Source organism: Lactuca virosa, chromosome 8, assembly GCF_052849685.1.
Source record: "Lactuca virosa cultivar CGN04683 chromosome 8, Lactuca_virosa_CGN04683_v6, whole genome shotgun sequence".
NCBI lineage: Eukaryota > Viridiplantae > Streptophyta > Magnoliopsida > Asterales > Asteraceae > Lactuca > Lactuca virosa.
In genome coordinates, this window is record NC_136433.1 from 383,036,924 (window position 1) to 383,109,012 (window position 72,089).

Genomic DNA, 72,089 nt, shown 5'->3' on the forward strand with positions numbered 1-72,089 from the left:
TCAAAAGTACACACATATCACTCCAAATGGCTCACACTCTCAAATAATGCTCTAGGGTTTTGTGGATTAGGTTTTGGGACATGGAGGATGGAAATGAGGCCAACGGGTGGGGGTTAAGTAGCTTAAATAGGGTGCAAAACCTCGAAATTAGGGTTTCACTCTGGCCGATCTACTCGCCGAGTCGAGGGATCTTGACTCTTCGAGTAGATAGCTTAAACCCCGCGTATATTCTGCCCTCTACTCGACGAGTTAGGGACACCAACTCATTTAATTACCCTTTCAAAATAAATAAATTAATGAGTTAAATGCATACCAGGAACCAGACGTTACAATTCTCCCCCACCTGTCTTAGACTTCGTCCTCGAAGTCTACTGCATCTGAAAACAACTTCGGGTAGTGCTCCCTCATCTCCTCCTCGGGCTCCCAAGTCCACTTAGAACCCTTGCGATGCTGCCACTGCACCTTCACTAACTGAACAACCTTGTTCCTCAAGGTTTTCGTCTTGTGATCCAGAATCGCCACCGGCCTCTCAATGTAGTTCAGGGTGTCGTCAACCTGAATATCCTCTAAGAGCACAATTGCTGAATCATCCACTAAACACTTCTGCAACTGGGAAACATGGAAAGTGTTATGGATCTGACTGATCTCTGCTGGAAGATCCAATCGATACGCCACCTTGCCCACCCGGGCTATAACCCTGAAAGGACCAATATATCTAGGGCCCAGCTTGCCCCGCTTCCGGAACCGGATGACACCTTTCCAAGGTGACACCTTTAGGAGGATCATATCGTCCACCTAAAGCTCCAAGTCTGAACGCCGCTTGTCGGCGTAGCTCTTCTTCCGACTCTGAGCAGTCTGGAGCCTGCTCCGGACCTGTTGGATCTGCTCTGTAGTCTTGAGTACTACCTCAGTACTCCCCATGACTCTCTGACCGACCTCGCCTCAACAGATTAGGGTCCTACACTTCCTCCCGTAGAGAATCTCGAAGGGAGGTCGTTCTATTCTGGTGTGGTAACGGTTGTTATATGAAAATTCTGCTAATGGAAGATACGTATCCCAACTGCCACCGAAATCCAAAACACATGCGCGTAGCATGTCCTCGAGAGTCTATATCGTCCTCTCGCTCTGTCCGTCTGTCTGAGGGTGGAATGCGGTGCTGAAGTGGAGACGAGTACCCATCTCGTCGTGAAATCGCTTCCAAAATCTAGAAATGAAACGGACATCTTGGTTTGACACCACCGATACAGGCACTCCATGCCGTGCCACTATCTCACGTACGTATATCTCGGCCGATATGCTCTCCTGGAACAGGATGAAATGAGCACTCTTGGTCAACCGATCCACGATGACCCATATCGAATCTACTCCATGTGCAGTCCTGAGAAGCTTGGTGATGAAATCCATGGTGATATCTTCCCATTTCCACATGGGAATGTCCAACAGCTTCATCTTGCCGTGGGGGCGATGATGTTCGGCCTTGACCTTCCTGCAGGTCAAACACCGCTCCACGTACCAAGCAACGTCCCGCTTCATGCAGGGCCACCAGTAATTAGGGCGAAGATCCCGGTACATCTTCGTCACCCGAGGATGGATGGAGAACCTCGACTTATGGGCCTCATCCATCAGAACCTGCCGTACTCCGACCTAGTACGGAACCCAGACCCTCCCATGCAGGGTCAACAACCCCCGACTGTCATAATCAAACGAGGCCACTCGGCCTACGATCCGATCACACTTCTGGCGCTCCTCCTTCAGGCCCTCAACCTGTGCCTCTCTGATCTGCTCCAACAATGGAGTAATCACTGTCATCCTCAGACAGACGTGTCGAATCGGAGCCGCTACTACCTTGCAGCTCGGGGCGTCGGCCACCACATTGGCCTTGCGCGGGTGGTAAAGGATCTCACAGTCGTAGTCCTTCACCACATCTAACCACCGACGCTGCCTCATGTTCAGATTCAGCTGATCCATGAGGCACCTCAAACTCTTGTGGTCCATGTAAATAGTACAACGGACCCCATAGAGGTAATGCCGCCAAATCTTAAGGGCGAACACCACAACCCCCAGCTCTAAATCATGCGTCGGAATGTTAGCCTCGTGAGGCTTCAACTGAATTGAAGAGTAAGCTATCACGTGACCCCGCTGCATCAATACCGCACCCATGCCCGTAATCGATGTGTCACAGTAAACCACGAAGTCATCGACGCCCTCCGGCAAGGCTAACGTCTATTTTATGCATATATTTATGACGTTTTCTTATTATTTTATACTATGTTTTTATGTTATTTAGAACTAACAGATACTTAATATACTTTGAAATGTTAAATTACAGTTAAAATGGGAGCTGGAATGCAAAAAGAGGAGAAAGGAGGTAAAAGACGCAAAAAGGATGTTGCTGGACAACTTGACTCCTCATTAATGTTTTGGCCATATCTCATGACTCGTAACTCCGATTGACATGAATCAAAATGTTATGAAAACTAGACACAATTTCGGACGATTTTCTTATTTTGAGAAAATGGTGATTCCCAAGGAACTCGTCGAGTTCAACACAAACTCATCAAGTTGATCAGAAGCTTCGCGATTCTTGACGCTGGCTTGGGGAATACGGGATTTTAATGAAGAACTCGCCGATTTGGTGTCCAAACGCGTCAAGTTGATGCTGAAAACAATAAATAGAGCCAAAAAATAGCCCTAATGATAGATCTTCAACCTTATATTGATTCATGCGATTATAACCCCCCAAGAAGTCGTTTTGAGGGTCTAGAAGGCGGTCGGAAGGCCGTTAAGCTGATATGCAGCGAAGATATGAAGGATTGGAGAGCTGATTCATGTTGGTAATCATGTAGTTTGTTAACGTGAACATGTTTAGCATTCTATTATGATTCTATGTGCAATTACTTTCTGATTTGGGTGTTAGAACCATTTGTTTTGTGTTTATGATCAGATGAAACCTTGATTTATGGATTAATTGCTATTTGGATTGTTTTATTCGTGTTTAATTTATCTTGTTGAGTTTGTTAAAAGATCCTTATGTGTTAATGATAATTATTTTCTGTTAATAATCAAGTTTATTGAGTTGTATGAACATCTTCTTAATTGCTTGAATCATATAGTTTTGTGAAAACAAGATTGTATGCCTAGTATTATTGAACATGAACCTAGGGTTAATTAGAAAATGAGTAAGTTAATATGTGAACATGTGTGATGAACAACCACATATAAGTTGATTGAATTGACAAATTTAATTAACTAATATTACATGTCTTGCTTGATACGAACTGAACACTAGGAAACCTGTTAGTTTAATCAACTAATCACTGCTTGAATTGACTTGTTTGCTAAAGGATTAGTAATAGTGAACATGAACCTAATCATTTTAGAAGTCGATGAATATGAATAAATAAATCTATGTGTGCAGTTATCTATGATTTTAAGATGTAATTTGTCTAAACCAAAGTACCTAAAGAGATTTGTCTTCGGTCAGTTTATCGAGATTTGCTATTTATTTAGTAGATGAGATTTAATTCCATAAAACCTTTGTTTACTGCTTTCATGTGTTTTGTGTAACCTATAATCAAACAATCTAAATTAATTCACTACCGTTCCCCTTGAGTTCAACACCCTTGCTTATCAAAACTATACTATACTCGATCGGGTTCACTGCCTGTAAGGTGTGGTTTAGATGCGATAAACTAGGAATTATAAATAAAAAAACTAGTGCATTAAATATTCACATCACAGCTGTGCGACATCTGAAGCACACGTTACCAGATTAACGCAAACCCTAGAACAAGGGAATGTGCAAAACCGAGTTACAGTAGAATAACCCGTCGTCAGAGATACCACAGGACAATTCAAAGCATGTTCACACTTACAAAAAATAGGGGAAGAGAACACTTCCATGCCAAATACAAAACAGAAAACATAGTTTATGGTTATTAACAACCAGTTTTTTACACTATACACATAGTACATAGAAAAACAAACAAAAGGAGCATACACAAATAAGCCCTCGGAGTCTGAGGAAGAACCTCCCGGGCTCAGCTTGCCACAAAACTGACAGAAGCCATCATAATCTAATTCTCCTAAACGGAAAAGGGTAGCAAAATCCGTCTCGGAAAAAGATGTAAGGGCAATGTTGACCTCCTTGGCTCTGCTCGCCACTTGGCCAAGACCCGAAGCTTCGAATTTACTGGAAGATGCGGGGCAACCACTCAGTTGCCTCCCCTTCTCAAACCCAAGAGCTTCACAAGCCTCACGAACATCCTGGACCCATTTGGCAAACTCAACGCTCTCGATGACTCTATCAATCACACGAACCACCCCCTTCTCCAACACCCATTGCAAACTACGTCGAGCAAAGACACCTTCAGCACGGGATCGAGCTAGTTGACGTTGACACATTGCCAATCTTCTCGCCAACACATCCTTCTCTCGAGTAAGAGAACTCACTTGGTCCTCAAGTCGCTCTGACCGGTCCTCCAAAGTAGCCACTTGATCCTCTAAAGCGGCCTTCTTGCAGGCCACAATTCTGTTCTGCTTAGCTAGAATTTGACGACATGCCTCTGAATCACGAACCTCCTCCCTCATGCCTGCCAAGGTACCCTGCAATACTTTCAACTGCCTCTGATTCACACCGGCTCGGCGAACCTGGTCGGCGGCAGCAACCACAAGGGTAGAGGTCTAGGCTGCAGCGTACCAAAGGTCGCCAACCATACGAGCACTTGATTGAACCACAAGCAAACTCATCGTGGCTGGAGGATGAGCGCATCTACTCTACTCCTGGGCGGTAGTGTCTTCCGACAGTAAGGAATCCCTAGTAATCGCCCAGCCCGGAGCGTAGGCCTCGAAAGACAGGGATTGAGATGAAGTCCCTGTTTCATCGATCAAGGAAGGCTTCTCGTGCTGAAGAGAACCTCCAAGAGAAATCAGCGCACCCCCAGATATAGAGCCGAAGCCAAGATTAACCAAGGGGGAACCATCAGATGGAGAGGGTGACGCCTCCAGATAACTAGGCACTACCAATACCTCTTTCTGCTCAGGCAAAGAAAATTGACCACCAAGAATATCCCCGATACCACCAAGGAGCCTGGCTACAGACACAGTCCTACGAGCTTTACGAGGACGAAGACCCGCATCGTCGGATTCTGTCTCTTCATCCGAAGATGACACCACACGCAAGCTTCCCCTTTATCGAGTAGGCACACTACATTTTCATGCTTGTACCCCCACAGGCAAACCGGAAGGAACAGAAACCGGCGAACGAATTGGGGAAACGACCCCAACGGCCGGCTGAGAAGGTGACGCAGGCCCGCTAGAACCTACATTTCCCCCTTCCACCAAGAGCAGTCTAGCAAGCTCCCGTATGCGTCTTTCAGACACAGGAGGAGGAAGAACCTCTATGAGACCGATCTCCCGATGGCAAAGCTTGCCCTGATAGTAACCACGCAGGGCCATCTCCAAAGAAATCTCGGCCTCCTCACCTATGAAAACAAACACCAAAAGTAAGATCTCACAAGCCAACAAGATATCTTATCCTCACTCTGTTTTCAAAAAAAAGGGGGAGGGGGAAGGAGATGAGTTAATACTACATCTCACAACGAACATATGCGCCATCTTCCCGCGAGCCCTCCAGGAGGCACTCATACCGGTCGCGGCAAGAATAAAGTCTTCCCAGTTTTCTCCACTAACAGTAACGCTCCCCAGCCATTTGCCGAGAGTCATATTGTCCCCAAACAGCTTGGGGAGACGGTCAGGAAAGTCTCATTTTCTATGATACTCATGTCCCACGAGGTTTCGGTCGACCCAAAGCCATTGCCTTTACCAGTTTTTCTTCGAAGTTTCCAGTTCAAGATCAGTTGATGAATGCCCCGTCACTTAGCTAGGGTACGAACGCCGGAGTTTGTAGTTGAACAGAAAAAGTAACTGAAAACCCAGATGGTGGGAACGTGACCCAAGGAGCGACAAATCAGTTCAAAACCGATGATCTTGTTGACAGTGCTTGGGGTTAACTCGTCGACAGTAAAACCGTAATGTTGCACGATCATATCAAAAAAATCTGATGTCGGCAGGCACAACCCCGCTTCGAACAAAGGAAAGGAGATTGCAACTTTCCATGGAGGACGATCGTAGATCCATACCCCCTTTTCCGGAATCATTACACCATGCTTCGGCAAGAAACCGAAATGGTCTTGCAGAAATTAGAACTCCTCAGTAGTAGGGACTCTACCGTAACGGTCCATTATCGAGGAAAGAATATGTAACACCCTGATTTCTGAAGACCTAGAAAGGAAAGAAAACCTCAAGATGAGGAAGTGACTCGTCGAGTAGATGCGTGACTCGACGAGTAGGAGCGCGATTTGGTCGTGGGTTTAGTGACCTACTCGACGAGTCAGAAGACTGACTCGGCGAGTTGGCCAGGTTTTGGGAAAACCCTAAATGCGGGACTTGTACCCTATTTAAAGAACATTACAAACCTTCTTCAGCCCCCTTGATACTCTCTCAAATTCAGAACGAAACCCTCGAGCTTCCTTTGAGTTTGTGAACCATTTTGTGAGTCTTGAAGCATTTTGAAGCTCGAAAGAACAAGAAGAAGGTTGGAAGGTCAAGGAGGAAGGAGTAGATCCAGAAGATTCACTCCATTTGCTGCTCATTTTGGTAATCAAGTTCTCACCTTGACTTCTAGTTCGATAGATCTCTCTATGTCCCTTTTTATGGAGTTTATGGTCCAAGAAGGATGTCTTCTGGGATTTGGACGTCCCCAAACTAGATCCTTCCAGATTTAGAGGTTTTCAGAGTAGTAGAGGCATAAAGGTGGAAGCTTTATGCCATTGTACCTCTCCATGCAAAGTTTAAGGAGTTGTTTTGGCCTTTTGAGCAAAAAGGGCCATGCATGGGTGCAAAGGTAGTGGCTTTGTGTGATATCACGACCCTAGGAGGCTGAATATGGGTCTTGGATACCTTAAGCTTATCTGAAATCGTTTGAATAGTTTTGGACATAGAGAGACTCGGCGAGTCAGTTGTGGAACTCGGCGAGTCAGGCCAGTTCTTGCCCCAAAACCCTTTTGTTAAGGGTGTGAATGAGCTTGGAAAGGGACTCAGTCAGCCCGAGTCCATAATGGTCATGAAGTTCATCACTCGACGAGTCTAAGGAAATCTCCTTAGTTGTGAAGATGGACTCGACGAGTTGTTCATACAACTCGACGAGTTGTTCATACAACTCGACGAGTCACAGACTAGACACATTCATATGTGGATGATGAACTCGACGAGTTCAAGGATGAACTCGGCGAGTCGGATGAAGTTGGTCCCGATTGTGTGGTTGAAGGAGAACCCGTCGAGTGGATTCGGGGTTGTATGGGGTTGGAGTAATATGGACTCGACGAGTTGGTGGACCAACTCGGTGAGTCAGGTCAACTGGATGTTGACTTTGACCAAGTTTGACTAGGGTTGACTTTTGGATTATTATGGTCTAAATGTTGTTTTGGGTATTGATAGTTCGGGAAGCCGAAGGGTCAGTAGTTCAGAAGTGCCGGTTAGCAGTTAGAAGTGTTCAACGAATCTTCTACAGTGTGAGGTGAGTCTCCTCACTGTTTGTATGGGTCTACGGCCACAATGCCGGCCCATTTAGTTTATGTATGGTAGGAAGACCCGGGGGTTATCCCTAGGCATTATGCATGAAAGACCAGGAGGAGGGTCCTGGCACACAGTATGTTATTATGTATGGTAGGAAGACCCGGGGGTTAGCCCTGAGCATTATGCATGAAAGACCAGGAGGAGGCTCTTGACACACAATATGTTATTATGTATGGTAGGAAGACCCGGGGGTTAGCCCTAGGCATTATGCATGAAAGACCAGGAGGAGGCTCCTGGCACACAGTATGTTATTATGTATGGTAGGAAGACCCAGGGGTTAGCCCTAGGCAACATGTATGAAAGACCAGGAGGTGGCTCCTACCACATTGTATGCTGAGTAGCCTAGTAGAGTAGTATGTATAGTTTTCTTTTTGATGCTTGCATGGAAGACCAGAGGGTGGCCCTTGGTACTTGTCTGTAAGACCCAGGGAGTGGCCCCAGGCTTGACAAGAAAGACCACGTGCGGCCCGTGGCAATACAGCAAGACTATGTTTGGCATATAGCACCTTACTTGATTATGGATATGTTTGTTATGTATGGCTCATGGTTATGTATGGCATGTATGGATCAGTTGATATGTATGGTATGTGGTATCTGGAGAACTCACTAAGCTTCGTGCTTACGGTTTTCAGCTATTTGTTTCATATACTAATGTTTTTCAAAGGAAGGAGCTCGGGGCGATCGCAGCGCATCACACCATGTCTTCCGCACTAGATGATCTTTGGGATTTAAAACTCTGATAATTGTTTATTAAGGATGGCTTTTATACCAATACATGTTTGATATGTGATATAATATGATTATATGAACTGCATGCTAGAGTATGGCTAAGGATCTAGAAGGATGCCTTTTATGCCTGATATATGATTCTGAGAACTGCATGCTAGGTTAGGGCTGAGGATCTAGGAGGATGCCTTGAATGCCTGTTGTGTGAGCTACATGCTAGGACTGTCTAGTTAGCAGTAGGATAGCCTGATTATGTTATGCTTGATGTGGTTACTCAATGCACGAATGCTGCTTGATTTGTGATATAGGGGTCCTGACTAACTTTAACTAACTAGTGAGCGGATATGTAGCAGTATTCGCAAGCTAGTTAGGGAAAGGAAGTAGGGACTCCTAGTACAGCTGATGGCGGAGAGTAGGTCGGAGGGTGCCCTAGGAAAGCCTAGGACGAGATTAGTGGAAAAGGGTATCGACAAAGGGACTTGGTGAAGTTGAAGCAATCCTTGAGGAAAGTACGGATAGATGTGGAAGGTAGTATGGGCCCGCACTACTAGAAGCAGAGGATCCGTACTCGAGTCAAGGAGGGACGAAATGGAACCAGGAAACTTGGATGGTGTGTGAGACCTCTCGGGAGTATGTATGATCCTTCAACCCTATGCGCCTCACATGCTGGAGATGCTTAACCCTGCTTAGTCCCTTCGTGAGGGGATCTGTCGGGTTCTCATCCGATGATACCCTCTTTGCCACGAGGAGTCCTTATTCTATTCGATGTCTGATGAAATGGTATTTTCTTTCGATGTGTCTGGATCTCCCGTGATCCCTTGGTTCCTTTGCTAAGGCAACTGCGCTTTCACTATCATAGAAAATCTCTATAGGCTCCTTTATAGTTGGTACAACTCCAAGGTATCCAATGAAGTTCTTTAGCCATATAGCCTCCTTTGCTGCCTCGCTTGCCGCTATATACTCTGATTCGCAAGCTGAATCAGCCACTGTCTCCTGCTTGGAACTTTTCCAAGAAATTGCTCCTCCGTTTAAGGTAAAGACCCAGCCTGACTGAGAGCGGAAATTATCCCTATCAGTCTGAAAGCTCGCATCACTATACCCCAATGCTCTCAAGTCATCACTCCCACCAAGGGTAAGAACCCAGTCCTTAGTCCTCTACAGGTACTTGAGAATGTTCTTTACCGCAATCCAGTGAGCCTTTACAAGGTTCCCCTGATATTTGCTGACCATGCTCAATGCAAAGGCCACATCAGGACAAGTACAAGTCATAACATGCATGATCGAGCCTACAGCGGAAGCATAAGGTACTCGACTCATCTCAGCTATCTCAGCCTCTATACTTGGGCTCTAAGTCTTACTCAGTCTGGCGTTACTCTGGATTGGTAACTCTCCTTTCTTGGAATTCTGCATGCTGAACCTATTCAGCACCTTATCCAAGTAGGTACTTTGACTAAGTCCAATTAGTCTTCTACTCATGTCTCTCAGAATCCTTATCCCTAGGATATAGGCAGCTTCTCCAAGGTCCTTCATAGCGAAACACTTCCCAAGCCCGGACTTAACTTCCTGCAGAGTTGGGATGTCATTTCCTATGAGTAGTAAGTCATCCACATACAATACCAAAAAGCTGACTATACTCCCACTAGCCTTGACATATACACAAGATTCATCTTCACTCCTCGAAAAGCCAAACTCTTTGACCTTCTCATCGAAGCAAAGATTCCATCTGCGAGGTGCTTGTTTCAATCCATAGATGGATTTCTCAAGCTTACACACTCTATTAGGGTACTCTGCACTGACAAAACCCTCTGACTGACTCATGTAAACATCCTCAGCCAACTTTCCATTAAGGAAAGCGGTTTTGACATCCATTTGCGATATTTCATAGTCATGAAATGCAGCAATGTCTAACAGAACCCTAATTGGCTTAATCTTTGCTATTGGTGAAAAGGTCTCATCTTAATAAACTCCCGGAGGTTGAGAAAAACCCTTTGTAACCAGTCGCGCCTTATAAGTGTGTATATTACCATCCATGTCGGTCTTCTTCTTGAATATCCACTTGTACCCAACTGTCTTACGACCTGGTACATTGTCAACCAAGTTCCAAACTTGATTGTCATACATGGACTGTATCTCGTTGTCCACAGCCTCTTTCCATTTAGAAGCCTCAGGGCCTGCCATGGCTTCCATGTAGCTGTTAGGTTCATCCAGACTTACTAGTGTGCTATCACTGATAAGTGTATCACCTTCTGCAGTAATATGGAAACCATAGTAATGCTCAGGTGCATTCCTAACTCTCGTGGAACGCCTCAGAGGAACAGACTCTTCTGTCGAATCAACAAGAGTTTCCTCCTCATGTTGATTGCTAGGGTTTGAGGTTCCTTCACCACTTGACTCTTGAATTTCTTCAAGGTCAATTTGCCTCCCACTGTTTCCTTGGCTTATAAATTCTCTCTCCCGAAAGACTCCTCTCCTTGCTACAAAGACAACATTATCACTAGGTCTGTAGAAGAGGTAACCAAAGGATCTATGTGGGTAGCCGATGAAAATACACCTCTTACTTCGAGGTTCGAGCTTATCGTGAGACTCACGCCGCACAAAAGCCTCACAACCCAAAATCTTGATGTGGTCCAGATTGGGAACTTTTCTGGTCCACATCTCATGAGGTGTTTTGGCAACCTTCTTTGTAGGAACTAGATTAAGGATATGGGAGACAGTCTCAAAGGCATACCCCCAGAATGAGATTGGTAGCGAAGCTCGACTCATCATGGAACGAACCATATCCAACAAGGTTCGATTGCGCCTCTCAGCCACACCATTCAACTGCGGTGTCCTGGGAGGTGTCAATTGTGAGATAATCCCACATTCCTTAAGATAGTCACAGAACTCTGTACTAAGATACTCACCACCTCGATCGGATCGAAGCATCTTAATGTTCCTGCCCAACTGATTCTCCACTTCCTGTTTGAACTCTTTGAATCTTTCAAAGGTCTCTGACTTATGCTTGATTAAGTAGACATATCCATATCTACTAAAATCACCAGTAAAAGTCACATAGAAGCGGTTAACATCCCTTGTGGCGGTTCTGAAGGGTCCACACGCATCAGTGTGTACATAATCCAACAAACCTTCACCCCTAGCACAAGTACCAGTGAAGGGTGACTTTGTCATTTTCCCAAGCAAACAATATTCACAACTATCATCTGATTTTAGGTCAAATGACTCCAAGACTCCATCCTTTTGGAGTTGGCCTATGCGTTTCTTGCTTACTTGTCCAAGACGACAATGCCATAATGATGCTTTATCCAAACTAGTGGAAGAATCGATACACAATACATTATTTCCTAGGTTATCTACAACCGACACAGTTTCATACACACCATCACAAGGTAATGCTTTAAAATAAAGAACATTATTAAAGAAAGCATTAATACCACCACTATCATTATCAAATGAAAAGGTAAAACCTTGTTTGTACAAACCATGAAAGGAAATAATATTTCTTGCCATTTCAGGCGAATAACAACATTTATTCAAATCTAATGTTAACCCACTACTTAGAAATAAAGAATAAACTCCAATCTTGGTGACATGTGTAACTTTCCTATTTCCCATGATCAAGTTTATCTTCCCATGCTCCACATTCTCACTTCTTCTTAGTCCCTGCAAATCACAACATATGTGAATACCACAACCTGTATCAAGGAACCAAGAATTAGAATAGGGTGAGTTATTAGACAATATAGTGTAAATACCTGCATGGTTGGGTTTTACTTTCCCATCCTTAACATCTTGTTGGTACTTTGGGCAGTTTCGCTTCCAGTGCGACTTTTCATGACAATAGAAGCATTCAGCCTCTTTAGGGTTAGCAGAAGGAGTGACGAAACCTTTCTTGGTTCCACTTGAAGAGGAGCCATCAAGGGACTTTCCCTTGTTACCCTTCGAAGGGCTCTTCCTCTTCTTTCCTTTGCCTTGCCCGATTGCCAAGATAGGGGCCGCGGTAGGAGTAGGATTAGTAACAACCGACTTACCTTTAAGACCACTTTCCGCGGTTTTCAGAAGTCCTTGAAGTTTGCTGAGTGTAACTTCCTCCTTGTTCATGTGGTATGTCATGCGGAATTGATCATAACACGAAGGTAGAGAGTGCAAAATGATGTCAATTGCCAACTCCAATGGGAAGTTCACGTTCAGTTTCAGCAAACGGTCCACATACCTTTGCATTTTCTGCATGTGGCCCGTGATGGGTTCACCATCCTTCATCCTGGTTGTTATCATGGAGGAGATGATCTCATATCACTCTTGACGAGCACTCTGATGGTAGCGGTCCATCAAATCCTGGTGCATCTCAAAAGGATAATAGTCCTCATAGGACTTTTGGAGCTCGGCTGTCATAGTGGCCAACATGATGCATGCCACTTTGGTAGCATCTCTTTCATGGGCCTGATATTCAGCGACCTCCTTAGGAGTAGCAGTCGGCTCGAGTTCTTTAAGCTCCTTTTCGAGGACATATTCTTTGTCCTCATACCGAGTGACCATTCTGATGTTCCTGATCCAATCCATAAAGTTGGATCCATCAAATATGACTCTCCCACAAAGGTTCATGAGAGAGAAGGAGTCGGTAGGGTTTGAGCCAGAAGCAACATTGTTAGAAGACATCTGAAAAGAAGAAAGACAAGTTTAGATTAGATATAAAGATAGTCCTTAATAAAACACCCAAATGTAATATTAAGGCTAGGACCCAACACAATATTTTATAACTTAGAAGAGGGATGCCGTAATCCAAGCTATAAAATATTTGAAGGTAGGTGAATGACGATTCACCAATTTCCACCATGAAAAACGAAATAAATTATTAGGTTTTAATTGGTTTTGAAACTCCTAGATTCTATGAGATTCATTGAACTTTTCAATGACATGTTTCAAACTCGAGAGTGCCCTTCAAGTTTTGTGACTGGGATGCCGAGGATCACAAAACAAGGTGTGAAGTAACCATGCAAATTACTTGGTACCCTCAATATTTACCCCTCAATCGATGTGCCGATTAACCACACGCGCTCCATCGATACTATGATAAATATTAAGTTACCCTTTGCCTACGTTGTTAAGTCCAGGTTAGTGTGCCGGTTAACCACACACGCTCCACTAACGACTTAATCAAACTGCAAAGTGTAATTTCATGGGTTAGCACCTTATTCACATTTTCCTAAAGTAACTAAGATTGGGAATTTATAAAAATATTTAGTTACTTTATTTTTTCATCATACTTTTAATGAAGATTTAGAAGTCCTTGTCCTACCCGTTCGACTAACGACCCTCCACCAGTCAAGGAAGCGGTGGGTGAGAGTGTACACCCATTAAGCTGCCATTTTATAGGCAACAACCTTATACCCCCCTTATAGACCGGCTTCGTGAATGAGGCCTACTAACAGTAAAACGACTTGTTCTGATATATATATATATATATATATATATATATATATATATATATATATATATATTATTATTATTATTATTAACTTATAATATTATAAAGTATAAGGGTTGAATTTTAACTTTTAAAATTCTAGGGGTTGGAACTAAAGTTTTAAAGTGACTTTACATGTTCCAAAACTTGAAGGAAATTTTTGTAACTTTCAAAACTTTTCATCTTTCATAACTTATGAGTTAATGGATTAATAAAATGAGAGACTTTTGATTTTATGTAACCTATGTGTTTAATAATGGACTTTAAAAGAGTGACTTTTGGTAATCCATAACTTGAGGACAAATTATGGATTCCATTAAAACACATAATGATCAAGAATTAAACTAACAAGCAAGTTACAAATAATTCCTATGAACTTAGACACCTAATCCAACAATTATGTGATAGTAGTAGGAGGGGTGAAATAGTCCCCGGTTACCGGTTGAAAGAGACCGAAGGGGTAGACAGTACCCATATATGCCTAGCAGTATGCTTATGATATGTTATTATGTGGTAATGGTAGGGGTGAAATAGTCCCCGTAAGAGGTTGAGATAAACCAGAGGGGTAGGTCGGACACCCCGGTATGTCTGACAGGGGTAGGTTACGCACCCCGGTATGCCTAGTAGGGGTAGGTTGAGCACCCTGGTATGCTCAGCAGGGTAGGTCGGGCACCCAGATATGTCTGGCAGTATGTTTATTGTACGGTATCTGGTATGATGGGGTAACTCACTAAGCTTCGTGCTTACGGCTTACAGTTTTGGTTTCAGGTACCTCTTCTTCGAAGGGAAAGGAGTCGGCATGACTGCAGCGCATCACACACTCGATTTTCCGCACATGAGACTCTTGGGATTTGTATTCTGACATTATTTTCTTATGATATGTTTTGAAGGATATTTGACTTGTGGTTTTTATGATATGAGTTAACACTGGTAGCATTTTCAGTAAATGTGTTTTATGAATCTTTAATTTAAAAATGAAATTTTTGGTCTTAAATTTTAGGATGTTACAAGTTGGTATCAGAGCCTTGGTTTGAGGGATTCGGACACACTTTCGGGGGTGTCTTGTCTCAAATCGAGGATTTGAAAAGTTTTTACAAAAATAAATTTTCTAAGAATTAAAATTAAAGGTTTTAAGAAAGAACAAGGAGTGTGATGCGTGCAATCGATCGACCTGAATTAAGTTTTCCCCAAGATACCCATACATGTCATGTTATGATATGATATGATTATGAGAACTGAATGCTAGATTAGGGCTGAGGATCTAGGAAGGATGCCTTATATGCCTACTGTATGTGTATGAGAAGTGCATGCTAGATTAGGGCTAAGGATCTTGGAAGATGCCTTATGTGCCTGCTATATGTGCTTATTGAATTACACACTAAAACTTATTAGTAAGTGATATGATGACATGAATAGGATATGCTTGGTTTGGTTACCCAAGTGTCGAATACTGCTTGCTTTGTGCTTTTAGGAGTTCTAGTTATCTTTAATTAACTAGTAAACGAATATGTTAAGTTACATATTGCAAGGACTAAATAATTTCAGAAGGTTAGGTCTAGCCCTATTTCGCAGCTCTCGTTGGAGTCTAACCGTTGTAGGGTAGGACTTCTCATTCGAATAATTATCTGGTCTTAGTAATATGTAATGGTATTCGTAAGCTAGTTAGGGAGAGATAGCAGGGACTTCTTATGCAGCTGATGACGGAGAGTGGGTCGGAGATTACCCAAGGGTAAGCGTAGGATGAGATTAGTGCAGCGGGAAGTAGTAGTGAAAGGGACTTGGTGGAGTCAAGGCAATCCTTGAAGAAAGTACGAATAGATGTGGAAGGTAGTATGGGCCCATACTACTGAAAGTAGAGGATCCGTACTCAAGTCAAGGAGGGATGAGATGAAACCAGGAAACTTGTAGTGTGTATGTGATCCCTCGGTATTGAAGGAGTATTCGGATGGTTATTATAGTATGTTTCCAGCATGGTGATGCTACACGGTAGACCAGATGGCAGCTTTGGCGCCGACGAGGGATTAGGCTCGGGCTCTGGAGCCGGGCAGCTCGATGATCAGATGAAGGAGTTTATCCCAGTTGAGATTACGTGCAATGTTATAGACCAGACTCTTGTGATCTTCGGTACGATCGAGGAGGGTATTTTAGAGATCCTTGATGAGAGGATGAGCGCATTTCACTTTGAGGTGATGACTATGATAGGGGTGCCTGCGATGACGTTTCGGGAGTTCTGAGCTTGTAGAACTCCAGACTATCATGGGATTAAGACCCCACTCTCAATAGGAAGTGATTAGCATATATGGCTAACGTGTTCAGGACAAGTTCTGCCCCGAGGAGGCGAAGGTCAGATATGCTTCCTGCCTGTTGAAGGACCAGGCACATGATTGGTGGGAAGATATTGGTAGTGAGTTGGGCGATGATGCGGTTGATGTTGTGTCTGTTGGGTTTTATGTACTCTAACAACCATATGGTACACATACAACCCTAATGCCTTGGATCTAAGTTTTCTCTAGTTATACATGCAACCAAAAAATATCCAAAGCATGAAACCTATAACTAGCATACAACTTGATATTGAAACATAAAACAAGTTAGACAATTACCTCTTTGTTGTAGCTTGTAGAGTTTTGACCTTTCAAGAGCTTAGCACCTCAAGTGTGATGCCTCAAATGGTTCACAAAACACCACCAACAATTGGAGGACTTGAGAGAGAGAGAGGTTAGGCACACTAAAATTGGCTATACTCTTGTTGTAACACTTGTGTCTCCGATTTTGGTTAAGGGGTTACATATATATAGTGTAGGATTCCAAGGGTCACTTGTAAACCCTAATCCATACACTTAGGCTTATGATCCAACAACTCATATGGACTAAATCTTCATGGACTCTCACATAAACTTAGCCCAACATGGATCAATAGCCCAAACCATTTGTATCACTGATTTACGTAATCAGCCCCCGTTAATCTAATTAGTCTCTTTTGATCACTAAATTAATTCCAAATTAATTCTTGATCAATACTAATTAAATAATATGACTTCTCAATTAATATATTATACTTATAATATATTAATAAATCACAAATAACCTCTTTCTTAAATATCTATCCTATCAAATTGCTCTGGTGAATGCAACCCAAAATGGACCATGTTACTCTTGGGTCAAGTACATACCAATTATAGTTATGGGCTTAGACACCTAATCCAACAGTCTCCCACTTGGATAAGTCTAATAACTATAACTGCAAGTACGACTTCATAAACCGACTAGCAATCGTAGCTCTCAAAAGCTGATGTCGAACTCTGACGCGTCCATTAGATAAGGGATCATATATTCCTCCATTCTACAAGATATCGTATGAACTAAGACATGTATTATAATCATTCTCTCTATTCATGTGTTGTTTCTTGATTTCCGATTTATGACGACTGACTAATTGAACAAATCAAATCAGTCCAGGCTTAGCTAAGCACTTAGGTTTGTCGTCACTGAATCATTGAAGGGCCCACAGATATCACTTTTATTCCACATTGGGTAAAAGGAATGGATAAACTTCGACTCATATGTTTGCTCTATATACTCATCAAATCACACACAACAATATGTTTGATAACACCAAGTTACTGGTGCGTTTACATATCATTAATGTGTAACCGACTTGTAAACTACAACTATATGTCTCCGTTTCAAGAATATAAGATATTATCGTCTCACAATCACTCGTGATAAAATCCATGAAGTGATTCAGATGAGTGTGAGTTTAATCTAATACTCAAATCTTATTAAAGGAGTACTCATGAAAACTGCAGCAAACTTATGCTATGTCTAAAACACTTAGACAATCTACAGTCGGATTCATGATAGTCTTGCCTCAATACCTACCTCCAAAGTATGATCGACTGTGGATAGTTTGAATAATCATATTATTCGGGAAGTCAAAACATGCGAAGTGAAACACAAGAATAATCGAGTCCAATATGGTTTCAAAACTTTTGAATATAAATAAAATACCTTTTATTTAATCACCGTATTGATTACACATTATTCATTGTATAATGTTTCGGCTAATCAACTTAATACTTGAATTAAAACAATAGTTATCCCATGCTCCAAGCATGTATACTATGTTTACCTATGGTCATTTCTTTGTGAAATAGATCAATTGAAAACATTTCCAATGATGCTCATTTCACAATTCCAAATCATTGTCGCAAGTGTAAGAATACCAGATTCTTTCCACTATTAGAATGTGTTAGATTCTAACCTTTATGCAGTGATCCTTTTGTAATGTCAATGTTCAAAAGTCACAGAGACTAGGACAATGATATTACAAGGTATTCCACTGAAATTGTCACAAGACAATTCCACAGATACGAAGTCTCACATTCAAAGTACATTCCTTTGAACATCCTTCTTGCATAAAAGTTTCTAACCTACATATAGATTCTTAATACCCAACTCCCATTATGAAAACATTTCCATATTTACCATATGACAATGCATTATTAATAGAATTCTGTATATTCATAATAATGTCAATATAGTCCATCCATTGCTATACTTCCAACTGTCCTTAAGCAACCAATCGTTAGCGAACCTTAGATTGTCCTTGACAGTTGTTTAACCCCTTTAGTAATATCCGGTTCTAGTCCTTTTCACTCTTAATTCCCTAGGCATTTGGAAAATTAGAACATGTGAATATTATAGCATATGCAATCGATCCTATATTCGAAGCATATGAGACTGTTGGAACCTGAAAGTGAACCTCTAGCAATCCTAAGTACATATTCATAAGGCTTCTGGTTCCGAAGTTAGATGTGATCCGGAACCTGTATGGAGCTGAAGAAAGTGAGTGAAGAATTTTGAAGAAGAACGCATTCCGGAACTGATCCTGAAGTCCGGAATGCTTAACGATCCGGAACCAAACTTTCATCTCCGGAACATCACTTGTCCGGAATGAAGTTATTTTGTCCCTTTTGCATTTATTACGTTTGTCTTGTATTTTGATGTAACGTTTCATAGGAATTAGTCTAATGTTGATTTAGGACAATCAGAATGTCAGAATTGTATCTTTTGTCCGGTCCTATGTAAACACCTGGGTTAAATCACTGTAACATTCTCTCCTTTAAATAGGAGCATTCAATACAAGTCAACGACGGATCTTTTCTCTCAATTTTGGCACTTACTCTTATTACATTTATAAACATTCCTCTTGTTCCTCATTTATTAACTTTACCTTGATCACTATTCACTTGTTCTTAATTAATGTCTTGATCATTTTGTTGAATTGATTATCTAAGACTTGACTGGTCTTTCTAGTCTCGACTTAAACATCCATTATTAAGCAGAAGCATTCACTCAAGGTTTGAGTTCTCAAACCTTGTCCCTGCGCAAAGGTCTTGTTCTCACAATTGGTATCAGAGCTCGAGTGGTTGTCCTTTGAATCCATAAGATCAGATTATAGTTGGTTTGAATTTACCTTGGTAATTCAACCATTTCTGTGTTAAGGATAAAAGTTCTTCTATATACCACTTAAGCTCGAAGATATCTTGACTTCAATGGCTGCTTCAAATCCTCAACAAATGATTTCAATGCAAATCGCAAATAGCGTGGGTGGCCCTTCACGCGCCCCACTGCTAGTTGTGGAAGAATATGATCATTGGAAAGTTAGAATGGAAAGGTTTTTACTAGCCAAAGAGAAAGGTGAACAAATCTGGAGATCCGTCACAGAAGGTCCTCATGTTCCTGTAAGAACAGTTGTAAGAGATGCAGCTGCTCAACTCATCCGAGAAGATGAAGTTTGTCCAGCCCCTCTAACTGCTGACGATATTGAGAAACTGCATGCTGATCAAGTCGCCTTCTCTGAAATGGTGTTTGGTGTTCCTCCATCACTCTTTGAGCACATCAAGTTATGAAAATCGGCCAAAGAAATTTGGGACACTCTTCAGGATCTGATTAAAGGTTCATAAAATATGAAGGACAAACGTCTCACCTCCGTTGTCAATGAGTTTGACACCTTCACTACCACTCCAGGTGAATCTGTAGCCTCAGCCTCCAACCGATATCGAATCGTTGTCAACAACATGACTGCTCACGGGATTGTTCGAACTCCTCTCGAGTACAATCTCAAGTTCATTAACAGTCTTGGTAAGGGATGGGGAAATGTAAAGTCTTGTCTTCAAAGTAATGGTTCTTTAAAAAAATTGAAACTCTATCAACTTTTTGATGAGCTTCAAGGACATGAATCAAACGTTGCTCAAACCATTAGAGAACTTTCCGGAGGACCACTTGCTCTAGTCAGTTCTTCTGAGTCAACCATTCCAAACCCACTTGCTTCGGAACCTTACAAACCCTCAGTTCAATTACCTCAGCCATCCTTTACTTCTTTTCCCACCCACATCTATCCTGACGATGATTCCGAAACCTTGGATTCTGAACTCCGTTTCCAACAAGAATTTGCCTTACTCTCCATGAAATACAAACGACCTTTTAATTCTTCTTACAAACCATACCAAAACATATTCAGTGCTCCTCACCAAAACCATCCTCAACCATATACTGCTTCGGAACCTAAACAAACCTCCGAAAATCCTCCTGCATACAAGCCTAATCTCACTAAACCAATCTCAGCCCCGAAATCTTCAAAAAATTCCAACTCAGAAAAACCAAAGATCTTGTGTCATAAATGTGGTCATGCAAACCACTTTGCCAAAGATTGTCTAGCTGATGCTCCACAAAAACCAAAAATCAAGGACTCAGCTTATTATGTCCGAAAAGCACAAGAAATGGCTGAAAGTGAGAAAGCATTTGTTACTATTGTTTCAAGAGATGTCGAAGGATACTGGTCATCTGGAGATGATGATGATGCAGTAACTGGACGAAACATGTGTTTAATGGCTAGACAAACAGTTGTATGTGATGAAGGTTATTGGTCTTCTGGATCCGAAGATGAAGAAGATGTTGCTGAACCTAACTACTGCTACATGGCCACTAACGATCCACCAGGTCGAAGCATCGTTCAGCAGGTAAAATCCATGATCTCTGATAATAACTTTGATTTGACTTTATGTGAACCTTATCTGACCCAGATTCAAACAGATATGAACACCATCTATAAAGCCTATGAGTCATCCATAGAATCCAATGAGAAGAAAGACTGTGAACTAAGTCGTCTTAGACTACGTTTTGAGGATAAGAAATTGAAAATCGAGTCTTTAGAACATGAACTTGTAATGTCAAAAGATGAATGTATCATTTTGAAAGATAAATGTGAAATAACTTATTCCGAACGAAATATTTTGATTTCTGATAACAAACGTCTCAATGCCAAAATAGATGCTTTGCATAACTCTGTTGACATGCTTGAAGCTGACATTCGGATGACTCATAATTTTCGTCATCCATGGTCCAAAGCTCCTGGTCTCGGAAGCGAGTTTCCGAAACCAATTATTAGTCCCCTGAAGGATTTGCAAAATCTGACATTTATGGGAGAAGTTACGAACATTAAACATTCGGACACTCCTGTTTCTCCATTGTCACCCCTTCCGGAGACTAAAAGGTCTTTTGAGTCCCTAATTCCCGAGTTTCAACCGATAGTTGTTAAATGTCCTGATTCCATGCCTCTTCCGCCTCTGATAAACCTGGACCTGAATCGGACCACGGAATATCATCATAGTCTTCCAAATTGTGTAGACCATGTTCCTATAAGCAATCACGTCAATAACTGTGTGATTGAGGAAATTATTCCGGAAACAACTGAAGTCAATGCCTCGGAATTCGCATGGGCATCACTAGATGTTAAAGTTGAAGTATCAAGCAATGTGTCCTCTGATTCATGTGAATCAGACTCTATAGTTCTTTCAAAAACCAAATTGGTTCCGATTACTCCTAAGTTTTCCAATCCATCCAAAGGACAATCCTCTGGATCCTCTCCTCATCCTAAGAAAAAACCAATGTTAAATAGAAAAGATGTTGTAGATCCCAAGGTAGAAGCTGTGAATGCTTACAAAAAGGAAGTTAAGGATAGACAAAATTCCAGGTTCCTTGCCAACTCTAAACCAAACTCATCTCGGAACAACACAAGGAAGTCCTTGTGTCAACATCATAGTCAAAATTCGTTTGTTCCATCAAGAATTCTAAAGAGACCTTCCGAACCTCTTGTTCGTTCGGAACCAAAGGAAGTCCTTAGCTCCAAATCTCCTCAAACTCATGTTAATGTCAAAACCATCCGAAACACTTCATCAGCACCTCAAAATGTTTCATCTGTCTTTATTGCAAAATCTGATGGCACAATTTTTAAACCAAAAATCTCTAAGAACAATGTGTCATCAAACAAATCCACCAGCTCAAAAACTACTGTTTCAAAATCTTCAAACAAAAATCTTGTGTGGAAAATCAAATCATCTATTATCAAAACAACAGACTCGGAGATAACACAAAATGTCAATCCTTCAGATACCTCCGGACTGAAGAAGTTAGCTCCGAACCCACAAGTAGTTGAATATGACTACTGGATAGATGAAAAGACTTTAGTATTCTGTCTGTTTCCAAAGAACTCAAGTAATCTCACCAAGAAACACGTAGTTGTACCAAAGTCACAATCACAGTCCAAAGTCCATGCCTACGTCCCAAAGTCTAACTCGGAGCCTAAAAGCTCCATTACTCATTAATTTTGCAGGCACTTTGTGCTTCGGAGCAAGAAACAATATGGTATATTGATAGTGCTTGCTCCATGCACATGACGGGGCAGAAGGATTTTCTGCGAGATTTAAAGCTCTCTCCAAATGTTGGTTACGTGACATGTGGCAACAACTCAAATTCTCAAATTCGTGGTTATGGAACTCTCACTAATGGAAACTTCTCCATTTCACATGTTGCTTATGTAGCTGACTTGAAACATAATTTGATAAGTGTTGCTCAGCTCACCGACTCAAGCCGACGTGTGGAATTTTGCAAAAAATATAGCTATGTGATGACAGAAGACCGCAAAGAATGTTTGATAAAGTCTCTTCACAACAAAAACATGTACCCACTCGATATCAATATGATCATTGGCAAACCACAACTCTGCCTTCTCTCCAAAGCTGTTCCTGACGTTAGTTGGTTATGGCACCGAAGGCTCGCACATCTAAACTTTCGGTACATGAATGATCTCGTCTCCGGTGAAATGGTAAGAGGTTTACCTCTTCTCAAATTTGAAAATGATCATTTATGTGATGCATGCGAGTGTGGTAAGCAATCAAAGAAGGGTCATCCTGTTATCATCGAAAAATCCATTTCAGATCCCTTAGAACTCCTACACATTGATCTTTGTGGTCCATCCTCTGTAGAAAGTCTTCATCATAAGAAATACATTCTTGTGATTGTTGACGACTTTACAAGGTTCACTTGGGTCTTCTTCCTAAGGCTGAAATCCGAAACAGCCTCTGAGCTCATCAATTTTATCAAAGGAATAGAAGTTCTTATCAAACTCCCGGTCAGGAGAATCCGAAGTGCTAATGGCTCAGAATTTGTCAATTCCACCATTGAGAAGTTCCTCATAGAAAAAGGAATCGATCACAACTTCTCAGCTCCGTACACTCCACAACAAAATGGTGTAGTTGAAAGACGTAATAGAACACTCGTTGAAGCTGCTCGATCCATGCTGAATTATGCAAACCTTCCACTCTATCTTTGGGCTGAAGCTGTATCCACTGCTTGCTTCACTCAAAACCGAAGCATCATCAATTGACGGCTCAACATGACACCATACGAAGCAATGAATGGTCGAAAGCCAACGATCTCATTCCTACATATCTTCGGATGTCGATGCTTCATCAAAAACAACCGTGATCAACTTACAAAGTTCCAACCTAAAGCTGATGAAGCTATCTTTTTAGGATACTCTTCCAAATCCAAGGCTTACAGAGTTCTCAACCGAAGAACTCGTGTCCTGGAAGAAAGCTTCGATATTACCTTTGATGACAACTTTGTTCGGAATTCTGGCCCCACTCACATCACAACTCACATCATGGAGTCTGATGCTCCTCCGCCAGGATGTCCGAACCCTCAAACCATTCTCGAGGTTGACTTTGAAACCCTCTTTGGTCCTTCCGAAACAACTCTTGATTCCGAATCACGATCACGACCATCTGTGATTCCAATTCCTCCCTCGGAAACCCCAGTTTCTCACAACCTCTCCGGTCCTCTTCCGAGCCTACCTCCATTTGATTCCGAAATAATGCAAATCCCTCTCTTGAATCAAATGTGGATGGCTTCCAAGATGCAGCTGCTGATTTCGATGACTCAAATCCTCTCAACATTGATGAAAATGAAAATTTCTTTGAGTTTCCTTCTGATGATGATGTAAAACTCTCTGCTTCTGGTTCAGAAGTTCAGGGGGAGCATCATCCCAATATTCAAATCATTCAGGGGGAGCAAATCAATTCTACTGTTGATATAGGATCCTCTGCTGCACAAGAACTCCCTCGATTGCATGTTTGGACGAAGGATCATCCTCCAAACCAAGTGATTGGCAACCCGAATGTTGGTGTTCAAACTCGTTCAGCCACCAATATTCAAAATGAATGCCACTTTTCAGCATTCATTCCCATGGTTGAACCCCAATCCATCAAGGAAGCATTAGAGCATGCTGATTGGATTACAGCCATGCAAGACGAACTGGCAGAATTTGACCGAAATGAGTTCTGGACTCTCGTACCTCCTCCTCAACATCACCCTATTGTTGGAACAAGATGGGTATTTCGCAACAAGCTAGACGATGCAGGAGTTATCATCCGAAATAAGGCAAGATTGGTAGCTAAAGGTTTCATTCAAATTGAAGGTCTTGATTACGACGAGACATTTGCTCCTGTTGGACGACTTGAAGCTATCAGAATCTTTCTTGCCTATGCAGCCCACAAAGGTTTCAAGGTTTATCAAATGGATGTTAAAAGTGCTTTTCTTAATGGTGAGCTTGACACTGAAGTATACCTTCAACAGACCCCCGGATTTGTTAATCTCTCCTTTCCGAACTACTGTTACAAACTCCGAAAGGCTGTCTACGGACTCAAGCAAGCTCCTCGGGCTTGGTACGACACTCTCACTGCTTTCTCAAGTGCTCAGGTTTTCAAAGAGGTATACTGGATCCCACTTTATTTCGAAGATCAAATGGGAAACATCTCATGCTGGTTCAAATTTATGTGGACGACATCATTTTTGGATCTACCGACTCATCTATGGTTGCTGATTTTGCCAAACTTATGATCAGTCATTTTCAAATGAGCATGAATCGAGAATTAAGCTTCTTTCTTGGCCTTCAAGTCAAACAGACTAACAAAGGTATTTTCATTCACCAAGAGAAGTACATTTCTGAGCTTCTTAAGAAATACTCTATGGACACCTGTGCCTCAGCCAAGGTACCTATGGGCTTCGGTCACGAAATCTTTGCCGACCCTTCGGGTGTTTCAGTAGATGAAAAGAAGTACCGTGGAATGATTGGATCCTTACTCTATCTTAATGCAAGTCGTCCGGACATAATGTTCTCAACATGCTTGTGTGCCAGATTTCAAGTCAATCCGAAGATGTCTCATCTTTTGGCTGTGAAACAAATTTTCCGGTACCTCACGACGATCTTTGTTTCACAGCCAAAAGATGATGGTCGATCCGAAGATGTCTCACCTGTGCTGTACAGTTTATTCTCTTCTTCACGACGATCTGGATCGACCATCATCAGAATCACCACTTCGGAATTTCAAAACTTGCTTCGGAATTTCAAAACTTGCTCCGGAATTTCAAATCTGCTCCGAAATTTCAAAACTTGCTCCGGAATTTCAAATCTGCTCCGGAATTTGAAAACTAGCTCCGGAATTTCAAAACTTGCTCCGGAATTTCAAAACCTGTTCCGGAATTTCAAAACTTGCTCCAGAATTTGAAATCTGCTCCGGAATTTCAAAACTTGCTCCGGAATTTCAAATCTGCTCCGGAATTTCAAAACTAGCTCCGGAATTTCAAAACTTGTTCTGGAATTTCAAAACTTGCTCCGGAATTTCAAATCTGATCCGGAATTTCAAAACTTGCTCCGGAATTTCAAAACTTGCTCCGGAATCTTAATTTGCTCCGGAATTCCACAGTGCTCCGAAATTTTAATAAATGCTCCGGAAATTTTCAAAATTGTTCCGGAAAACCTTTTTTTATCATACTTATTCTGGAACATCTCTCTTATCTTCCGGATCATGCACTGTCTGGAACAATTCATCCGGAATACCAAGAGGAAATGAGGTGAAACGTTTTTTTTAACGGTTACTTTTTAGGAAGATCCTTATCCAATCTTCCTCGATTTGCGTGACACGATTGTACGCCCTCTAAAATGGAAAACGAATTGACGGTTACATTTCCCACTTTTAGACCAATTGCCTTGCCCTTTCATTTCAAGTGTCTAATCTCATCGTCTCAACATTAAATGCAACCCGATGGATCTCGGATCCTCATCATTACCTTTTACGACCCGAACCGACTTTTCCTACCTATAAATACCTTTTCACAAATTACCTTTACCACTTTACGATCTCTCAATTCTCAAACCTCTCTAAAACCCTCACAGTCCTTCGTGTTCTTCAAGCTCTCATCATATTCAACAATGGAGTCCTCCAAGAAGCAAGCCTCTACTGCTCAAACCCCAAAGAAGTCCATTGCCAGGAAGAAATCATCGAAAGGATCGAAGGGTTCATCGTCGTCGGCTGATCAAGAACCTTTTCTTCGTGACACCACTCAACTGTTTTCCCTAAATCCCCTTGACTACGATGAATCAATCAGGATCATGATTGAGTTCCTTGCTCATCATCCTCTCTCCATTCCACTTACCAAAATCCTAGATCCTCCACTCCCTCTTTCTCATCTTCATCGTGCTTTCACAAGCATCAAACTTGAAGATGATGTTCTGATGGCTTCCATCATCGATGATCGCCCCATTCCTGTTTACAAAGTGACCTTCCTCAAGGCCATTGGAATTTCTCCCAATCCTGCTGGTTTCAAAGTAGTGGAACCATCTGCTGAAGAGTTTCAGACGTTTCTTAATTTCATTGGGTACAATCAAGACTATCGAGCAAAGGATTTCAAGAAGACTGCAGTTTCCGGGCTCTGGACCGTTCTTATGCACTTCATCATTCGTGGTCTATCAGGCAAGCATGGCGGCACTGATACTCTTAGCAAGGACTGGCTGAACGTAGTATTCAGCATCTATTCCGAACGTAACAACGCAGTCGATCTTCCGGAAGTGCTATGGCAAGACTTTTGCAAATTTGCCATCAAGAGGAAGCCGAATGAAATTTCGAGCCCTAGATTTTGGGCCCTGACGATTGAGCAAATCTTCAAGGAACTCAACATTCCCATTCCGGTGAGCACCATTCCTCCGGAGGTATGTGCATCCTTTAAACTTGTTAAGTCTTACAGAATTCCAGACCAATCATCTTTTGGTCCGATCAGACGACTTACGGACAATATGTTGGCCCTTATTCCTTCCGGATCCCCTTATTTGAAACACCATCTTGAGACTTCAGTTGTGTTCGACCCAACACAACCTGCCCCGGTCTCAGTTGAGCCTATTCTGGACGAGGCCACTCACACTAAGTTCGGACCAAAGGTTAAGCAACCGGCCAAACGCAAGGCCTCTCCCACCAAACCCAAGGCCAAAAAGAAAACCAAAGTCGGTGCCCCCTCTCAACAGAAGGGCACTCATGACATTCCGGCTGATTCTGGCCGTCCGCACACCCCTCCTGTCTACTCATCTGAGGTACCCCTTAATGTTTCATCATCACAAGCACACACTCACGGGGAGTCTACACATATTCCACCCTCACCCTCCCAAAAGGGTGTTGTCGGTGTTGAACAAAGTTCCTTGCAGCCCCATGGAACACACCCACGTGTCACTCTTGATAATCCTATTATTTCTTCCACATGCACACACTCCGGAACCGTTGTTCCGGAACCCAAGCATCTGGAAGAAGGAGCAGTCCCTCCAACTTCCGATGCCCCAACTGGTCTGATACCCGGAAGGCGTACAGGACGACCAGGTACTAATGACCCTTTGTGGGAAGATTATGTGAACAGGGCAGCATCCAAGCGTCCGGATCTGACTCGAGCTCAATTTGAATCCACTCTCATCTCCATGAGGAACAGGGCTTTTCAAAGCAACATGCCCTATGTTCATCCCTCAGACGATGACGCCATCAAGGAACTTACTTCGGAACTGCCCCCAATAGTTATTCATCAAAGCATCTTCCATACTGATCCGGAAGAAGAGATTTCCGAAGAAGTTATGTTAGAGGAAGAAGCAACAAAAGTTCCGGATGCTCATCTCATGACATCCATTCATTATCAGTCTAAAGCCTCCGTATCTAAGTCCACTTTTGACTTCGGAATCTCCTCTACTTCCACTCCGGACGATGGCTCCAACTCCCAGCTTCAAGAAGACGATGATGCTGCTAAACCGGGTCCTTCCTCAATTCCGGATACTCACCAGCCCCCTCCGTAACATTCAGACTCCGATTCCGAATCCTCCGCTGGTGATCATGTTGATCCATTTGCCCTACTGGAGATCCGCATCAATGTCTCTGACACTATGGTTAAAGTGTCCTCTGTAGAGACTTCTGTTGCTGAGCTGAATTCGAAACTGGATCAAAAAGTCTCCGGACTTGATTCAAAACTTGACACCATTCTTCAGTCTCTTTCACAACAATCCGGACCATCCACAGCAGAGCGAGAAGCCCATCTTGACCAGTTGATCTCCATCCGGTTGAAACATACCGTTGAACAAATTGATTCCAAATATGATGCTCTGGTCGACAACTACCTTAACACCATCTCCTCCATGCTCAAGGTTCATGACGACCTTGTGTCTGCTACCAACGATCTAATCAAGCAGACTCATGTTCGTCATGAGAAACAAATTCAACGTTTAGAGAAGGAGATCCGGAAGAAGGATGAGATGAATCTGATCATCCAACAAGTCCTCATCAAACTCCTGCGCTCAACCTGGAACATTGTTGATGTTCCGAACAGGAAATTTGATGAGATGATCGAAATCCTTAGCAGCACCTTCAAGCATCTATCCGCACAAGCTCCCACCTCTGAAGCATATGACACCCTGACTCTTCAACTCTCCACCGGTCTTCAGAAGGTGTTCTCGAAACTTGATGACATCCCGGATGAAGCTCCCAAAGGGATTCTTGGTCTTCAAGCCCCAAAGTTGATTGCTCTGAAAGTGTTGATAGAAGAACATAAGAGGATTTGGTCCGCCGTCTCATGGCCATCCTCTCTTCCGGATGCTTTCGAAATGGCTGTTAAAATGGCTAAGGCAAAATCCTTCCTTACTGCCCAAGCCTTCCGAGCCACTCTCTCCATGATACCTCCTGCTCCAATTCTGGAACCAAAAATTGCCCCAATTGATCAAGGCTCTCCTCTTCGCACTCCATACGACATTCCGGAAGAACCACTTCCAACTCCTTCTCCGGAATTCGTCATTGACGAAAACATGAAGATGGTTATTGAAGCTCTTCAGAGAGACAAAGGGAAGAAACCAATGACTTCGGAACAACAAGCCTTTCATTCCGTACCTCCCCCTAAAAAAAATTTGGATGGTCTGAGGAAGAAATCCAAAAGGCACTGGAGGATAGTATCTTGATTCAAGCATTGAAGGATCATCCCGATCCAATGCGTGACATTTCTCCTCTGTGTCATGAAGGCATTCTTCAAGCCAAGGATATCATTCCAACTCTCTACTATGACCTTCCCTCACACGACACTGATCAACTGGATCTTCCTCTCTCTCCCTTCAACAAGTTCTACACAAAGTTTGCTCCACTCCACCCAAACGACAATCCGGAAGTGATCATCCGGACCGAACGTGAACGGCTCAAAACATTTTACGCCAAGAATGCTCGGCCCTTCAAGGAGGTATGGACAAGAAAGAGGATCACTAAGGTTCATGGCTTCGGAAGAAAAATCTTAGTAAAATTTGAGTTGAACTGTCCTCTGTTCCGTTTCCATCTTCTCAGCAACAAACCAACTCCAAGTACTGTTACTGATGCAGATTTTCCTTCTATGAATCCGAACGACATCCTCACTCTTGCTGCGTACTTCAGAGAAAACCAAAAGGATGACATCAGTATGGGTGCCTATCACTCTGCTCTCAGCTTTCTCAAAGACTATGTTGCTGAGTTTTGCAGATGTGATTACGAACTTGCTCACCTCTACGGAACCGAACAATTTGTAGCAAAAAATTGACTTTGTTCTTCCGGAAGCTGAAATTCTTGCAGATGGTCCGATCGAAGAACCGGTTCTAGGGTTTGTCTACACCAGGAGAACAAACAAGAAGGACTTCTTCCGAGTCCTTGACAAACACCTGGTTCCTACCAAAGCTCTACAAAAGTTCATTTCCCGGGCGTCCAAGTCTGATGCTCCGGAACAGGTTAAAGCGAAGTTTGTAAGTCAACTGACTTGATACATTGCAGTGCGAGAGTGGTTGTTCCGAGCATACACCTTCATCAAGGAAGAAATGAACTAAGCTTGATGGATTGCTAAGTTCACTTAGGGGGAGATTGTTGGAACTTGAAAGTGAACCTCTAGCAATCCTAAGTACATATTCAGAAGGCTGCTGGTTCCGAAGTTAGATGTGATCCGAAACCTGTCTGGAGCTGAAGAAAGTGAGTGAAGAATTTTAAAGAAGAACGCATTCCGGAACTGATCCTGAAGTCCGAAATGCTTAACGATCCGGAACCAAACTTTCATCTCCGGAACATCACTTGTCCGGAATGAAGTTATTTTGTACCTTATGCATTTATTACGTTTGTCTTGTATTTTGATGTAACGTTTCATAGGACTTAGTCTAATGTTGATTTAGCACAATCAGAATGTCAGAATTGTATCTTTTGTCCAGTCCTATGTAAACACCTGGGTTAAATCACTGTAACATTCTCTCCTTTAAATAGGAGCATTCAATACAAGTCAACGACGGATCTTTTCTCTCAATTTTGGCACTTACTCTTATTAAATTTATAAACATTCCTCTTGTTCCTCATTTATTAACTTTACCTTGATCACTATTCACTTGTTCTTAATTAATGTCTTGATCATTTTGTTGAATTGATTATCTAAGACTTGACTGGTCTTTCTAGTCTCGACTTGAACATCCATTATTAAGTAGACATTGATCTCAAGCATTCACTCAAGGTTTGAGTTCGCAAACCTTGTCCCTGCGCAAAGGTCTTGTTCTCACAGGGACACGATTCATAATGTCTTACATAAAGACATGATACTTGACCAGTCTTTTTCTATAATATTTCCATATATATAATTTCCAATGTTGAAATATTTCAACAAGGTATTCATATATATCCATGACTAAGTTTGATTAATACTTCAATCTAAACTTTTAGATTCGAAATAAAGTATAAGTATCCTCTCCCTTACTATAGCGAAACAACTTTTCAACCTTTGCAACTTTGCAAATTAGAACTTTGTTTCCTATAAATAGTATTGCTAACTCGAAACACTTACCATAATAATTATGCTCCCACCAACATAACAATTATTTTGTTACTAGCATAACATTTATGCTCCCACCAGCTTTGACATGTATCCAAAATCAGCTGGACTTCTAGAAATCAATACTTTATTGACTTTCTTACCAAAGTTCAGATTAGATGATACGAGATGCTTCGATAAGCCTTTATCTAAGCTCATACACCTTTTATTAGAAAGCCCATATGTGTGTCTAAACTATTTTAGAACTAACAACAGTAAGTTCCGAATGTTCAAACTTTTGTCATTTCTCACAATTCGAACTATGAAGAGGGATTCCGTAATCATAATCGAATTTGAGAATGCAAATATCACAATTGCTAACTCTTTAAGGCTCCCACTGACTTCTTGACATATAAGATTCTCTTGTCAAGAACCATTCCTTGACAAACAAGTATTCAAGAGTTAGTGTGGGTTCTTATCAAGGAAAAACACTTCATACAATTGGTCTTAGTTGGTCTTTTTCTTAAAGACATCACAACTACCAATTCTAAATTTGTTATAAACCTACTTAAGATATGTTACTCAAGGAACAATCTTGGAGTATGACTCTAAGACTTGATTTTGAAACGAAGTATGACTCACCTTAATTGATTTAACCATTTCAATAATTTCTGATTCCTCTTCTTAGCCATACTTATGTACTAAGGTGTCCTTAGAGGATCAATTGTGATATGGTTTTCATAATCATTAAGATGATCATAAAACACGATACTTAAGTACTCTCCTTTCCTTTCAGATTGGAGAAACTTTTATCTTTCTGCCTAATTGATTCTTCTTATTCGTTCTGCTATACATTGAAACTTTTTCAATGATTCAGAATTACACTTATTCTTGTAAGCATAACCATATTTACTAAACTTTTAGTAAATCATGACGAATAGTCTTATCGTTCTTTGTGGTGGACCTGACCAATGCACAACCAAGTGTACCGGTTCCTCTAGTCCTTCACTTGACTTACATATACTGTGAATAAGGAATTAGTCTTAATTCCTCAAAGACGAAGGTTCTCGTTCATCATACAATACAACTTGCATGATTCCAAGTTTTTGTCCAATTGAAACTTGGTGATGAGAATCTTTCCTTATTTGGTAAATTCAGACACTACCACAAATGAACGAATCAAATCCATATTGCTAAAAATAGAAACATACAAACATCAATTTTCACAAATGCCATTGCAAGGAAATTTAAAAATTAAGATAAAAACAAAATTTTTCTTTATTTATAAAATTGCAGAAAACTTATCCTTACAAATGAAAACTATGTTACTAAATATTTCTAAGCAATCTATCATGACTCTTAAGTCGCAGCTCAAAAATCGGATCACCGAACCATGCGATCGAAATCCATCTCTTCATGATCAAACTCAATATACTCTTCTTTTAAGCTTCCTTTCTTTTCTTCGATCCTACAAAGCATCAAAATGCAATCTTATCACATCATGTATTAAGAATCTATAAGTAGGAACTTAATAGAGTTAGATAGTGAACTTACCTGAAGTAGAACCATATAATTTGATTCTACCATCTCTTAGATCTCTCAGGTAGTCAGGGCGGCTTCGCTTCCAATGTCCCTTCAAATGGCAGTAGAAACAAGTGGACTCTTTGGCATTTGCACATGGAACTATCTCAGAACTGGATTTTCTCTTATGGTCAAATCTTTTGACCATAGCCAATTCCCTTCCCATAGGAGAAGGGATCATTTTTGGACTATCTATGTCATTGCCTATGTCCATGGCAGCTTGGGAAGTAGATCTTCCAATCAAATTTGCATTACCAGTGCGCCAAATCATTGCTGATTCGGCAACAATTAGCAAATACGCAAGATTTATAAGGGTCACGTCGTGATCTGTCATCTAGTAATCTTTAATGAACTCACTATATGACTTAGGGAGTGACTGAAGAACCCAGTCAACAGCCAACTTCCTTGGGATAACGACACCCAACATTCCCAGTCTGTCAATATGAAACTTCATCTTCAAGACGTGAGCACATACAGACTTTCCATTTTTGTGTTTGCTTGCCAATAGGGCTTGAGTGGCCTTGAAATTTTCAAGTCGATGAACACGTGGGTCAGGGAGAATAATTGGAGGAGGTGGAGGAAGTGAAGTATGATATTGTGGAATATCATCTTCATGTGGAAAGCTTTTTTCCAAAAGATTCGGGAAGACCATAGTTTTCAGAACTAAACATCTACAAGGGAGAAATTCAAGTTAGTTGATTTAAGTCCTTAATATAACACCCAAAATTAATTATTAAGGCTAGGACCCAACACAATATTATGCAATTTAGAAGAGAGATGCCGTAATCCAATTGTAAAATATTTGAAGGTAGGTAAATGATGATTTACCAATTTCCACCGTGAAAAACGAAAATGAATATTAGGTTTTAAATGAATTGAAATTCCTAGATTCTTTTAACATTCATTGAACTTTTCAATGGCATGTTTAATCTCGATTATGCCCTTCAATTTTGTGACTGGGATACCGAGGATCACAAACAAGGTGTGAATAACCATGCAAATTAGCTTGATACTCTCGATGTCATTAATCACCTAATCAATGTGCCGGTTAACCACACACGCTCCATTGATAAATGATAATTTACGAGAAACCCATTTCCATCCTTTATTAGTCCACATTAGTGTGCCGGTTAACCACACACGCTCCACTAACTGACAAATAAGGTGCAATGTGCAATTTCATGGGTTAGCATCAAATTCACATTTTTCCTAAAGTAACTAAGATTGGTAATTTATAAAGTATTTAGTTACTTTGTATTTCATTATACTTTTAATGAGGATTTAAGTGTCCTATCAAACCCGTTCAGCTAACGACCCTCCACTGGTCAAGGGTGCGGTGGGTAAGAATGTATACCCAATGGCGGTCATTTTACAAGCCGCCTCCTTAAACACCCCTTATAGACCAGCTTCGTGAATGAGGCCTACTAACGGTAAGACTGACTTTTTAACTTATACATATATAATATATCAAACTTTTAATTTTATATAGTATAAGGGTGTATTTTAAAACTTTTAAAATACTTTGTGGTTTAATCTATTAATTAAATTATACTCTTAATTTAATTAAACTTAAACCATGTGATTATGGATTTATTAATCTTCTCTTTTAATTAAATATTTAATTAATTTAATGAAATCCATAAAGATGTAATTTGAACTATTGAAAATATCAAGGTGCTAAATATAAAAACTCAAAATTAAAAACTATTTAATTAATTTCTAAGTTAGGAACCTAAGAGTTGCATCTTTTGAAACCTCTCAATTACAAGAGTTAATATTTTCATGAATGAGACTTTTCATATTCCATAACTTGAGGGCAAGTTATGAAACTCTTGAAAACTTTTGGATTCTATAACTTATGGACTTAATTTTGTAACTCCTTAAAAACTTTTGAGTTCCAAAACTTGATGACAAGTTTTGTAACCTCTTATCATTTTATCTTTTACTAAATTGATCTAATTAAACTTTTGTAGCAAAATGATTCAAATTTTACAAATAATTAGTTTTTCACAAAATCAACTAATTATCTTAAAATTTGGCAATCATCATGTTATTGGATGGGGGTAATCATTACCATATCAACAAAATCAAATTTTATGAACCAAAACTGTTTGTGGTAATGATCCTAATCCAAAACAGGTCAAAACTCGAAAAATTCTGCCAACAGATTGCCCAACTCGTCGAGTCAGGGCATGGACTCGACGAGTTCATCCCCAGATGATCCAACTCGGCGATTCCATTCATGGGACTCATCGAGTCCAGCAGCCAGACATCAAAAACTTAAATTTTTCAGCTTTGAACAAATAATCTATGCATCTATATAACAGAAAACAACCCATGGCTCTGATACCACTGTTGGATTTTATATACTCTAACATCCCTATACTGCACATACAACCCTAATGCTTTGGATCTAAGTTTTCTCTAGTTATACATGCAACAAAAAATAATCCAAAGAATGAAACCTATAACTAGCATAAAACTTGATATTGAAACATAAAATAAGTTAGACAATTATGTCTCCTCTGCAGCCAGGTGGGCCACAAGAAGGCCGACTATCCAATGTTGAGGGGAGGAGCAGTGAGTGTGCCTGCTCCGACCACTTTGGGGATCACCGATGGACGAGAGGGTAGGGCAGGAACCCCAACAGAGAGGAGTTGGGCTTTACAGTGTCAGACGGAGGAGTCCAGGACTCCAGCAATCGACGTTGCGGGTATGTACCTTTTGCTCTTAAGGTTCTATCCGTATTTTTTGGAAGTTTTCTTGCCTCAGATTCGAGTAAGAGTATCTATGGGTTCAGCTCTCTGCTTGTGTTTGGATCATGTTTTCAAGAAATGTCATATGCCAATTGCATACCATGAATTACTAAGTAGTTAGTGAAGGGTCGTTTCCTTTTTCTGGATCGGGGTGTTAAGTGTTCTCTCGGTTCGTAGTAGAAATCAGTCAGGGGTATTGTGTGGAAGATTGGTGGTTAGCTTCATCAATCTGGTCCACTTGTATCAATGTGATATAGTGGTTTCATCATCTGTTCTGGTTTCAGCGACGGTGGCCTATGGGAGAACTTTGGGGTTCTAGCATTAACGTCGCTAGGAGAGGAGTGGTAGTAAAAGGATATTGATGTAGTCGCATGGGTCGTTTGACCCTTGGATGTTCTAAGGGAATTGCATTTTTCGCATGGGTCGTGTTTGATTAGAGTTCAGTGGTTATGCGAGGATTCATCAGCCAGAGTAAAGGTTAAGGTTTCTAGTCGCCAGCATGGGAACTCAAGGAGTTGGCATAATATCATGGAAGGAGGATTGAGGTATCGGGATGGACCAGATTTCAAGAGTACTCTTCAAGATTTTCGAGGATGGGCGATCTTAGGATTGACTGGTAATCGATTACTAGCAAGTTTAAGCGTTGGTAGTCAGCGAGACAATCGTGTAAGGAAGGAAGGAATAGGAACCCTTCAGTTCTTGTGTGCTTGGGGAATTTAGTTGAATCAATGTGGGGGAGAATCACCCAGGGATTTAGAAGCAGGAGCGGTTTTAAAAATGGGATAAGTTTTGCATCCTTGTCAGGAAGAAAGCTAGCCAAGCAGCCGTAGGGATTGAGAATAGTGTGAGTGGGAAGTTTGGAAAAATTACCAATAAAGAGATCGCATTCTCGTGATGTTTGATAGCAGGATTTAAGGAACCAGGATGGGGAATCCCAGTCAGGACATGAGTTCAGTTTGGGACATTAGACCATGTGGATGCTTGATTTCGGATATGTTCGGGTTGGTAATCGGCAGTAAGACCATGGTCAACTGGTTTCGGTTCAGCGGCGAGACTTCAGTGAATCCGTGACTTGCTCATAGATTTCTCCAAACGGTTTAGATCAAGGCGGATTGTTCGCAAGATTGTGGAAAGGCCACATCATGGTTAGAATCACGAGTTGATAGGTCATGAGAGACCGGGTATGAGGTAAGATCACAGTTGGTTTTGTAGTGTTCAACTTAACACTGGGTTTGGTGCTGATAGGGCTCGGGTAGCTATTGCCATCTAAGAAGTTCGTTCGAAGGAGGCGACTGTGTGGGAGCCTTTTTAGCTCAGCAACCGGGCCGGAACTTGGTATTTCAGATGACTGGCAGACGAATGGAGACCAATGAGGTCTCAGTGGATTTCAGAAAAACAGTCAAGGGCAGCATGCTATTTCGGATATTATCCGGTCGGGTTGGACCGAAGGGGTAGGTCGAACACCCAGATATGCTCGGCAGTATCCGGTCGGGTTGGACCGAAGGGGTAGGTCGAGCACCCAGATATGCTCGACAATATCCGGTTGAAATAGACCGAAGGGGAGGCCAGCACCCAGATATGCTTGGCGGTATTAGGGTTTTAGGATTTTAGGAATGGATAGGTAACTGATTTCCTGGGTAATGCTAAGTCACTCACAACAGGATTGAATAATCTCACAGTAAATGATTTGACCCTGTTACGCAGCTCTCGTCGGAGTCTAACCGTTGGAGGGATGAATCTGTTACTCGAAGGATTATCTGAGCCTTCTGCCGAGTATAGGTGTTATGTAGTGGCTTATGGTCGGTAATTTTGCTCCGTTCGAGATAGCAGTGTGAGCAGGGACTGGAAGCAATTTGTGTGGTGAGAGACTCTATGAGGATGGTTTAGTGGCAGATATGACAGGGATTCAAGCCAGTGAGACTTCGGCTTCAAATTTCAGGTGAATTAGGGTTGGTTTTGTTTGAGAGATTGAGAATTCGTTCTTCACCGGGTTTAAAGAATTACTCTAAGGATTCATTGTATGATCAGAGTTGGAAGGGTTATAACTAGTTTGCCATCAGTTAAGAGAAGGCATGGGTTGTTTCAGCACGGGCGAGCTGTCGGGAAGTCAGGTTATTATAGATGTCAGGCCCCAGAAGGTAGAAGTGGCTTGCAAGGGTTGAAGGTTAGGGTGTATTTGCGGGATAGAAGTTTCGGTTTGGGGTTTCGACTGTCTTGAGAAGATTGTTATATGCGTAGAAGAATCGTTTGTGTTCCTCAGATCATTCGTTGGAATATGGGTGTTAGTAAGGAGAGATTTCGACGACGAAATCTAATTTAAGTGGGGAAGAGTTGTAACACCCGGTTTTGAAAGTGCTTCGTTACTCGGGGCTGCGGCCCACTCATCAGTTGCCATAGGGTTTAGGGCTTCGAGGAAGGAAGGATTTAGCCCATTTTGAATGTAGTTGCCATGGTTTAAGTGATCCAAGTATGCGGTTGTGTCTTCGGAGGCCAAGGGTATAACCGTAATTTGAGATTTCGACCTTGTAGGGATTTTGGGTTATTGTTCGAGAAGTTTTTGGGCAAGGGTGAGTTGCTAGAAGCGTAGGGCTTCTCGTCATTATTCTGTGGATATAAAGTTCGTCGGAAACGGACTTCGAACGAGGAAGTTATGGTACTTTGAAGGTTTTGGCAAAATTAGCTCCTAATGGAAATACTTGGCAGATCAACCCCATGCATGCAAGGATGCGTGCACGTGTTCAGCTGGGTACGCCAAGTGTAAGCTGGGGTACGCCCAGCATATGAAGGAGGATGATCGCGGGTGGTCATTAAGTACGCCGGGCATACAAAGGGATACGCGGGGCGTACTCCCTTCAGACCAAAACCCTAATATCTCGACTTGTACCCTATATAAGCAACATTATACCACTCCTTAGGTCATTTCAAGTCAGCCACCATGTAACGCCCATGTTTCTAGGCTAGGCACTAATGATAATGTAATAGTCTAGGTCAACCTTTGTAACTTGTTTTGAAATAATAAGATGTATTATTTGATTAATATGTATTTATGCTTAATTATTATAATTTAATGAATTATGGGTAAAAATAAGCGTCGAAAATAAATTTTAGATAAAGCCAATATCTATGAATAAAGTTGTAGTGGTTGAAATAAGGATTCCGGAGATATAAAGAATATCGAAATTCGAGTTATAACGAAGAAGTTATGACCTGTCGAAGTTCCGCGACAAAACCGGCACGGCGCCGAATGACGTAAAAAGTGAGTTTTTGATAAACTACTTTTTAGCCTTGGTGATCTAAATGAAAGTCGTAGTGTTCGTTAAACCGAGAGCGTGCATAAAAAGAACGTCCAAATCTGACTTCGTATGAGGAAGTTATAATTTTTCTAAGTTTCAGCTTAGCAGTGGACAGCTAAAAACTCGAATTTTAGATCGAGTGATTTTTAGCCGACACAACCTAAACGAGAATCGAAGGTCTCGTCAATAGTAGTACATCGGTAAAAACACAGACGAAAACGGATATCAGATGAAGAAGTTATGAATTTTTAACGGATTTTCCTGTCCCGGTCTGTTAAAAATAATAATATTAAAATTAAAATCAAAATTAGCTCATGGAGTCTAAACAAAAGTTGTAGAGCATAATTTTACCTATGCGTGCATATAAAGAACGTCGAAAACGGAGCTCGTATGCGAAAGTTATGGATTTTAGAAGTTTAAGACACAAAATTCGAGAAAAATGCTAAAACCGAGGAATTTTGCATGGCTGGGGTTCGGCCACGTCACCTCGCATGTGAGGCCGCCTCGTGTCCGCCTCATGTCAGTCGCTGATTCGGCCGAAGATGCAGCCCAATGAGAAATAGACGCGACTCGCACCCGTATCGCACCCTCCTCGCACCAAAGGCTCGGCCAACCGGAGTCCAACGCGTGTCGCCCCGTGTCTTAGTCTCGGACGCGCCACCTGCCCCTCTTGCATGCGCGCCACCTACCCTGTCCGAGCCTCGCTGCTTTTGCCGCATGTCCCTTCCTTGTGACAACCCGAACCTTTTTCCATTTCCGTTATCCAAATTCCGTTAATAAAATTTGGATTTTTATTGAGTTTCGTCGAATTCCTTTGGCTTGGAAAATCATTGTTGAGCTTCATATATGAGTCGGGACCAAAACTACACGAAATTTCGAGTTTTCTGTTGATCGAAACAAACACTCTCGGCCGCACTTGGGTTCACGGCCGTACACCCGTGTACGGCCATACACTCGTATACGGCCCATGTCGGGTGGACCCCACCACCGACCACAAAAACCCCTATAAATACGAGACCCTACTCCTCATTTACACTCTTCTGGCCGAACACCCTCTACTTCTCTCTATAGACTCTCGACCGTACACCTATAAAGCACATTTATTCTTTCGTAAAACATCGAAAAACACCATTGGGGATTCATTTCGGAGCATCTAGAGCATGTATTCATCGATTCCAGCACTTTTGTTCTTGAGTGTACGACCGTACACCTTCAAGCTTGTTGACCGCACACTCATCCACGGCCGTACACCTTCAAAGGCCGTACATCCTTCAAGGCAGTCTACGGCCATACACTCCCTTTTACGGCCGTACACACTCCTTAAGTGGTACATTAGGCTGAAAACCCGCTTTCCTCGATTCACTCAAGTCCCGGTAACATTCCTTAAATGAAAGCAAGTGTTTTCCAACACTTTATTTAATGAAATCGCTAATTTAGATACATATATGTATGTAATTGTTATTAGGATTCCGTTAAGTGCCACGTACAACAACTCGAGGGTCTTCGTTTCTAGTTCATTGATTCGACGCTTGCACACAATTAACGGTGAGTTCATACCCCTACGCTTTTATGGTTTTTAAACGTTTTCAGGGGGGATACAAGCCAAATACAAATGATTTTGTGAACTAAAACAAAAGGATTTTAACAAGTATAAAACTTATGCAATTGATACAGACAAACGATTTCCACGTTATATAAAATATTTAGATATTTTATCCCTTTTGTACTATGTTGAGCATAAGGGACACTTTTATTTTTGGAAACACAATTTCATAGTTTTCGGAATAAATTACAAACCAAATACATATCATTTCAAGTAAACTATAATAGGTATAGTTTGGGGTTTTCAATACACAGCTTTTACGAATTTAGAGTTTTACACTGCTAAACATATAAACTATGATAGATTTAGTTTATGATATACAATATTTAATAATTATTTAAGTATAATTATTTCTTTAAGAAGTATACAATGGATCCAAATACAAGAGAACACTACAAAATTACACGTAAACTAGATTATACAGAATTGTGAGAATCTACTTCAAAACTGTACCCTTAGGTGTACTGAATTAAATCCTATCATAGTATAACCAGAGTCTCCTGGAGGGAGAGCGTGAGATTTGTGAATAGATCTATTCGGGACTGACAATCCCACACCTGAACTGCTAGCTACAGTTAGGCAGGCATGCCTGAGGTGACAAATGTCATTTAACCGACACTTGAAGAACGTCGTAAAGGTCACTAGGTCATATCAAGCATGGTTATACGACTCACAATAAGTATAAACTAACCTTTGTTTACAAGATTTCATTCTTCATTAGTTTTATTTTAATTAATAGAACTATTATACATTCATTGGGGGATTTCAGAGATACAATACATGGTTTTATTTAAATAATAAAACTAATATACATTACTGGAGGTAGCCAGGGTTTTCAAAAATAATAATGCTTTAATAATATAAGTATGGTAGATACTTGTACTCTTCGATTTAGAGCAGATAATTCAATAACTTACATCTAGGGAAAATATGGGATTTTCTAGGGTAACCATCAGTATTTTATAAATAATCGGTTTATCATTTCATTCATGAATATTCATTGTTAATTCTGTAATTTCTTAGTTTATGCATCCAAACTATGTATGAAGAATATCCGATAGACCATGGAATGTGTGGTTTCCGCCTCATTTCCTGTTCCTTATTTGGTTGTGGACTTAGGGCAGATCCACACAATCAATCGTCTGTTCGATATTGGTTTATACATAGCTAGTATGAGCTAAGTAGTTATAAAAAGGAATTGGTTAATCATGCATGCAATAAGAAAATACTGGATTTTCTTGAGAAACACTTTCAACAGATATCAAAGGATCAATATAGTTAACATTGTAAGTATGTAGTGAATACTTCAGGATTATGTACATGAGGATCCGACAACCAGTGGAATGTGTGGCCTCCGCCCCATTTCCTGTTCCTTGTTTGGTTGTGGGCTTGGGGCAGAACCACACAATCGATTGTTTGTTCGATATGGATTGTATATGATTTGTATACACTAAGTACTCGTAGGAAGAACTTGTAAGAATCATTTTTACTTAACTACATCAGAAAATATAAGGTTTTTCTGGAGAAACATAATGCACTCTTCGAAAGAATAAAGAACAGTTTTCCAAAACAAAACTCTTATGAACTCACCAGCTTTATGCTGATACTCTTTCAAAACCTACTTGTATTCTCAGGACTTTAGTAGACAGGTACACGCCCGGATTCAAGAAGATGGAGCATAGTAGTTCGAGTCTTTACTTGTTATTTACTTTTGGAGTCAATCATGTATGATTCAAATATAATGTAAACATTATTCTATTAATACAATGGTTGTTATTGCTTTGATTACTATGATTCAATTGTTGTGATACTGTACATGACGTCCTCCGCCCCCGAACATTTCTGCCGTTTCGGTTTGGGGGTGTGACACTTCCTTCAGCTGAGCTCCGAACCTCGCACCTATATAAAGGGGGTGCGAGATTTCCCGGGTAACTTTTGGAAATTAACACTTTTTCACCCTAAACTCCATATTTTTACTATTTCGACTTCCCCCGAAGCCCCGGTATCATTTCCAACACCCAAAATACATTCCGGAGTGCCCGAAGAGCCCAAGAAATTTATCTTTTCGGTTTGAAGCCCAATCCTCGCAAGGCCCGGTTTTTGGGAAAACATCCCGGTTTTATCGGAAAAGATTATTTTAAGAGACAAGGTGCTGCCCAATTATCGTCTTAACATGTGAGTGTATAGTCACTTTCATCTTACACATAGATATGAAGTATTTTATATAAAATACGTGCTATGTGTAATTATATTGATTGTTTATTTGAGATGACTGTTGAATAGATGTTTTATACAAGTTTTAAACTGTATATATGTATTTTTATCTACAAATATGTTGGGTAAAACATGGGTGTTATCTAGCGGAGTATAGATGACGACCACGGACCTTTCTAGATAGTCCAGTGGAACGCTAGCAGGTTCGCAACCTGTAGGTGTTGGTGAACTATATGTTCGCTGGTGTACTCCATCCCCATCATGGTTGCCTTATTTGACATAAATTGATGACGAATCCCTAAAGCAGTGTTGTCACCCCGATGAAAATCCTTAGACTAGGTCCCTTATGATAGGTGTTTAGGGACGTAAAGTGAGGATAACGGGAATGGGTAATCAGGGTTATTGTTGGTTGATGAAATTAATAAATTTATTTTTGGTTGATGAATTTAATAAATTTATTATTATTTGTGGGTTGAAAACCCTATATGCTCACCAGGCTCCCAAGCCTGACCCACTCAGCTTTTTATATTACAGGTAGTGGACCCCGAGCATAGTCGGATGATGATGAGAGATTTTTTGATTATAGGCCAGTAGTTGTAAATAACTGTTGTAAGGCTTATAATGTACTGTTTATGCTTTTGATCTGTATCGGAACATGACATCCCGAGGTTTTGATATAAAATGAAAATATATATTTCTTTAAGAAATGTTTTGATAAATTTTTATCATGTTTTGTTTTGGGGATAAATTCTGCAACATCTTTTAAAAAGATTACTCAGATTTTATTTTAAAAGCATAAATTAAATCGGTCTTTTCAGGCCGAGAAATTTAGGGATGTCACACACCACCCTTTTCACGTCCATGAAACCCTAGATTTGCCTTGGATGGAGCTTGGAGCTTAAAAGAAGACTTGCTAGTGTGTGTACAAGAAGAGGAAGGTGGTGATCTTGACTTTCCATTTCATAGATCCTCATATTCTGCAACCCATTGGAAGGGAGCTTGTAGATCCAAAAAGTTCTCATATTCTGCAACCCATTGGAGGTAAAAAGCTCTGATCTTGACTTTCCATTTCATAGATCCTCTTTTGGGTTGGTTTTTGGCCATTTTTAGCCTTTTGCTTGGTCTTGGTGAGCTATGGTCGTTTTAGGGACTCAAACTTGTAGATTTGGACATTCTAAGGTCCCCTCTCTCATAAAGGTGCAAGCTTTGTGAAGTGTTTGAGTCCAAGCATGAGTTAAGACCATCCATTAAGCTCTTTTGAGCTCTAGAGTCCCATTAAGCCATGCATGATAGTAAAGTTGCCAACTTTACTTGAAAAGTCACTTATAGAAGTCAGACTGGAGAGTTGGAGCAAGGGCTAAAGTGATTAAGTGCTTATTTGGAGAGGGTTGGACTTCAGAGGAGTACGTTGGGCGTACCCACCTGGTACGCGACGCATACTATCCCCAACAGGTGTCACACCCCCAAACCGGAATGGCGGAAACGTTCGGGGGAGGAGGACGTCATGTACATTATCACAACAATTGCATAATAGTAATAAAAGCAAACACAACCATTACATAGATTGAATATAGTATTTACATATTTTCAATACATAGTTTGTATGACATCAAAAATGTATAACAAAAGTATAAAAGAAGTGACTCTAAAAGCTCCGTCTTCTCAAAACCTACGGATGTACCTGTCTACCGGTTCCCTGAGAATACAAGTGGTTTTGAAAGTGTATCAACATTTAAGTTGGTGAGTTCCTAAGTATGTTTTTGTAATGAAATCTTGTCTTTGAATCTGTGAAAATGTTTGTATGTTTTTCAAGAAAATCCAATATTTTCTTTAGTAGTGAAAAGTAGTCTTGGACCTTAAGACCAAAATGTATGTCTGTTACTGTATTTTGTAATTGAATAAGAATATCTTTATTTGTATGCATGGGTACCACCAGCTGTTTTGTATAGTATTGTTTTGTATGAAAACTCTTGTATGAAATCCCTGGATACCACCAGTAGTTATGTATAATAATGTATTGTATGAAAACCTTTGTATGAAATACCTGGATACCACCAGTAATGTATAGTATTGTTCTGTATGAAAAACCTGGATACCACCAGTAATGTATAGTATTGTTCTGTATGAAAACACTGGATACCACCAGTAATGTATAGTATTGTTCTGTATGAAAACCCATGATACCACCAGTAATGTATAGTAGTTTTATTACTTAAAATAAAACCTTGTGTTTGTATTCCCTGGAATCCTACAGTTGTAGTGTATAGTAGTTCTATTAATTAAAATAAAACTAATTGAAGAGTTGAAATCCTGTAAACCTATGGTTAGTTTATACTGTTGTGAGTTTCTTATAACCATGCTTGATATGACCTAGTGACCTCTACGACGTTCTTCAGGCGTCGAAAACGTTATGATATTTATCACCCCAGACCTGCTGGCCTAACTGTAGCTAGCAGTTCAGGTGTGGGATTGTCAGTCCCGTATAGATTCATACACAAATCTCACGCTCTCCCTCCACGAGACTCTGGTTATATTGTATAGGATTTAGTTCCGTACCCTGAAGGGTACAATTGAAGTAGTGCCTCACAACCCTGTATTAACTAGTTTACGTGTTGTGTTGTAGTGTTCTCTTGTACTTGAAACTGTATGTATAACTTGTAGAGTAAAATAATTATACTTAAATAATTATTTAGTGTTGTACTCTTGTATTCGGAAAATAGTATTGTATACCATAAACTATATCTACCATAGTTTATATGTTCGTTTCTGTATAAAGCTCTTGAATTAGTAAAACCATGTAATGTATCCGGAACTATACTTATTATAGTTTGTATGTATGTTCTCGTTTCATGTATTGAATTCTATAAAAGTTCTATAATGTTCCCAAACTTTATTGACCGTAGTCTGATTGTATGTTATGTATTGTACTGAAAACTTTGCAATTATGGTTGTATGTTGAAAACTACCCTTATGCTCAGCATGTTACAAAAGGGATAAAATATCTGAATATTTTTATAAAATATAGTGATTTCTCGGTTTGTATCAATTGCAAAAGTTTTTAATCTGTTTGAAATCGTTTGTATAAAAACACAAAAATCCTTGTGTTTTACTTGTATTCCCCCCTTGAAAACATTAAAAACGATGAAAATGTAGGGGTATGAACTCACAGTTGTTTATGTGTACGTGCTGGACAGTGAGACTGGAAAGATGACCCTCGAGTTGACGTACGTGGAACTAACGGTATCCTAATAATATTTAAACACATAATTGTATTTAAATTAGCGAAACCATTAATTAAAGTGTTAGAAAACACTTGTTTCTGTGTTAGGATATGTTACCGAAAATTGCACAAGTGTTGAAAGGTTTTCGGTTGCAATGAGTTTTCGGCCGAAAACGGTTCTCGGCCGTAAACGGTTTGCGGTCCTGAGCTGTTTTCGGTCACTTGAAGGTTTGAAGGCTGTTCTTGGTGTTCTTGGTGAAAAATATGAAGATTCAAAGGATTGTTCTTGAAGATATGAGTGTTCTTGGATGATACTTGAGAGAGAATTGGGAGTGTTTTCGAGTGAAAAAGTGAGAAAATGACTAAGTTTTCGGATGAAACCAATATATCCGGTTGGGTTTTCGGCCGGAAAGAGGGTTTTCGGCCGCAAAGAGGGTTTTCGGCCGCAAACATTTTGCTGTCACGAGGTTTGCGGTTTCAAGGGAAAAATCTAGGTTTTTCGAGTGTTTTTTATTCCGAAAACTTATATAAACTTATATAAATTTTATTTATATAATTTAACTTATTTTCTAATCTTTACGAACTTAACGAAATAAATAAAGACTCGAATTTTATTTATCGACTTTGACTTTTGTTGACTCGGAAAGTAACGGGTTGTTACAACAGGTGTACGCTTAGCGTACCAGATGAGTACGCAGGGCGTACTCGGTCTGTTTGCCTCACTTTGTTTTGATTGACCTTTTGGGCCTTGGACCATGGACCAGGAGTTAGTTGGGGTAGCCCATTTAATATTTCAGGCCTTTATGGATATTGGCCCTTCTTGGGTAGGTCGATGATGGATTTGGGCCTTATTGGGCCTTGTGGGCCATTTCGGATTCGGGCTTTCTTATGGGCTTGTAAGTACAGGGATTTTGTTGGACTAGCTATAGACATGTATAATGATTCATATTAAAGTAAATGGGCTTTAGGGAAAGGCCCATGTAAGGGTTTGGGCCCAATTTGGAAAATTGGGCCATTAGTGGGCCTTTATGGATTTTGGAGTTTTGGACTTGATTGGTTTTGGACTAGGGTCTTAGTTAAGTATCTTGTGGGCCAGGGGTAAAATGGTCATTTTACACCAAGTATGGATTATGGATCATGGTTTAGAACCGAAATGGTAATTGGGTGATATTTTGGTATTGATAGCTCGACGAGTTGCCAGGACAACAACTAAGGATTTCTTGCAGTGGAGTTCAGCAGCATGAGGTGAGTTACCTTCCAGTAGAAGTGGGTCTAAGACACCAATGCTGGCCCACTAGTAGGTAATTATTGTTGAGATGTGTAACACCCGCAGATTCGGGCTAGTCAATTAAGATGTAATACAACGTTAAAATGATTTTTTTATAGAAAATTATCTAGGATAAATAATCTTAACCAAAGTAATAGTTAGGGTTAACAATTGTAACCTATTTGACGTAATAAAGAATAATTATTTGAATATTATATGTTTCAAGATTATTATAATATAATAAAATAGGAAAAATTAGTCGAATCGTCCGTAAAGCGTAAAAATAAGTGCGCTAAAACACATATATATATATATATATATATATATATATATATATATATATATATATATATATATATATTATATTTAGGAAGTATACGTCGTCTCGATCCCGAAAATATAAATTTCGTCGAAATCGGAATCCGTATGAATTAGATATGATTTTTATAAGATATAAAAGTCAGTCGCGCTCAACGAATGTATGACGTAAAAAGCTATGAAGAGAATGGTTGGCTTTTAGTTAGTGCGACCAAAATGAAAATCGTAGTACTCCTTAAAATAGGAATTTTGAGTAAAAGAATGCCAAAAACGGAGTCCGTACGAGAGAGTTATGATTTTAGCAAATTCATTTAATTTTATAAAAAAATGGACAAAAATATAAATTCAAAATTAGGCGATGGAGTCTAAACAAAAGTTGTAGATCTCGTCGATAGCTACGCGTGGATATAAAGAACGTCAAAAACGGCGTTCGTATGAACGAGTTATAATTTTTAATAGCACATTTACGTATTAAAATAAAGTGTAAATCATATATAACTATACATACATATACATATGTATATATCGTTAGAAAGGTATCGACGATGCGGTCGTTATAAGACTAGTGTTGAGTACTTTCGACATTAGTTTAGTACAAATATCATTAAATCTATTTAAAATATAAATGAGTGTTTAGTCATTTATATAACTATAAGATCTTTAAGTAACTATGGAGGGTAGTTTTTGAAAATTCAATCACTATAAATAAGAGCCTCTAGCTCTCATATTTCTTGCACGATTCTCTTGATTCAAGAGTCTTTCTCTTCTTATCCCCCGAGCATTTCAGTCCCTCATGATTCGACTTCTCTTTCTGTGAGCGCTGAAGCGTTGCACGAATCTTTCCTAGAAAGATTCAGCGACGAAGTTCTGCCCCTGCAGAGTCCGACTCCTAGCTAAAACCCCCTTGTAAGTAAGTTATGCTTACCCTATTTTAATATAGCTTATATTTAAAATTAGTATTGTTATTATGAACTTATAATAAATACTGGGCTATTATTATGACTTATATAAGTGTCGTTATAATATCTTTTTAACTACTCGCGGTACAGGAAATCTGGTTTTAAGGGCCGCATAGGGTTGTTGGATTTCAGATGTGCTATTTGCCAAAATGGTCCTGCCCGCCGGTGTTTTATGTTTGGCCCCTGTCTGTACATAGTAGTTGGAAAATATTGTTTAAACGCCTATATAATAATAATAATAATAATAATAATAATAATAATAATAATAATAATAATAATAATAATTAGTCACGGTAAATATTATACTAAAATCTAGTGGTAATAATACTAGGTTTCGTCGAAGGAAATTATTTTTAAGAAGCGAAGCGCTGTCTGAGTTCGGAATCACCACCTTAACAAGTGAGTGCATAGTTACTTTCATCTTACACATAGATATGAAGTATTTTAATATAAATTACGTGCTATATGTGCATATTGTCTGAATACTTGCTGTCTATGCTGAATGAAAGATTTTATACATGTTTTAAATGATTTAAACTGTATATGTATTTTATATCTACAAAATATGTTGGGTAAAACATGGGTAGATGAAATATGAATTGAATGTTGAGATAAGAGGTGATATAGACCATGACATAAGGGTGAGAGGTGAATAATGAGAGAAGCCTTTTACCTAAGCGTAGCCCCGTCATCTAGCAGAGTATGGATGACAACCACAAACTATTCTAGACAGTCCAATGGAACACTAGCAGGCTTGCAACCTGTAGGTGTTGTGAACGATATGTTCACCCGGTGTACTCTAAAACTTGACGACTATGCAGACTTAGTGCCTAAACCCCGACGATCATTCAGACTTGGTGCCTAACCCTAGCGACTATGCAGACTTAGTGCCTAAACCCAGACGATCATGCAGACGTGGTGCCTAACCCTGGCGACTATGCAGACTTAATGCCTAAACCCGGGCGATCATGCAGACTTGGTGCCTAAACCCGGGCGACCATGCAGACTTGGTGCCTAAACCCTGACGACTATGCGACTTAGTGCCTGTTGAGTAAACCTTGGCAACGATGGATTTCGTGCTAATTCCTTAGGAATGAATGAACGAGGAATAGCTGATTCTTAGGGTAGATCCTTAAGAGTAAGGAAGATAATGGGGATGGGTAATTGGGTTGATTGTTTGATGTTTAAACATAATAATTATATTATTGTGGGTTGAAAACCCTATATACGCACCAGGTTTTCCAACCTGACCCACTCAAGCTTATTTGTATCACAGGTGTCGATACGAAGCTACTTTACACTCAGAGATTTAAAAGAGATGTAGATCACTAGTGTAAATGAATGTAAGTTCTGTTTATGCTTATGTCTATGTATTGACGATGACATCCCAAGGTTTAAAAGAAATAAAAAATACATTTCTTCGGAAATGCTTTCATAACGTATTTATCATGTTTTCTGGGAACAATTTCCGCAACGTTTTTATTAAAAAGGATACTCTGATTTTTATAAAGCATAAAAAAAATCGGTCTTTTCTGGCCGTAAAAGTGGGGATGTCACAGTTGGTATCAGAGCATTAGTTTAATCGAACTTCGAATAAGGATTTATTTCTAGACTTAAACTTAGAATGCTAAGCGATGATTGTGAGGAGTGTGTCTAATATATTTTAGGTAGTACACCTAAATAGACGTAAGCACTAGCTTATTTAGGGAAAATGTCTAACATGCTTTTATGTGCTAAATGATTTGTGATGCTTTATGCTATCGTTTGATCGGATCTATGGTCTGTTGCCGACCGGATCTGGAAACTTTATGTGTTCAGATTTCTAAACGTATAATTATGGTATTAGAATTGGCATGTAACTTTTCGGAGTGATAGGGAAATTTACACGTCGATCGTAAATAAAATCTTTCGTATCTTAATTCTAGTCATTACACACCGAACGTCTGAATTCGTGTATAGATCGAAATGGCAAGAACCCGAAGTGGAGTCGGGAACGCAAATGGAAATAGGAATCAACAGCCCCCAGTGATTGAGCAAATACATCTTGTAGTAGAAGCTGCACCTGAACCAATCACCATGGCTGGAGTACAAGCCATGATTTGGGCTATGTTAGCTGAACAAAGGGAAGAAATGAGGAGGATGATGCATGAAAATAGGGGCGAACCTACCATGCCCATTGAGCAACCTGAGCTGATTCCCGAGCAATCGGAGGAAGGGAACTATAGCCGCCCTGTGAGTCAAGTTGGGACTCAAGGAGAACGAAGGAATGACCCGGAGAGGGGAAACGACAAGGATGGACGAATGTATAAGAAATTCTTGGGTGCCAAGCCACCAAGCCTTTCCGGAAGCCCGAAGCCGGTTGAGATTATGGACTGGATCTCCAAAATGGAGATGGTGTTTGAGAGCTATGACTGTAGCGACAAGCAAAAGACCGTCTTTGCAGTCAGACAACTAAAGACTGGAGTGCTAAGTTGGTGGAAGTTGTTAGCAGATACAATGCCACGAGGAGAAGCCATGCGAATGTCTTGGGAAGCATTCGTGGAGCAGTTGAAAATGTTGTACTGCTCAGAGATAGATCTGATAGACCTAAACAACGAATTTCAGAACCTGAAGAAAGGAAAGATGAGTGTGGATGAATATGCCACCGCATTCACCGAGAGGATGAAGCTATTCCCCTACTTGGTGCCTACTGAACTCTCCGAGTTCGATAGGTTTGCTAACGAACTGCTCACAGACTTTGGCCCAACAGTCAAAATGGCAACTACCTTGAAAACAACCGTTAGAGCAGCCAATAATGTTAAGACCCAGATTAGGGAAAAGGGTCTGGGGAGAGCTGAAGTTGACGAGAAAAGGAAGTATGAAGGATCTTCAAAATCCAACAAAGAAAGGAAATTCTCAAAGACTGAAGGAGGAGGAGGAGGTGAAGCTAAGTGGTGCGAGAAGTGTAAAACGAAACACTTCGGGAAATGTAGCAAGGAGGTGACTTGCTACAAATGTGGAAAGACAGGGCACTACGCCAGCAAGTGCGCATCCAACAAAAAGGGCATGTTTCTAAAGACTGCCCGGAGAAAAACGAGACACGAAGGCCAGAAACGCCACTAAGGCCAAGGGCATTCCACATGATCCTCGACGAAGCAGAAAACAACGCAAGGAATCGAGGATGAGGAATTCATACCCGAAGATCGAGTTATGAAGTAGCCAAGGGGATAGAATCATATGATGTAGCCTATTAGAGGCATAGTCTAGGGTGAACTTGAACACCTATGTAATAGTTTCAAGAAATAATAATAAAACCTTCGTTTTGTTATCTGGTGTGTTAAAATGGTATGTGATTTTCTTGTATGGTGACTTGGAAAACTGCAAGACAATACTTGGGACGAGTATGAGTAGGTGTGAATGGTAGTAGAGGCCTATACTACTGGAAGCACATGACTCACACTTGGATCGGGGAAAGTCACAAGGTTACCAAGGCACTAGTAATTGATTCTGTTTTGTTCATGTATGTCGTTACCATCGTTTCGGTAATGACTAAGAAGATGATTGTTAATCCGACCCTAGTGGTCATATCAAATCGAGTCCGACTAAGATGAATATGTTACGTGGTTCAAAGTACCAAGATCGATGTAGCATCTGACTTAAGTCAGAAGATTGAAGTGAAAGATAATCGAAGCGATCAATAGAAGTATCGCAACCGTTGTTAAGGTAAGGAGCTTGTTGCTAGATGTGCTACATGCTAGAATGTTATTATATCACGTTAGAACATGAAGGAAGGTATATTCCGTTCTGGAATTTGACTCTAAAAGACCTGAGTCTAACCGTTGCATCATACGACGAGATCTCATTAGAACATGTCCCATCGGTCTGTTACGGTAATCGAAGTAAATAACTTATCTTAATTTAAGTTTGTTTAAGAAAGAGCAAGAGTTTCCAATAAGGACTGAGTTTGTAACTCGAAGGTTAAGATTAAAAGTCCAACATAGGATAAAGAGCGGGTGCAAGATTGCGCACTGCCAGTAATCAAGGAGTCCTAGAGTTAGATAATCATTTGAAAGGACATAAGAGTTATGATTACACCTAGGATGGAAAGGAAATGAACGGAGTCATTATAGAAGCCCTGTTTTTTTGATGATTCTGGGACGTAATCATCCTAAAGGGGAGATAATTGTAACACCCGCAGATTCGGGCTAGTCAATTAAGATATAATAAACGTTAAAAATGATTTTTTTATAGAAATTATCTAGGATAAATAATCTTAACCAAAGTAATAGTTAGGATTAACAATTGTAACATATTTGACGTAATAAAGAATAATTATTTGAATATTATATGTTTCATGATTATTATAATATAATAAAATAGGAAAAATTAGTCGAATCGTCCGTAAATCGTAAAAATAAGTGCGCCAAAACATATATATATATATATATATATATATATATATATATATATATATATATATATATATATATATATATATATATATATATATATATATATTTAGGAAGTATACGTCGTCCCGATTCCGAAAATATAAATTTCGTCGAAATCTGACTACATATGAATTAGATATGATTTTTATAAGATATAAAAGTCAGCCACTGACAACGAATGTATGACGCAAAAAGCTACGAAAAGAATGGTTGATTTTTAGCTAATGCGACCAAAATGAAAATCGTAGTACTCCTTCAAATAGGAATTTTGAGAAAAAGAATGTCAAAAACGGAGTCCGTACGAGAGAGTTATGATTTTAGCAAAATCATTTAATTTTATAAAAAAATGGACAAAAATATAAATTCAAAATTAGCCGACGGAGTCTAAACGAAAGTTGTAGATCTCGTCGATAGCTACGCGTGGATATAAAGAACGTCAAAAACGGAGTTCGTATGAACGAGTTATAATTTTTAATAGCACATTTACGTATTAAAATAAAGTGTAAATCATATATACGTATACATACATATACATATGTATATATCGTTAGAAAGATATCGTCGATGCGGTCGTTATAAGACTAGTGTTGAGTACTTTCGACATTAGTTTAGTACAAATATCATTAAATCTATTTAAAATAGTATTATAATGGGGTGTTTAGTCATTTATATAACTATAAGGTCATTAAGTAACTATGGAGGGTAGTTTTTGAAAATTCAATCACTATAAATAAGAGCATCTAGCTCTCATATTTCTTGCACCATTCTCTTGATTCAAGAGTATTTCTCTTCTTATCCCCCGAGCATTTCGGTCCTTCGTGATTCGACTTCTTTTTCTGTAGTTTTAGTATAGTAAGGTGAGCGCTGAAGCGCTGCACGAATCTTTCCTAGAAAGATTCAGCGACGAACTTCTGCCCCTGCAGAGTCCGACTTCTAGCTAAAACTCCCTTGTAAGTAAGTTATGCTTACCCTATTTTAATATAGCTTATATTTAAAATTAGTATTGTTATTATGAACTTATAATAAATATTTGGGCTGTTATTATGACTTATATAAGTGTGGCTATAATATCTTTTTAACTACTCGCGATACGGGGAATCTGGTTTAAAGGGCCGCATAGGGTTGTTGGATTTCAGAAGTGCTATATGCCAAAATGGTCCTGCCCTCTGGTGTTTTATGTCTGGCCCCTTTCTGTACATAGTGGTTGGAAAATATTGTTTAAACGCCTATATAATAATAATAATAATAATAATAATAAGACTAATTATTAGTCATGGTAAATATTAGACTAAAATCTAGTGGTAATAATACTAGGTTTCGTCGAAGGAAATTACTTTTAAGAAGCGAATCACTATCTGAGTTCGGAATCACCACCTTAACAAGTGAGTGCATAGTTACTTTCATCTTACACATAGATATGAAGTATTTTAATATAAATTATGTGCTATGTGTGCATATTGTTTGAATACTTGCTGTCTATATTGAATGAAAGATTTTATACATGTTTTAAATGATTTAAATTGTATATGTATTTTATATCTCCAAAATATGTTGGGTAAAACATGGGTAGATGAAATATGAATTGAATGTTGAGATAAGAGGTGATATAGACCATGAGATAAGGGTGAGAGGTGAACAATGAGAGAAGCCTTTTACCCAAGCGTGGCCCCGTCATCTAGCAGAGTATGGATGGCAACCACAGACTATTCTAGACAGTCCAGTGGAACACTAGCAGGCTAACAACCTGTAGGTGTTGTGAACGATGTGTTCACCCGGTGTACTCTAAACCTTGGCGACTATGCAGACTTAGTGCCTAAACCCCGGCGATCATGCAGACTTGGTGCCTAACCCTGGCGACGATGCAGACTTAGTGCCTAAACCCCGACGATCATGCAGACTTGGTGCCTAACCCTGGCGACTATGCAGACTAAGTGCCTAAACCCCGACGATCATGCACACTTGGTGCCTAACCCTGGCGACTATGCAGACTTAGTGCCTAAACCCGGGCGATCATGCAGACTTGGTGCCTAAACCCGGGCGACCATGCAGACTTGGTGCCTAAACCCTGGTGACTATGCGACTTAGTGCATGTTGAGTAAACCCTAGAAATGATGGATTTCGTGCCGATTCCTTAGGATAAATCTTAGGAATGAATGAACGAGGAATAGCTGATTCTTAGGGTAGATCCTTAAGAGCAAGGAAGATAATGGGGATGGGTAATTAGGTTGATTGTTTAATGTTTAAACATAATAATTATATTATTGTGGGTTGAAAACCCTATGTACTCACCAGGTTTCCCAACATGACCCACTCAAGCTTATTTGTATCACAGGTGTCGATACGAAGCTACTTTACACTAAGAGATTTAAAAGAGATGTAGATCACTAGTGTGAATAAATGTAAGTTCTGGTATGCTACCATCTGTTATGCTTTATGTGCTAGTATGCTATGATATTATGTGATAGTAGTAGGAGGGGTGAAATAGTCCCCAGTTACCGGTTAAAAGAGACCAAAGGGGTAGACAGTACCGATATATGCCTAACAGTAAGCTTATGATATGTTATTATTTGGTAGTGGTAGGGGTAGGGGTGAAATAGTCCTTGTAACCGGTTAAGGTAAACCAGAGGGGTAGCTCGGACACCCCGGTATGTCTGACAGGGGTAGGTTAGGCACCCCGGTATGCCTAGCAGGGGTAGGTTGAGCAGCCCGGTATGCTCAGCAGGGTAGGTCGGGCACCCAGATATGTCTGGCAGTATGTTTATTGTATGGTATGTGGTATGATGGGGGAACTCACTAAGCTTCATGCTTACGGTTTATAGTTTTGGTTTCAGGTACCTCTTCTTCGAAGGGAAAGGAGTCGGCATGACTGCAGCGCATCACACACTCGATTTTCCGCACATGAGACTCTTGGGATTTGTACTCTGACATTATTTTCTTATGATATGTTTTGAGGGATAATTTGCTTGTGGTTTTTATGATATGAGATATGTCACACCCCCAAACCCAACGGCGGAAACGTCCGGGGGTGGATGACTTCATTTGTAGTATCACAACACATGCATTATAGTAATCAAAGTACAAACAACCATTGCATTAATATGTATAAGTTTTTACATGTGTTCAATCATTGTATATTGACACCAAAATAGTTATACAAAAGAAGAAGACATGCCTCAAAATAGCCCCGTCTTCTCAAAAGCTCGGGGAGTACCTGTCTACTGATTCCCTGAGAATACAAGTAATTTGAAAAGAGAGTATCAACATAAAGTTGAGTGAGTGCATAAGTATTTATGTTTGAAATTATGTTCTCTGTTTCTTGAATATGTAATCTGTTCCAGAAAATCCTATATTTTCTGTTGTATATGAAAAGTAGTTTTAATCACATAAAACCGTTCTATTTGTAAACCAGTGTTCTGTATTTGTATAATATGTAAAAGTGAGTGTGGCTGGTTCCACCAGCAGTTATTGTAAACTGAGATGTAATACTATAAAACTGTATTTTAGTAAACTGGTACTTTGAAAATGTACTCATGTTTAGTTAATTATACACTAACCGTATTGTTAATATCTTTTTAATGAGTTATTATAACCATACTGAGACTAGATGGCCTGAAATAACGCTTTGAAGGCATCAAAAACTGTTGATAACAACTGTCACTCGTAGGCGTGTATGCCCGGTTGTAACTAGCAGTCTGAGTGTGGGGTTGTCAATCCCAATATAGATCTATACACACTTGTTTCGATACCCGACTGGAGATTCTGGTTATAATGTCAGGACCTTAACTATGTTGGTTAAATAAATAAACAACCTGAATCTGTTGACTCATAAAAAGCATATAGACATTACGTGTATAATATAAGTGAAAACCCAATAATTCTGAAATAAATGATTGATAGTATGCTCCTAAATTAGTATACTTAACATGTAATTGAAAGATGTATACCCTTGATTAGTTTTGAATCAAACCCTTATTCTTGTAAAGTGGTGTACTCTAGTATACTTGAATCGTGAATTAATGTTCTATGAATCATAAATTATACATATTATAATTTATATGTACTTTCTAAATGGATACTAACTATTCATGAATGCAACCCCTTTCTCGACATGTTACAAAGGGTATTTAAAATGAATGAAATGACTTTTATATTTATGTACATATACAAATATATATATATAACTAATATTTAAACGACATTCGAACAAATAACCGATACTATAAGCCCACATCCAAACAAGGAAAAGGAACCAAAGTGAGTTATTAGTCCTAAGCCCTTTAAATCTTATTTATATAAATATATATATATATATATATATATATATATATATATATATATATATATATATGATTTCTGGGGAATATATAATTTTATACAATCATTTAAAGAATTTAACATTTTGAAATACTTTTGGTGACTTGATGTCATTTAAACACAATTTAAAATCATTTGATTTGATAAAAATTGAAATCCATTTTGGTAAGATATTTTGAAACCATTTGCTTGTAACACAAAATCTTTGTGTTAGACTTGTATTCCCCCCCCCCCCCCCTTAAAACTATAAAAAAAACTATGAAAATACGGGGGTATGAACCCACCTTTTGGAGGGTGATTCAAATGATGATTTGATATAGGATGTTTAGTTCCACAAGTGTAATCCCGTTGCAAAACAAGTCCTATATAGTAATTTGTATAGCATATATGCAACCAATTAGCTAATATAATCATAGGAATGATTAGAAACTGGACTAATTTGTAAGTATAACTTACAAATAGGAGTGTTAGAAGCTAAAATGGAGGCTGAATGGTGTTCACGACCATGAGGGGTGTTCACGGCCCAAGAGCATGAAGTGTTCACGGCCCAAGAGCATGAAGTGTTCACGGCCCTGATTTCTAACGGGTGTTCTTCGTGTTCTTAGCATTTTCTTCGTTTTCTTCGTGAAAGCTACTGAAATCAATGGATTTTAGCCTAGTATAAGAAGATGGAAGGGTGTTCTTGAAGTGATAAGAAGATCAAGAACTAATACATGTTAGATGTTATGAAGAACTAGTGATTAACACTTAAATATGATGAGAAAGGATGATCCTAGCATGTTCTTATGGAGAGAGGGTGTTCTTGCTTGATGATACTTGAGAGAAAAAGGGTGAAATCTCGAGTAAAAGTGAAGAAATGATGCAAAACCTAGCTGGAACATATATATATATATATATATATATATATATATATATATATATATATATATATATATATATATATATATATATATATATATATATATATATATATATATATATATATATAAGAGGGTTCACGGTCTGAGGGTTCACGACCGTGAACCTCGTATACGGTCCGAAGTCGGTTACGTCCGACAAGGTGATTACGGCTGCGAGGGTTCACGGTCCGAGGAGTTCATGGCCATGAACCTTTGGCGGCCCGAAGTGTACGGTCCGAAGGGAGAAGAAAGAAAAAGAATGCGAAGTTTCTCGACTCTTATAATTCCCTTCTTGAACAAATAACAGTTCAGAATACAAGGTGTAAACACTTATAAAACATCATTCTAACTTATTTAAGATAAAATAAGATTTAAGTTGACTTTAGTAGACCCAAGTTTGACTCTGATTAACTATGGTTGACTTTACATATAGAAAATAACAGGATGTTACATTATCCCCCCGTTAGAGAGAATTTCGTCCCGAAATTTAGCTTAAAGCGATACAGAAAGACTAGGGAAAAAGATGTGGATATTTTTGTTGCATTTGATCCTCCCGCCCCCAAGTGAATTCAGGTCCCCGTTTTGCATTCCAGCGAACCTTCACTATTGGGATACGACTTTGTTTTTTTCTTTTGACTTCCCTGTCTAGGATCTACGGGATCTTCCACAATGTTGGGATTCTCATTTACCTCGATCTCGTCGAGTGGGATCACAAGAGTCTCATTGGATAACACTTTTTCAAGTTAGAGACATGGAAGGTAGGATGTATGTTACTTAGTTCTTGAGGTAGTCGGAGTTTGTAAGCTACTGGACCGATTCTAGCAAGAATCTCGAATGGTCCTATGTACCTTGGGTTCAACTTGCCATGCTTTCCAAATCCTTTATGCTAGTGTGATAACTGCTGTTGTAAGAGAACTCGACAAGGGGTAAATGAGTATCCCATGTCTTTCCAAAGTCTATCACGCAAGCTCGCAACATATCTTCTAGAGTTTGAATCATCCTCTCACTCTGTCCGTCAGTTTGTGGATGGTAGGTTGTACTCATGTCCAGCCTAGTTCCCAGAGAGTTTTGTAAAGACTGCCAGAAACGAGAAATGAATCTACTATCTCGGTCAGAAATAATAGATATTGGCACACCATGCAGTCTAACTATCTCTTTGAGGTAAATTCTTGTTACCTTCTCCATCTTGTCGTTTTCTTTTATTGGCAAGAAGTGTGCGGATTTGGTCAATCTATCGACGATTATCCAAATAGTATCATAACCACCCGTTGTCTTGGGTAACTTAGTTATGAAATCCATCGTAATCCGCTCCCACTTCCATTCAGGGATTTCAGGTTGTTGCAAAAGACCTGAAGGTTTCTGGTACTCTACCTTGACTTTGGAACAAGTAAGGCACTTGCCCACAAAGGTAGCAATCTCGACCTTCATGTTAGGCCACCAGTATAGTTTCTTGAGGTCCGGATACATGTTTTCTGAACCTGGATGAATGGAGTATCGGGTTTTGTGAGCTTCATTCATAACCACATCTCTGTAACCACCAAACTTTGGTGTCCAGATCAGGTTCATGAAACAATAGACTCCATCCTCCCTGATTTCGAAGTTCTTATCCATTCCTCTCAGGGTTTCACCTGCCACATTTTCGGGTTTTAAGGCCTTGAGTTGAGCCTCGTTGATCTGTGTGGACAGATGTGAATGGACTGTCATGGTCAACGAATTTACTCGGTGGCCTAAGTATTCTTTTCTGCTTAGAGCGTCAGCTACTACATTCGCTTTACCCAGGTGATAATGAATCTCGCATTCGTAATCGTTCAGTAGCTCCACCCACCGTCGTTGCCTCATGTTCAGCTCCTTCTAGTCGAAGATATGCTGAAGACTTTTATGGTCCGTGTATATTGTGCATTTCGTGCCATATAAGTAATGTCTCCAGATCTTCATAGCAAACACTACTGCTCCTAGTTCAAGGTCATGCGTCGTATAGTTGACATCATGTGTCTTGAGCTGTCTCGAGGAGTAGGATATAACCTTTCCCCTTTGCATAAGAACACATCCAAGCCCTTGATTAGAAGCATCACAGTACACTATGAAGTCCTGTGTCCCTTCAGGAAGAGACAAGATCGGTGCACTGCACAAAGCTCGCTTCAGCGTTTGGAACGTTGTTTCTTGTTTTTCACCCCAGCTAAAAATTACACCCTTTTGTGTCAGGGTGGTAAGCGGTTTAGCAACTCGGGAGAAATTTTGAATAAATCTGCGATAGTAGCCAGCAAGACCTAAGAATTGTCGGATTTCTGTAGGTGTTTTGGGTGCTGGCCAATTCTTAATTGCCTTGATTTAGGAAGGGTCCATGTGTATTCCTTCCGAACTAACCACGTGACCCAGGAAATCAACCTTCCTGGTCCAAAATTCACATTTTGAGAACTCCGCATAAAGTTTCTCTGTTCTCAGAGTTTGCAATACCTGACGAAGATGTTGGCCATGCTCTTCTTTGCTTCTTGAGTAGATAAGGATGTCGTCAATGAAGACTATGACGAATCTGTCCAGAAACAGACAACACACGTTGTTCATCAAGTCCATGAACACAGCAGGTGCATTCGTCAATCCGAAAGGCATCACTACAAACTCGTAATGACCATAACGAGTTCTGAACGCGGTTTTCAGAATGTCCTCCTCCAAAATCCGTAATTGGTGATACCCTAATCTTAAGTCTATTTTCGAGAAGTAGCTCGCACCTTGAAGTTGGTCGAACAGATCGTCAATGCGAGGTAGAGGATATCGGTTCTTGATGGTAAGTTTATTCAGCTCGCGGTAGTCTATGCACATACGGAATGATCCGTCCTTCTTCTTTACGAACAAGACCGGTGCTCTCCATGGTGAGAAGCTTGGTCTTATGAAACCTTTGCTAAGAAGTTCGTTCAGCTGGCTGGATAATTCCTGCATTTCTGAAGGTGAAATACGATAGGGGGATTTGGCTACAGGGGTAGCCCCAAGGAGTAAGTCGATTATGAATTCGACTTGTCGTTCGGGAGGCACTCCTGGAAGATCATCGGGAAATATGTCGGGAAAGTTACAGACCTCAGAAATTCTCGCGATGTCTTTCACTTCTTGCTTTTCGTCTACTACATGAGCTAAGAAAGCACAATACTCCTTGTGAAGGTACTTTTGTGCCTTGATGCAAGAAATGATATGAAGGTTCGTTCCGGGTTTGTCGCCATAGATGATAAGAGTTTAATTAGTTGGAAAGTTCAGACGAATGACTCTTTCATAACATAGGATGTCGGCATGGTTAGGGCACAACCAATCCATACCAATAATGACGTCAAAACTTTTGATAGAGACCGGCATAAGGTCTATTGGGAAATAAAAGTTATTCAGGGTAAGGGTACATCCTATGAATATATCATTAGTGTATTCGGATTTCCCGTTAGCCATTTCTACTGTGAAGGTTTCATTTAGTGGTTGGGAGTTTTAATTTAGCAGGTATTTGAAATTATGGCTCACGAAGCTCTTCTCATCACCACAATAAAAAAGAATGCATGCATAAGTATTGTTGAGAAGAAACATACTCGTGACCACCACAGGGTCTGCCTCAGCTTCTTCGTGACCCATTACCAGAATCCTCCCAACTCCACTGGCATTTCCAGCTTTTGGACAATCTCTTTTGAAATGTCCAACATCACCACATCCATAGCATGCTTGACCTACTCCAGCGGCAGGTACTTGGTTAATCGGTTGGGGTGGTGATTTACAGAATCAGGCAGTATGCCCTTTTCTGTTGTAGTTACGACACTGCATTTCCCGGCAATTTTCGTTGTGGTGAAAATTGCACTTGTTACATTTGGGGAGATTACCAGCATAAGGCTTAGCTGGTGCAGGGTTAGCAAGAACAGCAGCAGGTACAGTAGCAGCATGGACCGCCACTAACTATTGCTTTTTCGATGGTTCCTGAGAAGATTTGTCATTTATTTTATTCCAGGCTTACTTCTTGCCGTTGTTGTTGTTATTGTTGTTGTTGTTGTTTCCCTTGCGTTGTTCTGGGGCAGTGACCACTAAGTTTTGATGGGCTCCATGGTCAATAAGAGACTGTGCCAACTCTTTGGCACTGTTAAAGGTAACAGGCCTGGAAGCAATGACACTTGCCTGAATCTAGGGTGACAGCCCCCAGATGTACCTTTCACAGAGCAACCATTTCTGGACAAAGGTAACAGGTCTGGAAGCAATGACACTTGCCTGAATCTTTTTGCTCTCTAGAGCAACCATTTCTGGACAAAGGATCCCTAAGTCACATAACCGATTTGTGTAGGTTGTTATGTCCGAACCAACCATAGTACGACCCCAGAGTTCCTGCTCAAGTTTCTGAATTTCACCCCACGGGAAGTACTCTCGCATCAACATGGTCTTCAAATTATCCCAACTTATAGAGTTAGCCACTACCAAGGTCAGTGACTTAACATGGTTGTTCCACCATGCTAGGGTTCTATCAGCAAAGGTACAAACTGTGAATTTGACTTTGCTACCCTCCGGGCAGGAGCAGATCTCAAAGATTGCCTCTGTTTTCTCTATCCATTGCCTTAACGCCATAAATCCTCCAATACCATTAAAGTTCCTGGGTTTGGTGTTTAAAAAGTCCTTGTAGGTACACTCTCGCGAGTGTCCGTGACTTTCTTCGTGGTTGGAGGGATACACACCAACTCCCGATCCACTAGCGCCAGTGGTGTTTATATGAGACATAGCAGTTGCGACAGCTGTCGTGACCACCGTCTGAAATATGGCAGCGTCAAATTGAGGAGGTGATGGTGGAGGTGGTGTTGGCGCTTCATTAACATTGACACGCCTTGGGTTTCTCCGTGGAGGCATCTTTTACTATAAAAGTTAAAAGATCAAAAGATGGTAAGATATCAAGAGTGAACATGAATATGATATCTCTGAACTAAAATACTAAGTTCAATATGAATCTTGTTAGGAATTGGAAATAGAAGTCTATTACAAGTATAACTTGCAACAGGATAATATCAAATTGAGTGGTTATTTTTCAAAGAGTATGAAAATGCATGTCGATTGTATTGGTATATTAAGTACATAGAGTTTGGAAAACCTGACCTTAAACAGGTCTACAATATACCACAATACTGGGAAAACATCGACGTAAAACCGACCTACCGAAAATGAAATTTCCGCGGTCGTATTGGAAAACATGAAAAATAACACTAGAACATATCCATAGACTTAGACTATAACCAAAAGAGTAAGTAGGGAACGAGTAGAGTATGATCTACTTCCTGCTAGATTCGGCCCTGGATTTGGCTAACTAACGTTCTATTTCGCACATACGCCTTTCTTGTATTATATGTCGTTCTCGCAGTTCTCTAACTTCGGCTTGGGATGCCGCTAGTTCTCTCAGCAAGAAATTAGTACGATCCCTTGTCGTATGATGACTGTTTTCTAGGTTACGAATACGAACGGTATTGACTCCAGTAGTAGCATCAACCTGCATGACTCGGTCGATAGCAGCTCTTCCTTGTTCATCGTTACGCGCCACACGGCGAACTAACACCGGGAGGGCTCTGTCTGCTGAGCCTCCTGTGTCCAGCTTGTAGAAGCTTCGGTCTCCTTCGTAAGGAAGGTTCTGACCCTGTTCGTTACTCCATCTGTCTATGTTTACCGCCCACAGAGGCGTCGGGCCTTGGAAATTTTGTCGTGGATTGGGATTCTGAACAACTGGTGGTGGATTACAGGCTTCTGATTCCGAATTAGTATCTTTAGGAAAATTTTCTGCAAAATCATCATCTAAGGGCATTTCATGATTCTCTTCTGGCTCGTTATCAAGCCATCCTCCATTTCCCTGATTGGGAAAGTACGGGTCTCCGGGTAGATGGAATCCAGCTATTGTTATCTAAGCGAGAATAGGGATATAAGAAATATTGAATGTAATTAGTAAAGATAAATTTGCTAATACAAATTTCTACAAGAGAAACTTACAGTTAACAAGTAATGTATTCTGTATGGTATAAATCCTACTGGGTCCATCTATAATTACAAAGTATATACCAATTATATATAACTTGGGTCCATCTATAATTACAAAGTATATACCAATTATATATAACTTGAGTCTAATAGACCTTCGAATAAATGATTCTACTCAACCCCCACATCCAAACAAGGAAAAGGGAAGTCAAGCTAAATCACACATTCAAAGTCTATATATAACCTTAATTATATATAATCGTACTATATAAACTTAATATTTATAGATCTACTTGCAGAAGTCCTTTGTTTTCATGTAGTTTGTTTTTATATATAGTGCCTAAAATACTCCTATAGTATTTTATATTTATGTTTTGTTCTAGAGTTCTTCTGGATATTTATAGTTGGTAAGTTTTAGACTTGTTGCAACACTACCTTCACTCCCAAACACATGTTGGTCATATCTCAAACCAATATAGTTGATCAGGCTATATTGATCCCAGATATGATTACATAACTGCCCAGGTTTGACTGCAGTGTCCAACATCCAAATACTTTTAAGTTGTTATGACTGTGATATTGTTCTTTTAGGTATGACTGTTTGTATACTTCTTGTAAAAATACTTAGATTTTTAAAATGTACACTTATAGTCAGAGCTTTCAGCCCCAATGTATTTATAGTTTGTATATCTCTTATGGTTTGACATACTAAGTTCACTAAAAACAATGCTCTCATACCAATCTGTCACACCCCCAAACCCGACGGCGGAAACGTCCGGGGGTGGATGACTTCATTTGTAGTATCACAACACATGTATTATAGTAATCAAAGTACAAACAAGCATTGCATTAATATGTAAAAGTTTTTACATGTGTTCAATCACTGTATATTGACACCAAAATAGTTATACAAAAGAAGAAGACATGACTCAAAATAGCTTCATCTTCTCAAAAGCTCGGGGAGTACCTGTCTACTGATTCCCTGAGAATACAAGTAATTTGAAAAGAGAGTATCAATATAAAGTTGAGTGAGTGCATAAGTATTTATGTTTGAAAGTATGTTCTCTGTTTCTTGAATATGTAAACTGTTCCAGAAAATCCTATATGTTCTGTTGTATAGGAAAAGTAGTTTTGATCACATAAAACCGTTCTATTTATGAACCAGTGTTCTGTATTTGTATAATCTGTAAAAGTGAGTGTGCCTAGTTCCGCCAGCAGTTATTGTAAACTGAGATGTAATATTGTAAAACTGTATTTTAGTAAACTGGTACTTTGAAAATGTACGCATATTTAGTTAATTATACACTAACTGTATTGTTAATATCTTTTTAATGAGCTATTATAATCATACTGAGACTAGATGGACTGAAATAACGCTTTGAAGGCGTCAAAAACAGTTGATAACAACTGTCACTCGTAGGCGTGTATGCCCGACTGTAGCTAGCAGTCTGAGTGTGGGGTTGTCAATCCCAATATAGATCTATACACACTTGTTTCAATCTCTGACTGGAGATTCTAGTTATAATGTCAGGACTTTAACTATGTTGTTTAAATAAATAAACAACGTGAATCTATTGACTCATATAAAGCATATAGACGTTACGTGTATAATATAAGTGAAAACCTAATCATTCTGAAATAAATGATTGATAGTATGCTCCTAAATTAGTATACTTAACATGTACTTGAAAAATGTATACCCTTGATTAGTTTTGAATAAAACCCTTATTCTTGTAAAGTGGTGTACTCTAGTATACTTGAATCGTGAATTAATGTTCTATGAATCATAAATTATACCTATTATAATTTATATGTACTTTCTGAATTGATACTAACTATTCATGAATGCAACCCATTGCTCGACTTGTTACAAAGGGTATTTAAAACGAATGAAATGACTTTTATATTTATGTACATATACAAATATATATAACTAAAATTTAAACGACATTCGAACAAATAACCGATACTATAAGCCCACATCCAAACAAGGAAAAGGAACCAAAGTGAGTTATCAGTCCTAAGCCCTTTAAATCTTATATATATATATATATATATATATATATATATATATATATATATATATATATATATATATATATATATATATATATATATATATATATATATATATATGTAACGCCACGATTCTCAGGTGTCGATTTTATATAAGAATTTTCTTGATTTCAAGGTCTACTCGACGAGTTGGTTGCGCTACTCGTCGAGTAGCAGCGGGTTGGTCCGCGTGTTTTAGTGACCTAATCGCCGAGTCCAAGAAGGGACTCAACGAGTAGGAGCTGGCAGATGAAACCCTAAATCCCGGGGTATTGCACCCTATTTAAAGTATCATTGGCCTTCCCCAGCCTCCCTTTGCAGCTCCTTGGCACCCTTAAACCCTAAATCGTGTGTGTGTGTTTCTTTGGTGTGATAGAGCTTGGAAGAGAGATCTTGGTGAGGAACACTTGGAGGAAACAAGTAAAATCAAAGCTAGGAACTCGTGGGAAGCAAAGATATACATCAGTTGACACTCTCTGGAAGGTATTAAGCTGTCTCTTTGGCTCATCTCATCTTTAACCTCTTTTTGGGTGGGTTTTAGGAAAGGATTTTGTGTTTGAACCAAGATCTGAAGTTGCAAGTTCAGATCTGGACTCCCTTTGGTCTCTAGATCCATAAAGGTAGCAGCTTTGGCAAGTATGAGCATTCCCTCAAGTGTTGGACTTCATTTCAAGCTTATTTTTGTCATTTTAGGGCCTTAAAGCTTTGCATGCATGTAAATTTTGCGACTTTACGTGATAAGCAGGCCTTGGAAGGTTGGATATGAAATCTGGAGCCTTTGCATGGCTTAAAAAGCATCTGTATGGATGAAGGTCTGAAGGGACTCGGCGAGTGGCATGGTCGACTCGGCGGGTCCGATGAAGTTGGTCGTGGGCTCGACGAGTCGGATGAGTAACTAGGCGATTCCGATGAAGATTGCCCTGGACTCGGCGAGTCAGTGAGTGACTCGGCGAGTTGGTAAAATTAGGCAAGAACTCGGGGAGTAGTTGAGGGTGCTTGACGTCTTGAGGTTAGCATGGACTGTTGACCTTGCCAGTTGACTTTGACTTTAACCAAGGGTTGACCAGTTGACTTCTGGGGGTATCTCGGGAATTTATGAACTGTGGGATGTGTTAGATATAGATGGTGGAGTTGGTAGCGGTGATCCGAGAGTTGAGCTTTCTATTTCCAGTCGGCAGTTGCAAGGTGAGTTTTCCTCACTATACTCAAGGGTCTAAGGCACCAAGGTCGGCCCTTTGGATTGTTATATGGTTATGTTATGCTAGTATGATCTATTAGATCGGTATCCTAGACGGTAGGATAATATTATATGGTATGTGGTATGATCTGTTAGATCGGTATCCCAGAGGGTAGGATAATATTATATGATATGTGGTATGATCTGTTAGATCGGCATCCTGGTAGATAGGATGGTGTTATGTGCTATGTGGTATGATCCGTTAGATCAAGTATTGTCTATAGACTGTTATGTGATTATCTGTTATATGTGCACATGTTTGTTTAGCGGTTGAGGCTTATCTGCTTTGTGCGGAGGCCAATAGACCTGGGCATTCCAACCTGCAGGTTGTGGGCCGTGAGTATTCCATCCCGAGGATGATTGGACTCGTAGTGTGTGGGCATTCCAACCTGTTGGTTATGGACCTAGGGTATTCCATCCCGAGGATGATTGGACCCATAGTATGTTGGCATTCCGACCGGATGGTTGAGGGCCTGGGGTATTCCAACCCGATGGTTGACTGGACCCATAGTATGTTGTTTATGATTATATGTGTGTTATTGCGGGTATGGGTATTTTGGGGGAACTCACTAAGCTTTCGGGCTTACAATTTCAGTTTATTGTTTCAGGTACATCAGGGGATCGTGGCAAGGCTAAGGCGTGATCGTACAGCTCCTCACTTTTATGACCTTGTTTCTGGGATACTCTGATATAACACATTTTGAAAACAAGTTTGTAATGGTTAATACATTTGAAATGTTTTTAAAAGTTTAAATTTGGCATGATTTTTTATAGGTATTACAAGTTGGTATCAGAGCCTTGGTTTGAGTGAATTGGAGAAACATTCATGTGAATCCAGTCTCAAATCAAGGAAAGATTTTCAAAATGGTTTATAAATGCTTTTCAAAATAAGTAAAGGAGGATGCAGGGTGTACGATCAGCCGGAGCCAGTAAGTTGACCCCAAAATACCATACAGTTATTTGATTATGTGATATGTTAGAACAGCATGCTAGTGCTAGCTAGGGATCTTCAGGAATTGCATGATAGAATTGTCTAATTATATGATGCCTGATAGCCTAGGGTTTTCCTTATATGAAATTGACATCATTACTGTAGTTGCTTAGTGTATGTATCACGGCCGTATATAATTAAGATCTTATAGCTTGAGAATGTTTTCTTTGGCCTTATTTCCTGTTCTTGTTTGATGAAGGGCTTAGGGTAGGATCAGGTATTCGAAAGTCTATAGGGTCCAGCGTTATGTATGGTTAGCATACACCAGTGCTGCAGGGTTGGTTGAAGTTTCATGGATGGGTGGGTTGTGCGATACCGGTAGGTCAGTTGTTAGATAGTTAGCCTTCCTCTAGGAGTGAGGTTGAGCGACCACCAGGTGTGTTTATAGTGTTAGGGTGTCGTGGTGATACTTGAGACAAATATGGTAGGTGTGGAAGGTAGTAGGGGCCCATACTACTAAAAGCACAGGACCCATACGCGTAGCAAGGAAGTCACAACCCCTAGGGTTTAGTCGGGAGTTGGTTCCCGGTTAGTTATGCGGATTTGCTTATATCTTCCTGTTATATTTTTAGTATGGTGGTTACGAGGCGTTTTGTGACAGGATCCGGATCGGGATCAGGGTGATCAGGAGGCTCCAGTAGCACCTGAGGTTATTGGCCAGGAGGGGCCATTGTTGACAGAGGATCGAGTCAGGGAGATCATTCGCGAGGAGGTGGTCGAGATTGTCCGGTGTCAGATTCCAGAGTTATTTGGGACTATCAAGTCCGCTATGATGGAGTACTTTGATGACAGATATGCAGCCCTTACTGAGACGGCTTCTGCTGCAGCTACCGCGGCTGTAACAATGGCAGGAGGGGGAGCGAGCCGAGTTTTTCAGTACCGGGACTTCAATAAATTGAAGCCCCCAACTTTTGATGGTACTCAGGATCCCATAGTATCCATGAGGTGGTTGTCGGATGTGGAGGGGTGTTTCTTTACATGTTCATGTCCTAGTGACCAGAAGGTCAGATGTGCCCTGAACCTGCTGAGGTCCGGGGCAAAGGACTGGTGGAGATTGATGATTGGGTCGTATACGGATGACCAGAGAGCTGTTGTTACTTGGGTGTAGTTCTGGGACATGTTAATTGCTCACTACATTGCGAGGGTCGAGCGTGACCGGTTATCTCAGGAGTTCTTGGAGCTGAGACACGGTACTGAGTCGGTGATGGAGATCACCCATATGTTTACTGAGAGCGCGATGTTTTGCCGGGAGTTTGCCTCGGAGCAGGCTCAGATGACACGCTATCTGAGCATGCTAAAGGCTGACATCCATCAGTTTGTTGCCACTCAGAGATGCGATACTCTGCGGGAGTTACAGGAAGCCGCCAGGCGGCGAGAGTTAGAGATTGAGCAGCAGTTGAGGGAGCAGCGGCAGGACCCGACACAGTCGCAGCCGGTGCCGAAGCGGTCCAAGACCGCCGATACTAGGACTGGGGGACAGCCATGCCGCACTTGTGGGAAGTGCAGAAAGGCTCATTCAGGGACGTGCCGAGCAGGGAGTGGGTGCCACCAATGTGGAAAACAGGGCCATCTGGCCAGGGATTGCAGGCTGCCGACTCCGACTTCCGGAGTCAGGCTTTGCTATCATTGTGAGCAGGTGGGCCATGTGAAGGCCGAGTGTCCTCTACTGGCCTCCAAGTTGGCGCAGGCTCCAGTGCCGGATACTTTGAGGATCACGAATGGGAGACCAGTCAGGGCAGAGCCTCCGAAGGCTCAGGGTCGTGCCTTCCAGCTTACAGCCGAGGAGGCCAGGGCAGCACCAGATGTGGTTGCTGGTATGTTTCTATCCTTACTCTCATTTTTTATTACCTGTTATATGCTTATCAGTTGTATCTGTGTTTAGGTATGTTTTTAGTAAACTCCTTGCCTGCATTGGTGTTATTTGACTCGGGGGCAAGTCGGTCGTTTATATCTCAGACTTTCAGTAGGGAGTTCAGTATGCCAGTAGGTGAGTTAGAGTGTCTGTTGCGAGTCTCCATCACCAACGGACAAGGGATTTCTTCTTCTTTGATCTACCGAGGATGTGAGTTGGAGATTTTCGGAGTGTCCTTTCCGATAGACTTAATACCGATTCCCATGGGGGAGGTGTGCGTGATTGTAGGGATGGATTGGCTTAGTCGGTTCGGTGCCATGATAGATTGTGAGGGTCAGTGGGTGGTAGTTCGCACCCCAAGTGGGGGAGAACTGATCGTATATGGTGAGGGCACCAGAATGGGATCGGGGTTATGTTTAGTTGCTAGGGCTCGATAGTATATTCAGCACGGGTGTGCAGGGTATCTAGCGTATGTGGTGGATATGCGGGTCGGGGATCCGACTCCAGTATCAGAGGTTCCAGTGGTTAGAGAGTTTGCTTACGTGTTCCCACAGGAGTTACCAGGAGTACCTCCGGAAAGGCGGGTCGAGTTCCGGATCGACCTGGTGTCGGGTGTGGATCCTATCGCCAAGGCGTCGTACCGATTGGCGCCACCCGAGATGCAGGAGCTGTCATCACAGCTGCATAAACTGCTAGGCAAGCAGTTCATTCGACCTAGCAATTCTCCATGGGGAGCACCGATCCTCTTCGTCAGGAAGAAGGACGGCTCACACCGGATGTGCATTGATTATAGGGAGTTGAACAAGTTGACGGTAAAGAACCGTTATCCACTCCCGAGGATAGATGATCTCTTTGATCAGTTGCAGGGGGCATCTTGGTTCTCCAAGATAGATTTGAGTTTGGGAGATCAGCAGGTCCGGGTCAGAGAGGATGAAGTGGAGAAGACCGCGTTTCGGACTCGTTATGGTCATTACGAGTTCGTGGTGATTCCGTTTGGGCTCACCAACGTGCCGAAAGTATTTATGGACCTGATGAATCGGGTCTGCAGACCGATGTTGGATCGCTCGGTCATCGTGTTTATAGATGATATATTGGTGTATTCCAAGACTCGAGAGCAGCACGAGGAGCACCTCAGGGAGTTGTTGGGAGTTCTGGGATGAGAACGACTATATGCCAAGTTCTCGAAGTGCGAGTTTTGGTTACGAGAGGTCCAGTTCCTCGGACACCTCGTTAACCAGGATGGGATTTTGGTCAACCCGGCCAAAATCAAGGCAGTCATGCAGTGGGAGGTTCCGAAATCTCCCTCAGATATCAGGAGTTTTCTGGGATTGGCAGGGTACTACCGGAGGTTCATACAGGACTTTTCCAAGATTGCAGTACCCCTCACTCGTCTGACGAGGAAGGGGGTGGATTTTGGTGGGGCCCTGAGCAGCAAAGGGCGTTCGAGACCCTCCGTCAGCATTTGTGTGAGGCTCCATTTTTGACACTCCCGGAGGGAGTCGAGGATTTTGTGGTGTTCTGTGATGCATCCATCACAGGTTTAGGGGCGGTCCTCATGCAGAGGGGACGAGTGATAGCCTACACATTGCGGCAGCTGAGGCCGCATGAGACGAGCTACCCTACTCATGATTTAGAGTTGGGAGCGGTGGTGTTCGATCTCAAGATATGGAGACATTACCTATATGGGGTCCATTGTACTATATACAAGGATCACAAGAGCTTGAGACATATCATGGACCAGCCAAAACTGAACATGAGGAAGCATAGATGGCTGGATGTAGTCAACGACTCCGATTGTGAGATCCTTTACCACCCCGG